Consider the following 72,089-nt stretch of genomic DNA (forward strand, 5'->3'; position numbering starts at 1 on the left):
GAAAAGTTAAAAAAAATAGAATAAGAAAAAATAGAATTAAAAAAAATTAACTTCCAAGACTAAATGATCACAGCAAAAAAAGCCATGAATTCTATGCGTTGCTTTCCCCTATCTGTCGAGTTCCACAATTCTTGTTAATTAGTGAACTTGGTCTTGGACGGATGTTCTTGCTGATCTTCTGAGGGAGGGGTCCTAGTGATTCTCAAATGTCTTTGCCCGAGGCGGAATTGCCCCATCCTTGCCAGGGGTCAGGCTAAGTAATCTGCTCAGGTTCGCTCTCAGAGCTTTTGGTCCCCGAACGCTTTCCGTAGAGCTCTGGAGGATGGGAATGAAGATGGCAGCCTCCCAATCTCCAGGCCAGAGGAGCAAGAGTTCGGGGCCCCACTGCTCAGTGCACCCTCAGAGAAAAGCACTCAATCCCTCCTGTCTCCCTGGTCTCCAGCTGCATTCCATGCTCGCCCGGCCTGTGACCGAGTGTTTCTATCTCTGGCCCATGCCCCATTTGGAGTCTCCAAACTCCTGTGCTGCTTCTCCCAGAGGAGGAAGGAGGGGTCTCTAGACCTCTCCAGATCTGCCACTTGTGGGGTCCCTGTTCAAAGAACAGTGGCCTGACTGTGACTTGGATCACAGTTTAAGGTAATCCCGAGCTGAGAGCTCACTCTTTAGCTCCGTCTCTGTAGCCCACTTCCCTGCTCCAATACCTGGCAGCTCTGCCACACTCAGGCAGCTCTGGTCTTTCTGTGACCCCACGGGTCCTGAGACCACACTGTCCCCGCAAGGGCTCCACCCCTGCTTAGCTTCTGGAGCAATGTCCCTCCGTGGAGCAGACTTCTAAAAGTTCCAATTTTGTGCTGTGCTGCTCCACTGCTTGCCGGAAGCCAGCCCTTCTCCCCGCAGTCTATCTTCCCATCGCTTCAGATTCACTTCTCTGCACATCCTACCTTCCAGAAAGTGGTCGATTTTCTGTTCCTAGAAGGGCTCTTCTTCTTCTCTTCTATCTCCTGTTGAGTTTGTAGGTGTTCGGAAACATTTGATAACTACCTAGCTGAACTCCTGGGACCTAGTATTTCAGTCTACTACTCCTCCACCATCTTGCCTCCTCTCCAGAAATAATATTACCACATTTTGATCGAACTATCTCATCCAGCTTTGAGTCTGTAATCTACTAAAAAAAAAAAAAGAGTTATGTATTTATTTTAGAGAGAGAGAGAGCAAAAGTGGAAGTGGTATAGGGAGAGAGGGAATCACCAGTAGACTTCCCCCTGAGCAAGAAGCCTGACAGAAGGCCTGATCCCATGACCCTGAGATCAAGACCTGATCTGAGGTCAAGAGTTGGACACTTTACTGACTGAGCCACCCAGGCACCCCAAGTCTCTGATCTACTTTCATTTTTCATGCCTAGAAGGCTCAATAACTGGGTGTGTGCACGTGAGCAGTGTATACCCTACAGTGGTGGTGGTTGACTGTACTCTGTACTCGAGGTCTTCATGGAGATCATAAGAGGTCGGAAAATGCTTATCTCAGTTCTGGCTGCCTAACATTAGAAATGAAAATTTTCCCTCAGCTGACTTGTTTCTCTAGGATTTGCTTAATTAGAGAAAAGCTTTGCCCATCAACTCTAGATAGTTAAAGGAGTTCAATAATCTCTTAACAACCCTTATCATTTGCCAATAGAGAAGGAAGAGGTGTGAGTGTAAACAGAGGAATATGTTTATTACTCTCTAAACCCCTACTTACTATTGATAAGCAATTTAGTTCCTTCTTAGCTTGTTTAGCTAAAGAAATGGCCACTTGTTCCCAAGGCAAGACTTTGACTAGAGTGATAAAATGAGGGGTAGAGTAGTGGAGGAGGTGAGGAGTCCATTGAAGTCTGGAATACTTGCTGGAGTAATATTAGCAATTGTGTTTGACTTCATTTTGAATTTGATATTAATAATATTACTTCAGTAGTTGAATCAGCCCAGCTGATTTTAATATTTTGATTGACATGCCCTATCAGCTCACTCATTTAAGAATTGTTGAGCACCTAGACCATTTGCTAAACACAGCTAATGTAGCCTTGACCACAACATAGAAGGTCTGTACGCCCATGGAGCTTCAGTCTATTGGGGGTTTCATACAAATGAATAAATCCCCACACACTGGGTATGCACATGTGTTTTGATGAGCTAAAACACAGTGAGGTTATAGACACCGGGGGCCCGGGATCCTCAGATAGGGCGCTCAGGGAAGGCATCCTGAGGAGGTGACCTTTGGCCGAGATCTGAATGTCAAGGATGACACCATGCAAAGATGTGAAAGAAGAGCTTGTCAGTAAAGGGGAAGCATAGATTTGAATGTCCCAAGGCAGGAGTAAACTTAGTGCATTTCAAGAACATAAATCAAGGCACGTGATTGAAGAGGAGAGAGACAGAATGCGATGTTGAGGTGGTAGGCAGGGTGAATTTTTACCATATTGTGTTGGGAAACCCTCAATGGTTTGCATCAGACCCATGACATGATTAGGTAGTCATTTTTTAAAAGATCATTCTGGCTTCTTTAGGAGAGCAAGACCAGAAACAGGAGCACCAGCAAAGGAGCTGTGGCAGCTGATGGGGAGCACTGGTGTCTGGCATTAGGCAGTGGGGACTATGGAGGGAGTGGTGGGTGGATTTGGGAGGGGGTTTTGCATGTAAGTCAACAGGACTTGCTGATGAATCAGATGACAGGAGGAAAGAAGAGGAAATAGGAATGACAGGGTGGTGTCATTTTCTGGGATCAAGATCACTGAGAGAGAAGTTGGCTTAAAAAAATTAATCAAGAGTTTTGTTTTAGCCTTGGTTTTTAGACATCAGTGGAGAAGTCATATGGGCAGTTCTATATACTATTCTACACTATTTGTTATTCTTAGAGTTTAAAGGTCAAAATGTAATACTCAAACTAGTCAAAATGATTTTAGCTTGACATGATCCAAATCTTCCCTTGCGTAATAATAATCTTTGTTCTTTGAGTCTTTGACCAGACTATGACAAAATTCTGTATTTTACTCATACACCTCCAGTGAACTTTTTATTTATTTTTATTTTTTTAAAGATTTTATTTATTTATTTGACATAGAGAGAGAGAGAGAGAGAGAGAGAGAGAGAGAGATCACAAGTAGGCAGAGAGGCAGGCAGAGAGAGGGGGGAAGCAGGCTCCCCGCTGAGCCGAGAGCCCGACATGGGGCTCGATCCCAGGACCCTGAGATCATGACCCAATTTGAAGGCAGAGGCTTAACCCACTGAGCCACCTAGGTGCCCCCTCCAACGAACTTTCGATGAACACTTTCACCTTGAAGTAGGGTAAGAGAGAGAAAGTGGGAGAGAGATGGGTAAACTTTGTTTTTTTAAAGTTTCTATTTTAATTCAAGTTAGTTAACATACAGTGTTATATTAGTTTCAGGTGTATAATATAGTGACTCAGCACTTCCATACATCACCCAGTGCTCATTATGACAACTGCACTCCTTAATCCCCATCACCTGTTCCACAAGAGAGACTCTTGTATTCCTTCCTGGCACTTTGCACTCACCTTGGTTTTGTAAGTTACACAGAAAACTTATGGAGTTGGTACTTGAGTCATTATGATTAAATTTGGTTTCACATAATGGAAAAATTTCCTACAGTGGTTTAAATATACAAGAGTTATTTTCACAAGTGAAAGAATAAGTGGAACTAGGCAATCCAAGGCTGGCATGGTGGCTTCATGAAATCATTAAGGGACATGGCTGGGTCCCTTCTGCCTTGCTGCTCTGCTATTTTTAACATGCTGCCTCCTGGTCCAAAATGGCTTCTCATGCTCTAGCGATTATATTACATTCCAGGCCACAAGAAAGTAGTAGTGGAAGGTCTTCTCCTTAAAGGACATTTTTCTACCTTACTGTACTTAGCTCATTGTTGTATGTCTACACCTAGCTTCAGAGAGTCTGGGAAAACAGTTAAGTGGCATTTGCTAAGGGAAAAAGAGGCTATGTATATTAGCAATTATCTAGCAACCTTGCCTCAGTCCCAGTATGCCTACTTTACTTGCCCATGACCACATAACTTAAAACAGATGGGTAGGGCTGAACTTAACTTTTACTATTATTTGTTCTCTTACTTTCTGCCTCTCTTATTCTCAACTCTTCTATTATCTTCACAGTTGAGAAAATGGCTAGTTTTTTCTCAAACACCCTCTCATGCTATTTATTTTCCCATTTTTAGCTCCAGGACCTTCCTCTGAGTTCTGCAAAGTGTTATGGGGAACAGAAGAAAGGGAGAGTACTGATTTCAACCTTGCAATGCAATCTCTCCCAGCTTCCATAAATCAGCAGGTTTTCAGGAGGAAGTACGGAGAGTGCCATCTGATTTTTACACCTGATTCACAACAAAATCTGCACAGGGGCTTCTGGGGTGCTTATTTTCCCAAAAGGCTGAGGCAGCAGAAACCTATCTATTATGTCAGGGGAGAAGGATTCACCCATTTAGAAGTAACTGGTGATGCTGGTAGAGAGCATTTTAACTTTCAATATCTATTTTTAATACAACTTGATGGAACATAGCCTTGCACGTGTCTTTGCACATGTCCTGAGACTCCCAGAAGGCATCTTTAATGACTTTTCTGCTGTAAATGAAAACTTCATTTAAAAAATAACACTGATGGGGCTCCTGGGTGGCTCAGTGGGTTAAGCCTCTGCCTTCGGCTCAGGTCATGATCTCAGGGTCCTGGGATCCAGCCCCGTATCCAGCTCTCTGCTCAGCGGGGAGCCTGCTTCCCCCTCTCTCTGCCTCTTTGCCTACTTGTGGTCTCTGTCTGTCAAATAAATAAATAAAATCTTAAAAAAAAAAATAACACTGAGTACCTGGACCTCAGATCTCTTTCATCAGCATGGATATGTGGCTTCACAGGGTCCAAGTGTGCTAACTTCTCTTGCTGTAGAAGAACCATCCTCTTCCCTCGGCTGTAAATTCACATCCACTGGCTTCTATGACTGGAAACCCACATCTTAGGCCTGGCAGCAGTGTCTGTACAATGTGAGGGCCACATTTCCACATAAGGTAAAGCATGGCACACCTGCAAACAAAGACACCAGTTACCTTGACGATGGGGAAGGAACTTCATGTCTTGGGTCTCAGGCCCTCTTACCTCTCAATGCAAGTCAGTGTAGGCCATTTACCACATTCCTGAGCAGGGTGAGGGGCTGGTAAGAGTTGTGATCTGTTATCCCACGTGAGCAGTCATGTGACTTAGGGTTCTCAGCCGGAGTCTGTTATTAGGTGAGCTTCTTTGAAGAGACACCTCTTTATGTACCCTGTACTGGAGGGGGCACTTTGCCTGCACATTCTCCCATCAGGCACTTGGTAGCTCGATGCTGTAGTTGCTGACATCCGTGTTTTACTGCGGGGGCAAGCGAGGCCGGGAAGAGCTGACTCACACTCTCTGCTTCATAGTACTAGAGCCCAGATTGGAACTCGGACATTTAATGCCTGCATGTGAGCTTTCTTTCAAGAAAAATGTATACCCAAGATAAATAGTTTTAAAACCTAGCAACACAGGGCAGAAATAGGTTGGACTGTATGAAATCGCAATACTTGGTGATATTTTGTGCTACAAAAATGTCAATTCCTTGTGCTTCAATCAGTATATAAAATAACCCCTTGCCAGGTTATTTTACTCAATTTGGGGTCAGGCAAATACAATTATTGAAGAACTCCTCTGGCATCAGTATTCTAGCACAAATGGGTGCAGTACCAGGAAGTGACAGCATTACCAGTAGGCGTGGTCATTACTCCTTGCTAAACATCTTTTGTGGCCTCTCTTTTCTGCACCCCACCATGAACCCACTGTCTTCCCACAAATAGGGATGGTACTTCTTCAGTGAAGTACTTTTATGTTACTTAGGTAGCTGCATTTAAAAAAGAAGATCTTTACTGCTACAACTACAAAAACTAAGAAGATTTTTGTGTAAAGAATTTAACTGCAGCGAGAGTCACAATAGGTGCTTGATCTCAAGAGATCAAGAGTGAGTTGAACAAGAGAGAGACAAGAGAGTTGAACTTGAGGATACATGAGGGCTTCTTAGGGACTGCCAGTGAGGTGCAGCTGAGACTGTTTTATTTTCTCTCTGCTCTACCCCACTTTCATATCTGTCTAACTGTCCTCTATCTTACATTACTTTGTGTAAGAAGACACGTCAAATCACCAAAAATGAAAGAAAACTCTTCAAGAACAATTTAAATATGGCAGAACAAAAATATTGATGTGAAAAGGAAGTCTTACTCTGCCTTTTGGGGAAGAAAGAGTTGGGTTTGCTGAGAGCGTGTCTACAAAAGGAGTGTAGAGAGGGGTGGTGGCGAAGGAACAGGAAAGTGATGGAACATCGTTATGGTGAGCTGGGAGGATGCTAGAAGACGTCACAGAATGAGACGTCTCACTGTAGTGCCGCACCCTCCAGGAGGCCTCTCTGAGCCCCACTGTGATTAGAGTCTCCCAAGTATACTCTCACATAGGGTGACATGGCTGTTTCATCAGGAAATTCTGGTTTGAGCACTGAAAGTTTCAGTTCCTGGGAACCCACCTGGAAGGTTGGTCCCCTGACCGCCATGACACCCTCTCCTTTCCTTTCACTGAACTTAGCACAACTGAGTGCAGTGGTTAGTTACAAGGTGTGTAGTTTCTTTATCCCCTTCATTTTCTTATATCTATTTCCCCCCCATTAGGCAGTAGATATCATGAGTGCACAGACTGTACAGTGGCTTACACATAGTGGGCACTCAAATGTTTATTGAATAAAGAAATGTGCTGGACAGGAACAGGTGGTCAGGCTGTACATGTGCAAAGACAGAGATGGGGAGAGAGCCTGGTATGTTCACAGCATGGCCAGTGCACAGTCAGAGGCTGGGGTGAGACCATCGGAGAGCATTTGCGTTTGGGCAGCCATTGACCCATTCAGTGTCTGCTGAAAGCTATGATCTGCTCCCCACAGAAATGCACAATTGCACATCATTTAGCATATAGATTCGAAGGTTAGAACAAGAGTGATGAAACTACAGCCCTTTGGTTAAATCTGGCCAGTGGCATGTTTGTCAGTAAAGTTTTATTGGAACACAGCCAAATCACTCATTTGCATATTGTCTGCGGCTGCTTTCTTACCCAAGGGTTGAGTTGCATGGTTGAAGTAGAGAGTGTGATGGGCCTACAAAGCCTCAGATATACCCTTGGGCCCTTCACGGAAGAAAACTGGCTGTCCTCAAGTTTAGAGAACTCTGAGGGCCTGTGGGTGCCTAGACGTAGGATTAACCCTTGCTGGAGAGGTTTGAGAGCCACTGGAGGATTTTAAAGGTGACAGCAAAGCTATCAGTCCCCCTTTGGGGGCAATGACTCTGTTTGTGCTGTGGTGTGCAAAGCTCAGGACTGTGGTGGGGAAACCTTTGTAGCAATGGCCCAAAGGTGGGATGGTAAGGTTGAACTAGGACGGGGTGGAGAGGAGAGCACAGATTTTCAGATGCCTACCTTTCCCGCTTGCTCAACTTCTCAGCACAGCTCCTGGTAGATGTGCAAAGAGAACACTCCTGGCAGTTACAGTCTGCACTTGACCATGAGCTGCTGGGTCCCACACAGATATCGTCAGATCAGCCCCTCTCAGGCTCATCCCTGGCAGCGTGCAGAGCTCTGATCAGGGGAATTTACTCGCACACTTCTGCTTTGTGCAGTGCTGGCTTTAAAAAGATATAAACCCAAAAATTGAAAAAAAAAATCTAAAACCCTGTAGGGTTCACAGACCGAGTCAAAGAGCAAGAACTTAGTGTTGGCATTCAAAACAACCATTGCCTTTGAAATGTGAGGTCTTGACAGTTCTGCATCAGGACAAAATTAGGAGGCAATGAGATCTAGCTACTCACTCTCTGTACCAGTGCATTACCTTTGTCTATGAGGCTGGGAGCATCAAGAAATAAAGTGCAGCATGTACCCTCAGATCTGCTCCCCCAGGAACACTCTCTCTCCATCTGCCACACCAGGGCCCAGGGGCCACATCTGGAAATGAGATAGCTATTGGAAGTGTTACCTTCAATTTTTTCCTCCATTCGGAAGAACTTGTGCCATTGTTTGCCATAAGCAGTGCCCTCAATGTAGAGCTCCACCAGTGTTGGGCAGTTGTGGGGACTAAGAATGTTTTGTGGGGTGATAAGAGCTTTGGGGAGGGAGAGAATCGGACAGATTGTGCTACAGGGTGGATACTCCTCAAAAAAAAACTATACTAAGTGAAAGAAACCAGTCACAAAAGACCACAGATTATAGGATTCCACTTATATGAAATGTCCATAACAGACAAATCCATAGAGACAAAGATCAGGTTAGAGGCTGCCAAGGCTAGAGGGAGTTGTGAATGGGGAGTGAGTGCTTAATGGGTCTGGGGTTTAATTTGAAGCGATGGAGATATTTTGGAACTAGGTAGAGGTGGTGGTTGTACAATACTGTGAATGTACTAAATACCACTGAATTGTTGATTTTAAAATGGGTAGTTTTATGCTTTATGAATTTTACCTCAGTAAATTACTCTAAAAAGAGATAAGAGGAGGAGTTTGAGGAAGAGGAGGAGGAAGAAGGACATGCCCCTTGAAGGGTATGCTTCTTGTGGGATTCTAAGAGCCATCTTCATCCATCCCCTGGGTAGAACTGTCCTGTATGTCGGTGGCTGTATTAATCCTTCTGCCTGCATTTGCTCTCTCTGTCTTGCCACCACATGCCACTGATTTCCTCCCATATCTCCCAAATCCACCTGTTGCTCTCTTGTCTCTCTATTACCCTCGTCCTCTGGGTCCTTCATTTCCCCAGAGTGGGAGATGTCCTTTCTCCCTACCTCCACTTTCTGCACTTCCAATCTGCCCCCAGCCCTGGGCTCGAGAAATCTCCCCAGCACACCTCTGGCACAGTCTCATTCTGCTGGGCCCCATATATGTGCTGGCTCCCCTACTTTTGGTAGAGAGTTCTAGTTCACTAGCCTGAAAAGGACCATGGACCTGGATTCAGAAGCTCTAGGGCATCCTGATTCAGACATTCACTAGGGTGGCATCTTGGCCACCCCCTTGTGAGTGTGTTAATTTACACAGGCTCAGTTTTATTTTTCCTTTGTGTTTTCCTTTTGTTACATGGTGGTAGTGACAGTCCATCATGGGGCTTGGTGAGAATCAAGTGAGGTTATTGTGGCTGACAGTGACTGAGCGTTTGCCCTGGCAGACTCTGGACGAAGGACATCATTTGAATTTTCTCAAATAATAGAAGATTGCCTTCAATCTAAGGCCCTGTATATGTTTGGTGTACTGTTATCATCACCGTCATCACTATTTTTTACAGTCCTCTTCAGTATGGCCTAATGCTGTTCTTGTTACTTCATGCTGTGTGTTAGGTCAGTTTCACCACCCCTGAGCATGTCTCCATACCCGAGGTAGACTGTTCTCTGCCTACCACTCCCTTCCTTTCCTCAGAGTCAGGCTACCTGCAGAATCTCTAGCACAGTTCCCCGCAGGGCAGGTCTGAGAAGACTGTGGTTATTTTTCCAAAGATTTCTCAGACTCGAACTGCCTCAGGTGACCATAGGGAGACTCCCAGATCTTTGCCTTGCCCTAGCTACTGAGCATCCAACAGAAATTCACAGCCACACATGCAGCCGTGCATCCCCGAATTGGCTCAGGAGAAGTCACATCCTGGTTCGCTAAATTTTAACCATGCAAATATTTGCATTAACATGTCCTACCAAACTTTACTCTCTAGTTATAATGCCAGGGTTGGGTGGGGCATTCCTTTTAAATGCCACATATGGTTAGTGTGGCTGATCCAGCCTCCGACTCCCTGCCCTGGGATGGACCTGCTTCTTGTGCATGGCCCAGAGGTTGGTGGCTGCTGCGCAGAGTCTCCTTTTCCTCCCGTCATTCAGGTTGTATCCAGGAAGGCTGATAAGGAAGGAGACCTACAGAGAGGCAGGAAACTGACAGTTGATGCTTTTGTGATCACTTGACAGATAATGTGACTTTCCAAGCATCCAAACAGAAACAAACTCTTCCCTCCTCCCATCCACCCCTTTTTTAGGATTTTATCTTAGACCTGCCTGAAAGGGAATATACAGGCCCATGTCTTGGCTGAGATGCCATGGACAGTGTTTGGCTTATTGATTCCTTGAGTAAATGTTTATTTGGTATATACTCTGTGCCAGGAATAATGCTAAGCGTTGGAATAAGAGGTGAAGCACACGAGCATGTTCACAGGCCTCCCCAAGATTACCGCTTGGTGGGGATGACAAATAAGGAATTACCGTCAGTGTTGTGAGTTCAATGGTAGAAATCACTGTGTGCATAGGAACAAAAAACAGGCATCTCCCTGGCGAGGAGTCGTTTGGGAAGGCTTCTGTAGGCGTTAACCTGTGGACGGAAACCTGAATGGAGAAGAATGACCCGTGGGGGAGTATTACAGGACAGTAGAACAAAGAAAGTAGAACAAAGTGCAAAGGCTTGGAGGTGAGTGACAGTGTGGCACATTCAAAGAAGTGAAAGGGGGTCAGTGTGGTGGCTGGAGTGGATGGAGAGTTCTGTTGGGTTGGGAGGAATAGGGAGGGAGGAGAAAAGTGAGAAACGAGGCTGGAGAAAGTAGCTGGGCCTGGCATCTCAAGTGTCTCCCTGACTCCAGGGGACCCAGAGAGAGTCACCTCTGTGCGGAAGTGTTGGGACAGCTGGAATCACAAGCTCCTCTGAGTTCTAGCTTCCCCAGTACTTACGAGCAAGTCACTCCTACTCTGGACCTTGTTGTCTTTCTGTAAGAAGAGACATAGTTGGCCTTACTACACACAAAGATGGAGGGTTGGAGGTGAAGCACCATTGTTCACAGTTTCCATGCGATCAAGGCTTCCTTGGAGATGCTGATGCTGTGGCTGTTGGATTTCGCCCCCTCTGGCCTCAGCTGGCACACATGGAGCCTGAAAGGCTGGTCACTGAGCAGGCAGAAGGGGCATCAAGCTGCACTCAGCCACAGACAGAACACTTGTAGTTTTTTTCTGACTCTTTCAGTAGAGGAGAAGCCTTTGGCACCAAACAGACGCAGATTTGGCTCTCTTCTGTTGTCTGGTCATTTCGTTCTCCTCTTCTCTCACTCTAGCATTGCTTCTCTCTTGTGCACAAGGATGTTCTCAGCCCCAGGGAGACACATGGTGAGCCAGACACACATGATCGATCCTTGCCATATAATCACTAAGAGAGAAAGTAAATAAAGAAGTAGAGTAGTAATGACCACAATATTCGGACGAGCTAGAGAACCAGGAGAGCGTGACCAGGGCTCCCTCCCTGCAATGGAAGTTTACAGTTCAAACCTTGGCTCTACTGATTATCACATGGGGAAGTTCCTGGACCCTTCTATGCCTCAGTTTCCTCATCTTCAAAATGCAAGGATTTAGGGCTCAACCACTCAAGAAATGGTGGTTTTTAACTTTGCTGCACCAGAATCGCCTGGGGAGGTCTTAGAAGTCCCAGTGACCAGACTGAACCCACACCAGTGCAGTCAGTGTCCCCAGGGTAGGGCCCAGACACTAAAATTTTCTGAGAGATTCTTAGGTGATTCCAACGTGCAGTCCAGTTTGGGAGCCAGCCCTCTAGCCCAGTGCTTCTCATGCTTTAATGTGCCCGTGAGTCACCTGGAATCTTGGATATGCAGATTCTGACTCATTAGCTCTGGGATGGGGCTGGTGTATTTACACTTCTAATGAGGCTTGGGTGGTGGTTCTCAGCTGGGGTGATGTTGTCCCCAGTGGACGTTTGGCAAAGTCGGAGATGTGTTTGGTTGTCAGAATTGGGAGTTGAGGGTGCTATTACCATCTAGTGGGTGCAGGTCAGGGAAGCTGCTAAACATCCTACAGTGCAAGGGACGGCTCCCATAATAAAGAATTTTCTGGCCCCAAATATCAATACTACTGAGGTTGAGAAATCCTTTTCCCAGTGAAGCTGATGCTGCTGGTCCACAGTCCACATCCTGAATGGCAACAGAGTCTCCTCTGGCGTAGCCACAGTGACTCTGGGCTAAGCTATAGAAGTGAAACTGAGAATTTGTCTCAAGGTGAGCTGACAAAATTAGGAAAGGCCAGTCTTTATCCCTTGTTGGGGTTTTGGTGGAAGGTGGGAAGGATTTCACCAGCCCCGAATTACTGGTGTTAAAGAAGTAGCTGTTTGAATGTCTGGAAGGACTGGGCATTCAGAAACCAAGGAAGAATGTGCACGTATCTGCCGGATTTAAGCAGCAAATATAAAAAAAGAACTGAAGAAGGCAAGGGCATGAATTATTAACAGGGCTGGGTGTGAAAAGTGTAGTGCAAGCCTTTTTAACACTGTTTGAGATCAGGATGAGGAAAAATGGGCAGAGACTTAATTGTTTCATTGACTTTTGCAGAGGAAACCCGGAGTCATCAAATACACACAGAGAGGGCAGAAGAATTCAAGCGCCACACTTTCCTCCTTTACTTTTTTTTTTTTAAAGATTAATTTGTAATTTATAGCTTTAATGACCTGCCTGGTGATGGAGTTGAGATCTGGATGTAGGATTCATAACACAACGACCCTTGCACAGCTCTCCAGAGTTTTTCCTCCACCCCAAATCCCCTGCCATACTTACACCCTCATCATTTTTCATCCAGATGAATGCAGTGGGCTCCTCAGTGGTTTTTCTGTGTTTACTCTGTCAGCCTTCCCCCCAGACCATCTCCATACTCGGGCCAATAGGAGGTTTCTCAGAAGAACATCTGATCCCTTGAGCGTGAGGGAAGTTGTCCAATGCCCTTCACTGCTGTGGTCAGTTAAACTTCCTAGGATCCATGGTCCTCTGAGCATGATCCATGGACCCTGGTAGGTCCCCAAGACTTGCAGGAGGTTTGCGAGGTCAGAACTGTTTTCATAATATTGAGACACTATTGGTCTTTTTCACTGTGGACAGTGGGCCTGCTGGTACGAAAGCTGTGGTGGATGATAATGCTGGTGCCTTGTAGGAGTCAAAGAGGCCGTTACACAATTCCACGTATACTGGCTGGCATGGTCTTCTTTACTACCATCTCTCACATTAAAACACACACACACACACACACAGTAACAGCAAGGAAATAAATAAAGCTAATTTTTCTTAAGAATGTCCTTGATAAAGCAGTAAATATTATTAGTTTCATGAAATCTCAAGCTTTGGCTGGACATCTTTTAAAACTTTGTGTGATGAAATGAGGAGTACACGGAAAACACTTCTGTTGCCTGGCAAAGTGTGGTGGCCGCCCAAGGAAAAGCACTTGTGTGATTGCTTGAGTTGCGAGCTCAACTAGCTCCTTTTTTCATGCAGCACCATTACATGGAAGAATAACTGGCAGACAAATTATAATTATTCAAAGTTGGTAATTGGGAGACATTTTCTTGACAATGGGATGACGTGAGCCTGTCACTTCAAGAAAAACAATGATAGTATTTGTTGCCAATGTTAAAATTCAGGCTTTCAAGTGAAAATTAGAATTTTGGAAAACTGTGAGTTTGACAGCTTTCCAGTACTTAGATACTACTGAGTGATTGGTGGTGTTAACAAATGTGGGTTTTGTTTGTTTGTTTGTTTGTTTGTTTTAGTATCATATAAATGAAATGTGAAAATATTTGAGAAAGACCTGCATATCTTGGGGCATCCATATTTTCTAAATGAGTCATCATGCATTATCAGTTTTTCAAAGTGCAAGATAAATTGATGAATTTTAATTGGACAGATTACAAAAAAATATTGATATTGTTTCAGGTTCTACATTGGAACTAACCTTTAAGAAATCCTCCTTGTTGAGCTTTGGTGTAGTATCAAATAAGACTACGCACAATTATCTGAAAAGACTGTTAAAACATTCTTCTCTTTTCTAACTACATATCTATGTAGTCTGGATTTACTTCATCTACTTCAACCAAAAAGTAAATTATAACAACCTAACTGTCTTTTATTAAGCTAGACATTGAAGCAATTTGCAAAAAAAAAGTTAAACAATGCCACTCTTCTCCCTAAATTGTTTTTTTTTTTCCTGAAAACTATGGTTCTTTAAAATAAACATAAATTATTATTTATGTTGACATGTAATCGATTTAGTATTGTTATTTTAAATGAATATTTTTAAATGTCATCAGCTTGAATATCAATAGATACAACTCATATAAACAAAAACTCTTTGGGGACCTTAATAGATTGTCACTGTGTAAATAGGTCCCTGGGACCAAGAGTTTGAGTATTGCCATCTTAGACCTTCAGCACTGTCACCTCTTTGATCTGTGTGCTCAGAGTGATGTGCTCCTCTTGTTTTTAACCTGTAAATGTTAAAACCCCAGAGATCATTGCATTTCAGAGAGTGATCACATTACATTATCGGCTGCAGTTTCACAAGGCTAAGGAGTTTGGGAGTTCGGAGGCTTAATGACCTGCAGCATGGAAAGCCATGCTGTGAAAAATAATACCAAACAGCTGGTGGGAATCGAATGCCCACAGAGAGTTGTCCTTGGATGTGTCAATCTTTCACCCCGAACTTGTAGACCTATAACTATGATCTCTCCATTAAGCGGGAGCCAGGCTGGGCCATGTGTAGATTATTCCTTGAAAGGGCATTTGTCACAGTGGATGAGATTCTGGGGGTTGCTTTTTCTTTTTCTTCTTCTTTCTCAGAGATGACCCATAAGTTGGCCCAAATGGACTGGTAGCCAATGAGAATGTCAGCCCTTCCATAAGCCTGTCTCCGCAGAGCTACAGGCATTTTCAGGCCTCATCTAGCCTCCTCATGGGGTAGGTTGTCTTGGCCTGGACCAGATGGATTCCCCCAGGAGGTTTGGCTAAAGCATCTTCTTTTTCTGAATGTCTGAAGCCCGTAAGCTCATAGGCACCCATCTGTTCCTCTTGAAAATGTGTCTCACCATTGGGTTTGGGATGATATGGAATTTCCACTGCAAGTGAAATGTCTCTGGCCCATTTCCTCTGACACCCAGTTCCCACTTCACAGGTGATGGGTTTGCTGGGAAGACAGACTTAAATGTGATGCTAGTACTTTGGAGTTCTGTGTCTGATTATAGTGTTTAAATTCAGCCATTCACCCTCTTGTTCTCTAGTCTCCTTACTCAAAGGAGCTGTGTGAACAAGGGCAAAAGCTAAAAGGGAACCACAAAAGGCTTGAACAGAAACTGATGCACCAAGAAATGTGGGATTCCTATGATAAGCAGAGATTAAGCCAGGGACTTCAGGAAAGCTATCTACTTCTTCTTCTTGAATCTCTGCTTGTTTTACCTGCAAATAAGAGGATATTGTGACTATAATTCAAGAAAAAGCCAAGTCAACTGCTCAAATAGGGTAACTAGACACAGTTGGCCTCAGATACTAGCAAGTTACTGACATGGGCAGCCCAATCCTTGATGGTCCAAGTAACTTGGTCAATAATTGGAGAAGGGAGAAGGTAAAATGGAGATGAGAAGGCTTATTCCCCTCTCACATGAGGGATAGTAATTGGCTTAGACTGCGACAGGAAGAAGAACTAAGAATATGTCCTTCTGGGCAGTGTTTCTCAGTCTCAACACTATTGACATTTTGGGCTGGGTCACTCTTTGCTGTGGCAGGGCTGTCCTCTATGGTATAAGATGTTTAGGAGAAACTCTGATCTTTACCCAGTAGATACTAGTAGGACCCTTCTTTCCCCAAGTTACAAAAACAAAAATTGCGTGCAGACATTGCCAAATATGTCTCCCATCCCTCAAGCTGAGAACCACTGCTCTGGGGTCCCTGCAAGAGTGGCCTGGCTTCTGCATTTGAGAAACAGAAATTAGTGACATGTATACCAGTGAATATCCTCCATCTCTGGACAACCAGCTTAGAAAGTCCTCTTCTGATGGTGAACAGTTTGGGAAACGAATGGGCCCAGGGTCTGAGATTCTTGCCACACACTGCTCCCAGGGCCAACCCCCCTTTCTAATTTCCTGTGAAGAAAAGCAAAAATTCAATCTCTCTCCACCACAGTTCAGATAAGGAAGAAGAAAATGCACATGGTAGAGTTCAGTGCTATAATGTTTGTTTATCCCTTGGTAACATACTATTCCAAGTATCATACATTATCCAGGACTCAGATTAGCAGCCCTTCTCCAGAAAGTGTTTTCTGGCCACCTGTTTCATATAATTTCCCTCTGAAATCTTTTAATATTTGACTAAAGATCATTTTGTGTTTTCTAGTCATTTTAACAGACATTTTTTTGGGTCTTTTTTGAGGGGTCCACCCAATAGAAGTAAGGTTGCCAGTTCTCTTACTTATTATTTGTTACAGGGAAGCTGTTTATTGTTTTGGATCCATCCCACCTCCATGGAGGTAGCAGGATGATGTGTCACAGATGAGGACTATACTCTGGGTTCCAATCTCAGCAATCTGAACAAGCATCCGTTATCCCAAACTGTAAAACAAGGAACTCAATTCAAAGGAAATTGGTGAGAAGAAAACATATAGTTGCCCAAAGACATGTTAGAGATCCATCAGACAACATCATTTACAGCCCCTTCACCTCTTACTGCCTGTTAACCTTCAGCAAATCACTTTACCACCTTGAGCCTTAGTTCCCTAATCAGTAAAATCCAAGTGTAGTAATATGTGCATTAGAAAGCTTTTGTATAGATGAAAGAATGAATATACAGAATGAGAACTGAGCCCTGAGGAGGTTCGGGAAAGAGACGACCAAGTCTCCAGGAGTTGAGTTTGGGTGGAGCGGGAGACGAGCAGGCGTGTGATTGTGATTGTGAAGAGATGGGCCCAAGAGTATTTTGACTGCTATGAAAGTTTGGGGAGGAGTAGTAGAAACATCTAAACAATTTTTTTAAAAGGAAGTGTTTGTGAAAAAAGAAAAATCTGTCTTCCACTTAAAAAAATCTAGGTGATTGCTAGTTTATTTATACGAGCTTTCAGGTCAGATTTGTGGCTCTTTCCAGTGGCAAATTCTACAGAAAGAGCCATGAGGGAACCCATGTATTTATAGATTACATAAAAACGTGGCTGTAGAAACTCCCCTTAAGTTCTCAACAAACACTGGTTTCTTCTTCTCTGATAGGATCTTGTGCAGGTATCCTGTGCAGTATCCACATGTCCCTCTCTTATAACTGATAGATATTCTAAGTGTGCCGACATGTTGACAAATCTGACTGGGAATGGCAGGTGAAGGAGGTGGCCCTTGGATCAAGTTTGTGATGCATTTTTATCATGGGAAAACTGTGAGTTTTGGTCTAGACAAGAAGTAATAAAAGATGAGCTTGGACCATGTTTGGTTCTATTATTTTAAAAAGTGTATACTACACAACAGCTATGGATTGGAGCAACTCAAGCTGCAAAACAGACTTGGCTGAAAGTGCGTTCTTATTATTTCTGGGGCCAGAGCCCATACCAATTCATGACTCAGGCATTCAGAGCGAACTTCCAATGATGAAACCTTTCTGATGAATTTGTGGCAGGAATTGGTGGAAGGTATTTGGTCCCTCATCAACTTCCCAGCTCCCGGAGAGGAGACTTGGGTGAGAGGCAAGGGCTGACAGCCCCAAGAAGGCCCTACTGTCCAACAGAGGCAGCCTCATGTGGGGAGGAAGGCTGGTATTGGAGTCAGAGAGAAGTTCCTGTACATTGTGCATTTCTTCTCTTAAATAATAACTTTGTTGAAATATTACTCACATACCATAAAATTTACCATTTTTTAACATCTTAATTTAATTTCTTTTTTTTTCAGTGTTCTAAGATTCGTTGTTTATGCACCACACCCAGTAATCCATGCAATACATGCCCTTCTTAATACCTACCACCAGACTCACCCATCCCCCAACCCCATTCATTTCCCAAATCCTTTCCCAAACTCTGTTTCTCAGAGTCCACAGTCTCTCATACTTCGTCTCCTCCTCTGATTTCCCCCAATTCACTTTTCCTTTCCTTCTCTTAATGTCCTCCATGTTATTATTCCTTATGCTCCACAAGTAAGTGAAACCATAGATAATTGACTTTCTCTGCTTGACTTACTTCACTCAGCATAATCTCCTCCAGTCCTGTCCATGTTGATACAAAAGTTGGGTATCCATCCTTTCTGATAGCTGCGTAATATTCCATTGTATATATGGACCACATCTTCCTTATCCATATGTCTGTTGAAGGGCATCTCAGCTCTTCCCACAGTTTGACGATTGTAGACATTGCTGCTATAAACATTGGGGTACATATGGCCCTTATTTTCACTATATCTGTAACTGGATGTTATATTTGAGAGCAGTTTTAGGTACACAGTAAAATTAGGTGGAAGGTACAGAGATTTCCCATATGTCCCCTGCTCCCACACATGCAGAGACTCCTCCGTTAGCAGTGTCATGCTCCAGAGTGGTACATTAGCTACATTCCATGAACCTGCACTGACACATCGTTATCACCCAAAGCTGATAATAGTCCACACTAGGGTTCACTCTTGGTGTACATTCTTTGTGCTTAGACAAATGCATAATGACATATGTCTACCCTAATAGTATCATGTGCTCAAATTCACCATTTGAGCTGTGCTCTGTGCTCAAAATTCACCATTTTAAAGTATAGAATTCAGTGTTTTTTAGTATATGAACATGCTTATGCAACCATCACCACCATCTAATTCCAGAATATTATCATGGCCTCTAAATAGATACTCCTTAGCCCTCAGCAGCCACTCTCCAACCCCTCTTCCATGAGCCCCTGGCAGTCACTAATCTTTCTGTCTGTGGATTTTCCTGTTCTGGATGTTTCATGTAAATGGAAACATGTAATATATGGCTTTATATGACCGGCTTCTTTCACTTAGTTTAATGTTTTCAAGACTTGTTGTGTTGTAGCATGTGTCAGTTCTTTATTCTTTGGGATTGTCACATATATTCCATGGTGATATTACATGTTTTGTTCATTCATTCATTGGTTGGTAGACATTTGGGCTGTCTTCCATTTTTTGGCCATTAAAAGTAATGATATGTGAACATGTATGTAACGGTTTCTCTATGGACACATATTTCTCTTGGAAATCCTCATGGAAACATGCCTAGGAGTGGAATTGGTGGATCACGTGACTCTATGTTTAGCATTTTGAGGAACTGCCGAGCTGTTTCTCAAAGTGGCTGGGCCATGTTATTATTCTACCAGCAATATATAAGGGTTCCAATTTCTCCAGATCTTCACCAAGACTTGTTATTGTTGGTCTTTTTGATACATCCATTTATTCTTTCATTTATTTCCTCAACAGTTAGTCACTGGGTACCTATGTCTGCTAGAGACTGTGGCAAAACAGTGAGAAAATCACACAAGAAGCTTATGATGTTTTCACAGAGAAAAACTGTAATTGTAGGATAATATAAATAAAACAAACGTGCAATTTTGTGAAGAATTACAAGGTGGGGGCAGTGCACGATGCTATGGGATTGCATACCAGTGAGACCAGACTTTACCCAGGAGTTTAGGGATGGTTTCCCTGAGGAGGCAGTGACTGAGGCTGAGAGGTACAAGGTAAATGTGCATTATGTGGATATTTGATTGTGAGCAATAGTGTGAACATATCTGTGCCTCTCTTCTCCCTGTGTAATATGGAGTTAGAGTGGTTTGGGGGCTCAGTGCAAGCCAGTGTCAGTCACAGATGAATTCCCTCGATTAGCGATTCTCTGGTTTCCACTTGTAATCTTCCGCCGTCCCTCACACTCTAGAAGAGAGGTCTCTAGACAGATAATGGTGAAGATGATGCTGATGATGTTGAAGTACGCTAGGATTTGGTGAGTGCCTTCTGTGTGCTAGGTACTGTGCTAAAAAATTTACCACATCTTATTCATTCCTCGCGAGGACACTGCAATGGAAGGGGGTCAGCACGAGATGAGAAAGAGGGAGAAGAGAAAGAAAGCAATGGGGAAAAAGGCACTGAGTTTCTGTATGAGGGAACTGGGGTTGTGGTTGAAGAAACGATTCTGAAGCAGGTATTTCTGAGCCACATTTAGAAAGCGCCTGAAACAGGTACTTGGTTTCAGAAAAAAATATTTTTATGCAATTTAATTCTGTTTATACTTAGAATGGTATTGAATTTCTTGAATATGGAATGCAATTTCTTTTATTTCAAATTACTTCTCTGGTATTTAAACTAAATAGTTTAGCTTCATTACATATAACAAACCTCCCAGTATAAGGGCCTGGATCCCAAACCCAGCTACAAATTTGTTTCTAACCCAGGCAAGAAATGCATACCTGGAGCAAATTCAAAAAGGGAAACCACTTTAATTAGGTTTGAAAGTGTCTCCAATCAGTTCCAGGATAGCTGTCACTGGATTTATGGTGTGCCTTCCAAACTGTAGCTCTCTTCATACCCAGCTGAAGCGAGAAGGCCCCAGAGAAAACTGAGCATGATTCCTTGAAACCTAAATATTTGTCTCCCCAAACAAGTGCCCCTAGAAAATATGGACAAGACTGATGGCAGGAAAGGTGGCTCACCTGGGCCAAGCCTGTCAGTTAACCTTTATCATTGTATCTACTTAATTGTGAGGGTTCTAGAAGGATTAATTCAGTCAAACCTTCCTTGGAACAGTTCCATAAGTACAGTCTGACCCCACTAATCTGTCACACAACAATTACCTTCACTCTTACATTGACGTCCAATGGCGGTCAGAGAGGGCTTTACTGGAGCAGGAGCTGTCACTGAGATGCAGAGTGGGTAAGCGACTTGCAGAATGTCGCTGAGTTCTAAATGTCGGAACCAGGATTCAAGGCCAGGTCACTCCACCGCCAGTATTTTGAGCCCAAGGAACATCCTCAAAGGAAAATGTTGCAACAAAAATAATGATCAGTCATCTCATTCATACGATTCCCAGCTGTTTTGAAGTTGACTCACCTGTTAATTTCTGTTGGAGTCTTTTATCCTTGTTTTCCCAGCTGTAATACATGAATGTGACACAAACATGAGAAAATACACAGACAGCATGGGGTGTGAAGTTGGAAAAGTGGGACTAGAGCCTGGCTTTCCACTTCTCTGTGATGTAGCTTTGGGCTTAGCCACTCTGACCCTTATTTTCTTCCTCTGGGTGGAGAGAATTAACACTTCTGGGAAAAGAGTTGTGGTGAATATGAAGGGACAGAATGCCCTGTAGACTCTAAAATGCCTTCTGTGTTACTTACTACTTTCACAATCTACAAGAATATAATTAAGTCTGACAAAAAGAAGTCTGTGAGGTCTTCTCTGAGAGAGTTAACTGGAGATGGCACTTATCCTTGAGCACTCAACAACCAGCTCTTCTTCTTGCAGGAATGATGTCGTAGGTGCAAAGAAGATAGGACAACATGGTTAGAACTCTTAGTATTTCCACAATGTGCTGGACACCGTACCAAGTGCTCTGTCAATATTATCCCACTTAAACACGTCTGTGTGTTTGGTAATATTATAATCCTCCCTTCACAGATGGAAATCGTGCACCGTTTGGGGCAATTTGCTCCAGTTAGCCCCATTAAATGATAATTTCTTTTGTTGCACCTTCTTTTGCCCTTCCATTTCCTTGTTATTATCAAAGTGGTTTGCCAATAGAGGTTTAAGTCTTTCTCCTAGATGACTGTCATGTATTTTTAATATGATGGACTGTGTGGTAGTGTAGTAGACAGAACACATCCCTGCCCTCCCCCAAAGATGTCCACATTCTATTTCAGGACCTACGAATGTGTTACCTGACATGGTTAAAGGGCTTTGCCTATATGATTAAGGTAAGGCCCTTGAGTTGGGAAGATTATCCTAGATTATGTGGATGGGCCCAGTGTAATCAGAAAGGTCCAGTGTAATCCAAAAAGCAGAGAAGGAGAGATGATGACAAAGCAAAGATGGAGTGGTGTATTTAAAAGGTGAAATAAGAGGTCAGAGCCAAGGGACGCAAGCAGCCTAATAGCAGCTGGAAAGGCAGGGAAATGAATTCTCCTCTAGAACTTCGAGAACGAACCCTGTTCTGATGTCACTGTGCTTGTAGTCCAGTTAGACCCATTTTGGACTTTTCACCTCAAGAACTGTAAGGCACTGGGTTTAAATTCACTGACCTTGAGTTGTTTTAAGCTACTGAGTTTGTGATAATTTGTTATAGCAGCTATAGGAAACTAACACAGAGGGTCAAATTGACTACTTGTCAATGGCAAAAAAAAAAACAAAAACAAAAACAAAAAAAAACCCCGACTGTACAGCATCATCATAAACATTCAAAGAAGTATAGCTCTCCTGCAGAGGACTATAAACATTCAGAGTAGCAACAGATTGGGAAGACAGCCAGTGAGGTCAAGGCCACACAGCTAGGAGGTGTAGGTCCTGGAATCCAAAATCAGGTCTTTCTGACCATGTTCACTCTCTTCCTTTATAAATATGACTTGTGTAGCAACTCACTCGGGTCCACAGCTGGTTACCAGAAGAGCAAGGCTTGCATGTGGTCCTTATGCCCCGAATCCATTTTCTCAGGTGATATGAATACAGACTCATCACAGGCTGGTGGTACCAGATCTGGTTCTCCTGCCTCCTCCGTGTGCCTTATTTCTGCAGTCACCTGAGTGTGGTGCTCATTCATCACTTGTGACTAGTTTGTCTGTACTCAAGATCCTGTGCCAGTGATTAATTGGCATACAATAGAGCTCAGTGTGAAATAATCACTAATGAAGTGGTTAATGTTTGCTGAATGTCCCAAGACTGCACTTTGATTCCTCGTCACCAGCACCCATCATTGAAAGCGAGTCCTGATAGAAGACTCTCTCTTGGTGTAAACAGAGGCTGGGGTTACGCACAGTTCAGGGCATATCCTATAGAATATCATGTCCTCCCCAGTGCTGAGGTTAGGACACAGCTATATGACAGGGCTGTGTTTCTCAGGGAGGGAAGGAAACTACATGTGGTTGGGCACCCGTTGTCTACACAGAATTAGACCTGTGCTTTCAGATCACTTAATTCTCACAACTGCATTATGAAGTGTTATGTTATGCTTAGAGTAAGGGGTCAGTGGGGTTAAAAAACAAAATTCAACCGAGTAAATTTGAAAATCTCACTGGCTTTATTAAGCAATTCATGAATTGGACAGCATCCCTTCTAGCAAGTAAAGGGATGCTCTTAGGGTCGTACAAAATGGAAGGTTTGTATAGGAAGGAGGGTAGGGCATGGAAGTGATTAGCAAAGGAAAAGAAAGGATTGTTTCAGGTCAGGACATCTTTTTGCAGGAAGGGACCAATAGGATTTTTGTCATGTGGATTACCTCCCCAGAGCTGATAGGAAATTTCAGATGGACTGTTAGTCAAATAGTTGCATTCCTGGGAAAGGTTGAAACTGTAATTCACTCTTGGTTTGCTGTTTTGGGGTCAGATGACTCCATTTTTGGCTTCTTGTCTCTTTTTTAACATTGAGGGAAAAAAAAACAAAGTTGTAATTCATACCATTGGGTAATCAAAAGGTACTTAGTGTCCCCTGTTTCCACTCACAAACAGGAGTTTTCAAATTCCATTATTGACCAATGCATAACGCATAACATGTAGTTTATTTGGACATGCGAATGTCCTGAATAAGGCTGCTTTAAATCATTTGTGTAGTGCTGGGTAAGACACCAAGGGTTGATGCAAACTATACCAGCATAGGATTCAAAGACTTGGATTTTACTTGGGTTATTAGTATTATTTTTTATCTTGGGCAAGTTAAAATTTTGAAAAGTCTTTTCTCTGGACTTTCTTACCTGTTGAGAGAGTGCAGTATGGAAAAATAGCATAGGTTTGAAGACAGGCAAATCTTGATTAAAATTCTGGTTCAGCCAGCTGTTAACTGTGGCCTTAAGGAAGTCACTTAACCTCACTTACCCTCAGGTCCTTCATTAGGAAAATGAAGATAATGATATGTGGTGAGTAGGGCTCTTTAAGAACTAAAAATAATAAATTATAAGCACCCAGAAAGCAAGTTGGCACATAGGAGTTCCCAGTAAGTGGTAGCTCTACAATGAGAGATATTTGACTAAGTAATCTCTAGATCCTCTGCATGTCTATAATTTTAGTTTTTCAAAACCTTTGACTGCTGTTTATGGGGAACTTATTACATAGTAGGCTCTATGCCAAAGATTATACTTACATTATCTCATTAAATCTTCATCACAACTTTAGGAGGTAAGTCCTATCAAATCCTTATAGATAAGGACACCCAGGCACAGAGAAGATAAATAAACTGTCCCTGGTACAAAAACTGGCCAAGTCAATATTTGAATCTAAATATCACTGTCTCCAGGATTCCCACTCTTTTGAAGATTTTATTTTTTTACTTGACAGAGATCACAAGTAGGCAGAAAGGCAGGCAGGGGGTGGGGGGAGGTGTAGGGGGGAAGCAGGCTCCCTGCTGAGCAGAGAGCCCGATGGGGGCTTGATCCCAGGACCCTGGGACCATGATCTGAGCCAAAGGCAGAGGCTTTAACCCACTGAGCCACCCAGGCACCCCTAGAACTCCCACTCTTAACACTCTTAAAATTAAGCCCTTGTCAATAATACATATCCATGTATGTTATCACTTTTGTAGAAAAGGCTGGACATCCATTCCATCCTATTCCTCTAATGCAGATGGTGCAGCAGTGACTTACTGAGTCTCTTTGAGTCCCTGGATAGCATCAGGACAAGAAAAAAAACAACACAAACAATCCCAGTACTTTCAGTAGAAACTTATAACTGAGGACAACTGTCAAAGCTATGTAAAAAAGTGAGACTTAAAAGTTCTGTTGTCCATGTTCTCAGTGAGATAAAGAGTTACTTCTCAAGGTGGATGGGAACCTTCTTTCTGAGATTAGTCAGGGGATGTTTGGGCTGTCATTCCAGTTTTTCTCCATTCCTCCATGTTGATTCTCAACTACTATATAGGTCAGACATTTGGGAAAATCAGTGACTGAATTCTGTAACTCTCTCCAACTTGCTTTCCAGAAAATTCATATTAAATGAGCATCTATAATCTACATGCAGACTGCTAGCAACAAGAATATAGGAAAGAAGATGAGGTCCTTAACCTAAGGGGATGTGGGGGGAAGAGTCCTGATGTGTAATGTCTGCCCATGTCCCTGGTGTAAATATTCCCACCACAGCCAATTTCAACCTACAAATGTGATGTTATTGAACACAAAGTTGGTATGAGTTACATACAGTTGGCTCTTGTGAACTGGTATAGTCTGGTGCCAGCCCCCGACCAGGCCTCCTCCTGGGTTCCCAGATACGCTCTTCACCCCTCTGCCTCATTAATGCCCACTTATCCTTATATCTCCTCTCAAAAGTCACTTCCTCAGAAGCTTCCCCTGGACCTTTGCCCCTGATGAAAAGCCTTCTGAGAGCTTGAGAGGCCTATCCAGTCTTTTACATTGTTTCATGAGAGTACCCACAGAGAAATTTTGGCTATGACTACCAATGAGAACCCTCGGGCAGGATACAGAGACTCGGGTGATGTGCGCACAACCTTGAAGCAGTCTTTTGAGCTGGAACCTTTCTGTTGAAATTGCTCTTGGCTTGAGTCCTAGGTCCCATGGAAACTTTTACAATAAATCAAACCCAGTCTTCCCATAGAACAACTAAAAAGAGACTAACTGACATGTGCATTACACAATACTGAAATCTCCCATCCCATGTGTTTATTGCCGAACATGGGCTAACACTCTTGTTTTCAGCCATGTAAGGTCATCCCTTCCAGTGGCATTTGAGGTGTCTCAGGGCAGAGTAAAGACATTCTTTCAAGGGCTTTGGAAATACTGTAGCAGCACCCTTTTCTTCTCTCTAGAGGCTGCTGAGCTCATTTGGATAAAATAAGAAGTGACTTTGCCCCTTAGTCTTGAGCAAAATTGGGCCAAAATTAAATGTTTGAACTTTAAAGAAGTTCACCCAAATTCTCCCCATTGGTCTTACTTGCTTCTGCTTTCCTTCCTCATCACCATGTGGTCAGCTGTGGGGATGTCCCCTTAGAAGTCAGCCCTGCCTGGGGTATTTCTGGCCTCACCCAAAATAGGAAGAACCTGAGGTCTCCTGAGAGCCTTATCTCCAGAGATTTCTGTCTGAGTCTGCAGTCCCGAGAGAGAGGAACATTTGCAGGACTTGCTGTCACTGGCTGAACTTTTTGCCTGCTCATCGAACTAAAGAGAGCCACTGACTCTTGAGAGGGTCATATGATACCATTTGTCACCATTGCCTGGGAAATTGATTTTTTCTTATGATCTGCTCTGCCACCAAAGAGCCCTTCTGATGCCTCCTCTTGGGTCTAGGTGGCCTTTATCGAAAAAGCCTAACCAGGGACACTTTTACTGAAGTTCTCCTGTATAAAATAGAGGGAAGAATGGTTACCACCTTCTTCACTTCTGTCACCATCATTGCAGACATTCACAGAGCCCCCACCATGATCCAGTGTCATGCTGAGCATGAGCGTTTTACATGCAGTATCTCATCTAATTCTCACAGCCACACTTATGGTTTTCACTTTAAAGTTGAGGATTCCTGGACTCAGAGAAATTAGGAAAATTGCCCCAGATCCCATATCTAGTACATGACAGAATGGAGACTCAAGTCCATGTCTGATGAACTTGCACTCTATCAATATCCCATCGACCAGAAACTGATGGGATGATGCAATTTCATTAGGGAAAAAAATAACTTCTTGATAAACAGATCATTTAGAGGTTGTATTTCCATGCTGTTACTAAGTTCCTCTCAAGGAAACTTGCTGACCTCTTACTGGTAAAGATAGACATAACCCATGTGCACATCAGATGTAACTTGAGGCCTCCAGCCCAGGGTTCTTTGGGGTCACCAGCAGATGTTTAACTCATGGCCATTTTCTTTGTCTGCTTCCCTCCCATAAGGACCTGATTGGCTTATCTTTCCATTTCTCCAAGAGCCAAGCAAGATGATAGGACATACATAAATAGTGAAAAAATGTTTTTAATAACTTTATTCCCACTGCACATATACATGCCTCACATTCAACAACAGAAGATGTTTGGCTCTTTCATGACTAATTTCAACAATTTTTACTTTTCCACACATAATACCCTTGTCTCCTAAGGCCTTTGGATCTCGCTTACCATGTGGAGAGGGGGCTGGTCATGTGCTCCTTGCAGGGAGGCCACAAAGGTAGAATTTCCTTAACACAGTTTGAATGACAGATTCTGCCTCAAGGCTGCCTTTGCTGTTTTTCCTGGATAAATGATGCTCAGAGGGCTGAGTGGATTCTGCATTTAGTATTCTATGGTACAAACAGTCTCATTGTGGGTGAGAGCAGTGGGCTTGTGAAGACCTCTTGGGAGACCCAGGGAGGAGAAGAAGGAAGCTAGGACAGGGTCGATGTTGGAAAGGGATTGGATGGCCTTGCAATTGGCCTGAGAAAGTTCGGTCAAGCAGACCGGAGTGCTGTGCACAAATGATAGGGGAACTTTAGGGTGAGTTTCGCCCAGGAACTAAATCTAGAGGGCAGCAGGTGAATCCCCAAGTCAGGTTGGATGGGCGTCTCTATCAGGGGATCTGACTACATTGTAAAGAAGATAAAGAGACGAGAGGGAAATTACACCTGGAGAACAGTTACTTTGTGCCATATTTTAAAATATAACTTTTTTATTTTAATGCGTGACTGGAGCACTGGATTGATCAAGGTTTCATTTTTGGACCACCACAAGCCTCTCACTTCTGCTAGGAGAGTGGAGTAAAATGATTAGCGGTCTGGGTCACTTGCTTAATTCTGTCTTTTGTGGGGGGGTGGGGTAGGGTCGTGGCTCAATTCCATTCACTTTGACCCTATAGAATGGGTTCCTTGCAGGAAAGACGTGTTTCGTTACCAGAAGTGAAGAGATTAATGTGGAGCGGCCAGAAGCAACAGATGTCACTTCGGTGATTGAGCCCCAAGTCCCCCAATATTGGTTAATCTCCGCTCCAAGGGCAGGAAGGACAGGTGGTAGCATCAGGAGCTCCAGCTTCAAAGAACTAGGAAGATAGAGAGGAATCACAAAATAGAAACTTTTAATCTAATTAAATACAAATTTCCTAGTTTTTTTTTTTTTTTAAAGATTTTATTTATTTGACAGACAGAGATCACAAGTAGGCAGATCACAACAGGCAGAGAGAGACAGAGAGAGAGGAGGAAGCAGGCCCCCCGCTAAGGAGAGAGCCCGATGTGGGGCTCGATCCCAGGACCCTGGGATCATGACCTGAGCCGAAGGCAGAGGCTTAACCCACTGAGCTACCCAGGAGCCCCCCTAGTTTTTTAGAGAACTAAAATGTGATTCTTTTCCTCAAACTGAATGCAACTTAACAGGGAGAACATGGACACACCTGCCAAGTATGAATAGAACCAAAGCAAGACAGGGAGGGAAAGGAGAGTTTCGACTCCTTCGGAGAATAAGGGCGCCATTCTCTCCCTCCCAGGTGTATTGACAAAGAAGGAGGGTGGATCCTGTCTCATCCCAGCCCTGAGAGCAGCCCTCCAAGGGCTGGTCTACGTTGAGCGGGTGGGAGGTGGCAGGGAAGTGCAGTTTCTATCAACTGTAGTGGCAGCAGGGGACAGTTACTGTGGTGGCCATGAGACTCTGTTCCACAGCCTCCCAACTCCAGGGAGGAAAATGTACCAAGCCCCACCTGCTGTGCTCTGAGTCCTTCACTGTGTTTGTGCTAAGGGGCGCTCTTCCTGTGGTCCACTTCCAGCCAATGTCTGAGTATAGTGACTTAGGACTTAGTCACTTAGGACTAGAGACTTAAGACTCCTTTGACTGGTAACTTTGGCTTGAAGATTCCCGATGATCCTGTAGAACTTTTCTTAGATTGCAAAGTAGTATAGGATTCTTGGTTTATACACGTTGTTTTCCTAAGGAATTCCCACTAAACTCCTGTATGTCTGTGTATTAATTCCCTATGGTTCCTATAAGAAATGGTCGCAAACTTAGTGGCTGAAAACAACACAGATTTATGTTCTTACAGTTCTGGAGATCAGGAACCAAAAACGGGTTTCACTGGGTCAAAATCAAGGGGCTGGCACAGCAGCATTCCTCCTGGATTTTTTAGGGAAGAATCTGTTTCCTTACCTTTTCTAGCTTCTAGATGCTGCCTGCATTCCTTGGCTTGTGGTCTTTTCTTTCATTTTCAAAGCCAGCAGTGTAACATCTTCAGATCTATCTCTCTGACTCTGACCATCCTGCTTCCCTCTTATGTGAACCCTTGTCATTATGTTGTGCCTATCTGGATAATCCAGAATACTCTCCCCATCTCAAAATCCTTAACTGCATCAGAAAAATATCTTTTTCCAAGCAGGGCAAACATATTCACAGGTTCTAGGAAGTTCATAGATTATCTACCACATTCTGTTGAAGCCTTGTCTAGGAATGAGCTATTCTATGAGGCCTTCTTTTACTCTTGGGTCAAAAGCAGCTGGAAACAAGTGCTCATTCCTATGAAACACGTAATTTTAGTTTTGCCATATAATATTGTATTATTGAATACAACATGCTGCAATGCCCTTGTTTTATTATTTATATCCCAACTAGATGGTGAGATCCTTGGGGAAAAGGGTCATATCTTACTCACCTCTGAGTCTGGCACAGCTTGGGTTTCAGCAAGTATTCATCTAAGTGAAGGATACACTTGGTAATGTGTAGATTGCATGTTAAATATTTCCAAGATGGGGCAATCCACTAAAAGATAATTTGTTGACTGTCCAATATTAGGGCCAACCAACAGAGGACCCATGAAACAGGTAGAAATTTGGGGAGATTTCAAAAATCCAGCCTCATTTAAAAGTTTGTGTGGAAATGCTAAGGCCAGGGGGTCTGCTCCAACGTAGTGTCTTGGGGCAGTAACAATGTGTTGGAATTGTTGGAACATAAAATTCAAGTAGGAGCCGAACACCAAGATGAGACTGGGGGGAAACATGAAAATCTGTATCAGTCTCTCCTTTATCCTACTAAGGAGTTGGGGCCTTGTTCTGTAAGCACCAGGGAGCCACAGTGGATTTCTAAGTTGAGTGATGTGATCAGGTTTACATCTCTGGAGGCTGGAGTGTGAAAGGTAAAAGAGAAGAAGGCACGGTGAAAGCGGCCAGATGGAGATGGTTCACAAGAGGAACACTCGTGTTCTGAGTTAAGGCAGCAAAAGCCCAGATGGCGAGGCAGAGCTCCCTATCAACCACCACAGTGAATGAGGGAGTGCCCACATCAGTTTCTGCTCAACATTTACCCCAGACCCTATAAAGGGTCGGCGGGCATTCAGTGATTCTATACCTGCTGAATAAGTGACAGAAGTAGTTGTTGTGATGTTAAAAACAAATTAAGGCTGGTGGAGCTGGGTGGTTGTGATGTGCACAGATAAATGTGCTGCAGCTGGTTAGGCAACATGGGGTAAACTGCTCCGAGGTGAGTTTTAACTGGACATCCTTCGGCTATCAGATAACTGACTTGGAGCACGTGTGAGTGTGCATGTGTGTTGTGGGGGAGAGCTTGGGGTGCAGGAGTCCTTCCCTCATGGTTTCCATACACTAGCTCTTCTATGTTCCCTGCCCTTTGACCTTTGAGGTGCCTGTCTTCTGGCCCTTTCTTGCCCTGCACCTCTCGCTGGGCTAATTCTGGGCTAATTCTCAGCTACTCAGGTTTCTAGTCCTGGCTTACCCCAAAGGGCATCATGCATAACATTCCTTTCCAGCCCACTCAGGGATTCTTAAATGTTTCCTCATTTCCATACTCCCAGCATTTGCCAACAAATTCATTTGGGTTCATTTTTAATAAGCTCCTAGGCGCTTGGCTCAGACCTTAAATATTTCACTTGATTTGTGTTTGAGAGGGGGGAAAAAACCACAAACAAACCAAAAATGATGGCCCTATATAAAATGACAAATATTTATTGGACTTTTCTAAATGCACCCAATACTTTTAAAGGCCTCTGGGAAAATATTAAATTAAAAACTGTGCATTAAACAACCTGCAAAATCAACCACTCTTGGTACATAAAGCTCAATTTCCCCAGTTGGTGTGTATGGGTTTAGACCATTTGGCCACCACTGTCTTTGTGAACAGAGAGAAAGTGGTGATGAAACATTACCTGTATCTCAATGATTTTTCCTCGTGGGCCAATTAAAAAAAAACTCCCACCCACCACATTTGTTCTTCCCTCTTGCTTCCGTATATGATTTGCCTCTCTGTGATTCAATAGACTCAGAGAAATTGATCTACAGAGAAATTCTTAAATCTATAATTTTACCACAGTTGGGAGAATATGAATAGCATAATTGACCAAATATAATTCTCATCTCTGAGACTCACCCATGCTATGTCAATACTTCAGAAAGGAAGGAAACCCACATTTATTGAGCACCTACTGTGTGCCAGATATTGAGCTCAGTGTCTTTTTGATCCATGCTCCTTTCATCTTGATCTTTCCTGTAGCAAAAATATTATCATCTTTGCCATGCAGCTTAGGGAAAGGCAGCTCAGAAAAACGAAGCACTTCTTGCAGGATGATTCAAGAAGCGCGAGTAGCAGGGTTCAGAAGCTCAAGCTTATGTTTGCCTCCTGCAGGAGCCATTATAGGAGCACACGGTGAGAGCCTTCGGCTACCTCTGGTGAGGGCCTTAGGCTACCTCGGGACTAGGGCTCCTTCTCTCCTGGTTTGCAGAGCATCAGCTCAGGCTCTGCACGTGCTGGGTCGATGGAATCAAGGTTGTCCTGTGCTAGAGGGAGAGGGCCCTTCTCTTCAGCAGGCCCCACTGGCCGTTGCTAGTACCCCTCAAGAATTACTGTCTTGTCGCTCAATTGAATGGGAGGGAATGCCTTTGATGTTTCACAGTAAAGTATGATGTTGGCTTGTGGTTCAAGATGGTGATGGTGTGTCTTATTTCCTATGGCTGCCGTAGCAAATTACCACAAACTGGGTGGCTTAAAACAACAGAAATCCATTCTGTCCTAATTCTGGAGGTCAGAAGTCTGAAATCAGGTGTTGGCAGGGTTGATTTGGGGTATGTGAGAGAGACACTGTCCCATGCCCTCTTCCAGATTCTGGTGGCTTCCAGCAAATCTTGGGTTTCCTTGTCCTGTCGCTGTGTCACTCCAGCTTCTGCCTGTTTGTCCATCATCTTCCCTGTGCCTCTGTGTGTCCATTGCTGTGTCTTACGAGGACGCTTTCTTTGGATTTAGGGCCCACCCTAATCCACTGTGATCTCATCTTGATCTTGCCCTTAGTTACATTTTCAGGAACACCCTATCTCCAAATAAGGTCACATTATGATGTTCTGGTGGACATGAACTTTTTGGGAGATATTATTCAACACATAATAGATGGATATTATTTATGGAATTTAAAAAGTATTTCGATAAAATGTATCAGCATTTGGTGCTTAATTTTATAAAATATATTTTTGGCTATCTTTGACGTAAAGAAATCTTTCCTCTTTGGTAAGATTGAAGAGGATCAATCTATTAATAAGACTCCTTATTAAATGATACTTTAAGGATGGTATCAAGTTCTCTTTAGCTGAGAGCTAGGTGCTGGTTCGATGCATGTAGTAGGTAGTAGTATTGAAACACGTTGCTCGATTCAGTTTGAAAATATATTATTTAGACCTTTTACAACCATATTCCTAAATGGGGGCAAATGTACAGGTTGCTCTTTGGAGTATTTTGGAGTCAACTTAGTCATTCTAACCTAAAAAATTGGGGAATTGTCTGATTTTTTGTATGTTTTGGATAAGATTCCATATTGGAAAAATCAGTTAATCTTTGAAGTATTTTGTCTGTTAGTTCAGGACCCAAAGCTATTTTAAGTAAGCGATAGTAGGAAACTTCTTGTTTCATTTGTGTTCAAATATATTTTGATCTAAATAAATGGATCCAGTTTGTTAGCCTCCTAGAAAACATTTTAATATTTAAGTGTGATTTTTTCTAATTATTTAGTAGAATATCATATACTGCTCTGTTTCAAAAACTCTTGCCTTGCTTCTTTTTTTCACATATTTTTAAATTAGTTTCAGAGCTAGAAATTAGTGACTCATGATTGCATATAATACCTTGCCTTGCTTCTTGTTGAAACATTGTACTTTTCTGTTTCCTCTCTTTTTCCTCCCATTACTTGACTTCTCAGAGTTCATTTTATTTTCTGCCCTATCACACCAATGTATCAACTCATAGACATTTTGGTTAGCTACCTGCTTTTTCTGTTTCTTACTTTACTAAGTGACCATGACTTACATATTTCCCTTTATTTTTCAACCTAAGTGAAAAAAGTTAACATGTATGTGTGTACATACACACATGACCCAACATGTAATATACACATATAACATTCAGAGTTTAAAATATTTTTCACATACCTAGGATTTAAACTTGTCCCATATGTATGCATAAATATATAATCATTTGCATTCTGAATCTGCTTCTGACTGTGGCATTTAACATCTCATATGGATTTATTTGTCATGTGTTGGCATTTTATATATATTATGTGATCTTTATTTACTTATAAGTATAGGTACAAATTTTAATTTTGATTTTTTTTTTCTGACCCATGAGTTATTTAAAGGTGTGCTTACTCAAAATAATTGCAATTCCTCTATTAATTTTTTGCTTCACATTTCTCATCTTAGAGCTTTCTGTTTAGACCATGGTGTGTGCAGGGCTTATGGTCTTGGAACTTTACATGATCAATTTGTGTAGATATGCCAAAGATATTTGGGGAAAATAAAAAAGTACTCTGGGTAAGTAAGGTATAAAATTATTATATAGAGAATCCTACTTAAATTTTCATCCCTCCGAACTTCCAGAGAGTGTTGCTCTATCTTGTTTCAGTTAGCTGACTGTAAGTTAAGCTTACTTAGACCCTAAGTTGGTTAGTGTCTTCAGTCTCCTTCAAGGAGGCATTTACAGCTGCAGACAATACCGATAGTAGTCGGTTCATATCTCCCAAATTTTTGGGGTCAACTTTGTTTTATAATAATTTTGATTTTATATTTCGAGTCTATTATTTTGTCCACAGAGCTGCATGAATATTATATTAAATTTAGATCATTTCTGTCTATCTAGAATGAGACTGTCACCAGTACTCTTTAGTGCATTTTTAAAAATCCTACCTTGTCTACCTGACATTAATTTTCTCCCTTTATTTCCCACTGCATTCTGATTGCTTCCTGTATACCTGCCTTCCCTCCTGGAGGTGCAGCAGTGGTACCTTCTGCTAACATTTTGCCACAGTCTGTGCGCACGTGTGCACGTGCATGTTACATGCAGGTGTATAGAGGAGACTTTCTCATAGAGGAAGGCAATGTGAGAAGGTCTGAAACTTTCTAATAGAGGAGAACAGGACAAAACTCAAAGATCATTTCCAGGTTGTATAAGACGGACTGCTCGTTTGCTGCCACGTTCTTTTGGAAGAAGCTGTTAGTGAGATGGGGGATCCCAAAGGCTAGTCTTCTACAGCCTGGGGTTCCCATGCCCTGGATTCCGTAGACCAGCATTCCTCTTCAGCGCTTTGGGGTGTGTGCCACCAAAACTTCCCTGTCAGGACAAACACATAACGTACTGGTAACATCTGTGCGCAAGCGGAGTCTGGCGGCCATATGTGATTTCTTTGGAATCCACTGTGTTTTGGGGAGAAAAACAATAACAAGTCACGCCGTCGTACCACTCATTATTCATTCAGTCAACTCTGAGCAGCTCCTGTGGCTCTGTGAGGGAGATGAGCCCGGAAAACATAAAGGTGAATAAAGCAGACATGGCCCAGGCACTGCCTCATGGGGTGGAAAGCTTGTTCCTCTGGAAGATAAAACAAGTAACGCTGTGGTTATAGGTCACCTGTTTCCAAGAATCACACCTTGGTGGGGAAAGGAAGGAGACGTGGGCTGCTAGGACTCCCTCGCATTTTGGAGAAGACAGTACGGAGAGGTGATTTTTGTGATGAACCGCTGGGGAGGAAAGTGATGTGACAGAAAGTGTCATAGCCTTGGGCTAAGAGAAAATCAGCAATTAGCTGGAGAGAGACTTGCCCCCCCCAAAAAAAAAAATTGAATATGGAAAAAAAAAGTTCCTTAATTTTTATGTATATGCTAAGGAAAGGGGACTTTGTGGGGAGTGACTTCCTTTGCCCTGGGTACAAATAAGACTACAATCCATCCACACATCCTGGCAGACTCAACCGAGAGCACTGGGAAAGTCCTGAGGTTACATTTTTCTTTTTGAAGAATGCTGCCAAATTGCTAATTTGGACTTAGGTTCTTTTTCTGCAACATAGCTTTCTGTGACCTCGAAGGAGCGAGGGTGTAGGCAGCTAAGTATCTTAACGTTTGAGAATTGCCAACTTTGCTTCTCCTCCTAAACTCTCGGGTGGATTGGTCCATAGGGTTAAATGGCTCATTGCAATTCAGCAAAGTGGCTTTTATGTGCAATTAATGTTTGTTAATTTGGTTAAATGTCAAAGTATACATTTTTGGGGGGGGAAAAAAGAAGTTCCTGCAATACAACTTCCACCCCCAAACCTTTTAAATATCAAGGGGTGAGATGTTATTCTCAAACAAATGCAGAGGCGATCATATTCAGCGTCTGCTTGAAATTGAATGGACGATACCCTAGTTAAATGTCCCTCTTGGGAGAAGAGACAGTAATATGTCAGCACATCTGAGTTTAGAGCTAAAGCTAAGGGATAGTTGAGAAAACCCACTGGAAAAATATTGCCTTTACCACCTGGCCTCTAAAGAAGAAAGAAGGACTTTGACTCAGCTATTGGCTCATTGTTTTGATCCCCATCTTTTTGTTCCCCTAATATTTTGATATTTTCCCCTCGTATTTGTGTCTTGTGTGTCTGGGTATTTTTCTTTTACTCTTTGATGTGTCCATATGTATATGTTCTGGTTCTATTTTTTTGGGTGCTAAAGGTTCAGAGATAGTGGATCCTTTTTACAATGAGCATTTTTATTGAATAAAGTCTACCGTGCACTCATGTAAAATATATGTAGTAAAAATATATGCCACAAAAATATAAATAGGCTAATACTCTTGATTCTTCAGCCTGATATATATCTGCTACTAAACTAGAAGAACGGTTGTCATTTCCAAATGCACAGGGAAAAAATAGACTTAAGGGTCTCAGTATTAGGATTTCTCTCATACTTTTTATTTTTTTCCTTAAGAGTTTGATCCCTGCTACAGCCCTGTGCTGGCTAAATTGCACTGCTTCCATGCGTAGTGTGACTTGCGGATGTCCTAGATATTTTTAATTCCGTGTCTTGTCCTCTTTTAAAAAATCATTCTCTTTGTACTGCTCCTCTCTGGTGTCTCCAGGATAGAATGGTTAATGTTTTGTCTGCCCTACTCACTGCCCACTCACCCTGCCGAATCGGGGCGGGGTGGGTTGGGTGGGGGGATTATGCCAATTCCTTCCAAGCCTCAGCAATATATTTCCTCTTGCTTTTGTTCTATCAATTGCTTTATACTCATCTGTACTTTTTCCTTATAACCTCAGAAAAGAAAGACTTCCAGGGCCAAGATGTGGCGCCTATGGAGATCTGCTTTAGTTTGCTCATTAGGCCAAAGGGATAAAAACCATCCTAGTGGCTCTTCCACATTAGGAAGCACCCCTGAAGGCCATCTGATCATAAATAACATATATTTTTCTCGATATATCCTCTCTTTAGATCATTTTCAGGCACCCGTGATAATGGGTTATTTGCAGTAGGACAAGGTCTATGGACCTGTGACCTGGTCCCCATGCTCAGAGGGGCCCCATATTTGGTTTAACGCTCTGCTATTGCTATCTTAAAAATTCTTAATAATCTTTGAACAAGAGTTTCCACGTTTTGATTTTTTCACTGCGTCCCACAATAATGAAGCTAGGTGTGATCGTCTGTGCAGGATTCTGACCATTCCTCTTTATATATCATCAATCCAGTCAATGTTGTTGACCAATAAATGGGAGTTTCTATCCTCCTCATCTTAGGAGGGCTGGGGACATCTATGTACCTCCCTGGGCCTGGGAGAACACGTTAATATTGCCCAGGGTTCAAAGGGGAAAATTGAGTTCAACAGTGATTTGGCTTAACTGCCAAGGAATTTACAATTATATTGGGTGGTGAGGTCATTCCCTGATAGTAAGGTTTTTATGAATGGAAGGGAGCAAGGTCCAAGGTACTTAGCAGTACTGTGGAAATCAGTCATGGCTTATCTGGGAAGCTCTATGAATTCTGTGGCCCTGGGATCCTTGAAGGTCACATCACTTCAGGTTTGATAGGGAGTCCTATGTCCTACTTTCCTTATGCAAACAGTAGCTGTTTTTTGGTTGTTCTTTCTCCCAGGACTTCTGCAGAGTTCTCCAAAACTTTGCAGAAATGATCTGTGGATTCCAACCAAAGAATGTACCATTGCTTCTCATGCGATGTGCTGTGTTCAGGAATTAGACCATAGTAAGCCAAGAGAACCTCTGCTGAATCTTTGTCTCAGGCCTTGAGTTGGGTCTCCATTGCCTACTGGAAACAAACAACAAGCCCCCGTGCAGCCTGCTGTTCCAAACACATGTCATTCTGTTATAAATTTGTTCTTCTAGAGAAGTCCCTAACTCCAGGTCCTGGTGAGGACATTTTTCTAGAACTGGAGAAGGTAAGTTACACTTTCTTTGAGAAGTGTGACCCACTTGGTGTTCTGGCTTATTGGTTACGTTTAAGAATGGGCAGACAGGGTGGAGGAAATAACTGACTAGCGGACTCTCTGTCCTGGAGGCATAACCCAAGATCTCTCTCCCTCTGACTCTGCTTTGACTTCCTTTTGTGTGTGCTGAGATTATAACTGAATTCATGAAGGAAAGAGAAGTGGTCTCCCTCCAGGAGAACGCCTCACTACAGAATTCCTATTTAGTCTGTAGAATTCTGGACAGGATTGGGTTTATTTCTTTGTTTCTTTTTTTCCAGTTCTTGATTTGGTGGAAGAATGAATGTAAAATTTCATTTTTTAAAAATAAATAACCGTGCTAGCCTGGACTCACTGTCTATCCTAACCGGCCAGTACCTCTCTTTCCAGGAAACTGAAGGGTCAGACTGGGGAAGGAAGGAGCCTTGGAAAGGGAACTAGGACATCAGGTTTTAAGTCTCAGCTGTGTGAGTCAGTGTCAAACTTCCACTCATCCTCCCCACATTTAAGAAGGGGTGGGTGAATTTTATGTATGATAGTGGCTGTGGTGGTTCCAGAATATGGTGTGTGGAAGCTCCCTAACCTAGTGTCTTGTGTATAAGTTACTCATATTGTATTCAGCTGGACCAGAGCAGAGGAGTAGCTCTGTATTAGTGTTTCTATTGTTACTAAATGTCCCTTTGGCAGGAAACTGGGTTGTTCAAAATCTGCTTCATCATTTGCCTATCTATATGTTCTGTGTTCTGTGATACACACACACACACACACAGACATACTCGTGTATATATACACACACATATATATACACATATACATATACATACATACATATATATATGCACACACACGTATGTATACATAAAAGATTGTGACAAAGAAACTCTAAATTACTATAACTGGTATTTGTGCCCAAACCTCAATGCAGAGGAATATGGTGGGGTAGAGCAAGCAGAAATCTACCTTGCTAACATGTTCCAGGCCAGTGTAACACACCCACTAGTCCTGGGAGAAGGAAAACCAAGAACAAGAAAGAATCTCACTGCTCCAGCCTGCTGGTGACGAGTAGCCTTGGCTATGGTTGACAAGTGAATCGGAAGGGCAAGGGGCCACCGGCAGTCTCCAGCGTGGGGACTACCCTGGTCCCCCAAGAGGATAGAGGGAGAGAGGACAAGGGAGAGCCAGAGTAAGAATGAGAGGGAACCAGACCTATAATGTGGCACTTGAGTGCACAGTGACCCTGGGTACAAACCAATAGGGCTGAGTCAAACATTGGTTCCAGTTCTGGCAAATCCATAGCAAATCTTCCTCTTGGGAGAGAGAAGCATTTCAAAGAGGAGGATTAGAAGTTCACCTCCATCCTAATGGCCCTTCAGAGACCACTCCTTGTAGATTCGATTTGATATCTCTCAAGGGAAACTTAGATTTTATCTTCACGGGAGAATTCTACAACAGATTATACTCATTGGGATCTTACCTTTCCCACCTGAATAGAAGAGGGGCACATTTTAGGCCTTCATGGAATTCCAAACTCAGATTCCAAGAAGGAAATTGCATTTGTTCATGTAATAAATAATAATGCATTTGGGCCTGACAACCACTAGGCATGGCTGCAGAAGATATATAATACAATTAGCCCTTGCTGGGAGTTGCCAGCTGACAATGGGCAAGATTTATGTGTTTGCTTTTTCCATAAGTACAATTTTATTTGATAAGTACAGTCCAAAGATATAAAGAATTAATCCAAGGTCTGCATTGTGGGATGTTTCCTCTGTAATATTAAAATAAATATTACCCTTCTATCCAATTACATAAAATTACGTTAATAATATCTTCTTTGTTGTTGTTGTCTGCCTGTTTCATCTTTGTAGCCAAAGAGTTTATTAAAAGCAGTGACTGGCTTCCTTTCAGAAGGAGGTAGATTTTTTTTTTAATCATCCTAGTCAGAAGAGTGCAATTATTTCTTTTTAAAAGAAACGCTCCTAACTGGGGTGGAGGGTCGGTGACATTAGGATTGGTTTTCATGAGACAACCTTTGCTCTGAACTCCCTGATGTTTAGCTGCTCCCGTATGGTAAACTTGAACTTTTAGGAGTAGCAAAGTTACACTCTGCTGTGAAAGTGTGTGTGGGATTGGGAGTATTTAGAAGTGGAGGTGGGCATTTGATAATTTTGAGGGATTCAACACTCATCATTCCCAGGGAGTTAACCCTGCAGTGTGAGAGCTTGGAGGACCTGGGCTTGGGGAGGAGTTTCTGAAATTCCCACGTTATTCCCAGAAATTCAGGGTGTTTCCTGGCCGCTACCTAGTAAGAGCTTCTCCTGGGCCAGTGTTGGTATAGGCAGTCTCTGCCAAGACACTTAGAACCTGGGAGAGAAGTGGTGGAAACTTTAAAGCATGCAGCAGGCTGAGATAGAAGTAACGTCCACTTCTGCACATGGGCGTACACACCAGACCCTTGCCAGCTCCTTGGTTTAGATCATATTTTACTGAAAGTGTGGTCCGTTGTCTGCTTTGCCAGTCTGCAAACTGCCGGTTACTTACCACCTATGGTAAGGAAAGTACAGAAATTGAGAATGGGTGTTTGATTACATTGGTAGCAATTCGACACTGTCAGCTTATGTCTGTGGAATCTAATAGTTAACAGACATACAAATTTAGAATTATAGATTTTATTTCACTGTTTTAGTTATATCATTTTCTAGTAATGGATTTTTATTAATTGGAAGTACAACGAAATGAATTGAGGGGAGAAGGCAAAAAGGAAACTGGGTTTTTCATCAGGTGATTTGAAAAAGTGCAGGTTTTAATGGATAGAAATTTCTCTATCCACAGAATCCATTACAAAATGAAAACACAGCAGAGCCTCCATGAATACTGGTTATGCTGGCACGAGGTTCGAATGTGATTCAAGCACCTACACTAAGCCCTAAATTCTGCTGTTGGAGAGGGGAAGGATAAGAAGAAACTGATTGACCACAGGGATCTGTGTCCTAAATATGTGCATACTGAGGCCTCACAAAAACCCTTTGAGGAAGTGTGATTGGAGACATTTTATAGAAGAGAGAACCAGGGACACACAGGTTACCCAACTCAGAAGGGTAGAGTCATGTTTCAATCCCAAAGAGTGGATTCTTTCTTTCTCTTGATGTGCCTCTGCTCAGCTGAGACTTTAAGACAGCAGGTAGTACGTGCCCACTGTGTCCTAGGCACCATGTCGAGCTCCTTGTATGCATTCTCTCAGTAACTCCTCCAGAAGCCCTCAGGACTTACTTAGCTCTTTACAGATGAAGAATTTGAGTCATGGATAGCTTAACTGCTGCAAGAAAAACCAGACCAACCAGTATCTGACACTTATTCTGTTCAGCGAGAGGCAGTATGGCCCAGCAGTTCATTTTAGGTTTTAGAGTCAAACCAACTGTATTCATATCTACCGAGAATAAAGGTGGAACAAATGCCATGTACAGTTGTCTGGGCTGTGCACCATACAACGTCAAGGATCACCATTTACATCCCCACCCTGGAGTGGTGCAGCGTGTAACCTGCACGGCTAAATCAATGGGCCTGGCTGGGAAAGGCTGCAGAGTCTGAAACCTGGTTTTCAAAATAGTCCCAGATGCACTTTTCAGAAAATAGACCAAGCTCCACCCTGCTCTCAGCAAAAAGAATGCCTCTACCAACTCCCCCTGGTGCCTCTATTGTGCTGCCCCTGGTGCAGGTCACTGGTCAGAAACAAAGCAAGATGAGCTTGTGATATACCCTTTGTTAGCCCTTTAATCTCTGGCTTACTGTGCTTTTATGAAATGTGAAAGTAGATTATGGGCTGTGAAACACTATAGAACTCCGTTAGGTAATGATTAAAACATAGCAAATGCTGCCAATGATAATAAAGGAAGAATGAGGTCATAGGAAAACTCACTCACGTTTCAGCTACTCGTTTTAGAAGATCGAGATTCCTGGAGAACAAAACAAGCATTTGTTCTCACTGAGATCTCTATTGGCCTCTCCCAGTAGACTTGGTGTGGGGTGTGTGTTCAGTTAAGTGCTGACAAATGAAGGGAAGGAGGGATGCTGGCAAGGTGGGATGAATGAATAAATGAAGTTGCAGGAACAGCGGAATGGGGAACTTGCTCTCTGCCTGTACCAATTTTGGAGAGGTAGATGGTTGTAGGTTAGGAAATGGTACCTTCTTTGGGTGTAAGTTGCTAGTCATGGAAACCAGTGTTTCTTGAGACCCAACTGTATGTCAAGCACTGTATTAGGTGCTATGGTCTCCATTTTAGAGGTTAAGTAACTGGCTTCGGTTCATGCTTTTAAGTGACAAATAAAGGATTTGAACACAGTTCCTCGTGACTCTGGAACCTATGCTTTTCTGTCATATTTGTTAAGCCAAGCAAAACCTCCCCAAAGTTACATAGAAATACACTCCCTTCTTGGAATCATGGGCATTCTGGGTGTTGGGTTTCTTTTGCCCCCCTCCCTTTGTGTCTATTGTTAGGATTTTGCCTTTCCTGAGAAATGCTCTCTTCTCCACGTCCCCGGCGGAGCCTTTGCTCCAGGAGTGGTGATGGCAGGGAGAACCGCGGGTCCTGTTACACGGACCGCTCAGCTTCAGGTTTTGCGGCAGCATCAAGGTGCTGCTGATGCCTGAAAGCAGCTTCTTCTTAGAACTAGGGCTGGGTTAATGGATGAGAAGGGCTATTAATAAATCAATGTGCACAGATCAGAAGATCGCAATGAGAACTTTCTTAGAAGGAGGGCGGGGCGGGGAGGGAAGGAAGGAGAAAGAAAGAAAAAAGACTTAAGCTTCCAGAGTTGATCATTGAATTATTGGATTCACCTTTTCCTTTAATGATTCGTGGTAGAAGACACGGGGGAGAATTAGGATTCAGGTTAATGAAAAAAGAGAAGAAAAATCACTTCTTTGTCCTGTCATTTGATGCCATAGGATACAGAGGTGGGGTTGCGAACTGCTGGCAACTGTTTGGTTGATGTTGTTAATTTTACTTCAAACCTCTGGAACTCTGAGCAGTAGGCCTGGGGAGGGATGTGGTTGCAGGGAGGGAGGGTAGGGTGTGTAGGTCAAGGGAGAAGAGGAGACTCACCAAGTGTCAACATTATTCAGTCTTTCAACCTGTCAACTTGGTGCCACTGCTTCTGCCAAGGCCCGGAGCTCTCCCTGTGGCCCACATGTCGCCTCGAATCTGACTTTATGTTTCCAGGGCATGGCTTATTAGCCCCCTCCCCCTTCTCTTCTGCTTCTGTGCTGACCCAGAATCCATTCCTTCCCCTGCCAGGGTGATGGGGTGAGGTCAGAGCTCCTGGGCCCTGAGGCCTCACTCATGTCAGAGAGGGTCCTGTGCCAAGTCCGAGAACAGGGGCTGCTTAACAATCCCAGGGCGCTCCCCCTTCCTGTACTGCCAGAAGGAGGCAAGGGCCTGGGTGTGGTAACTGTCAGTGGTGTGTGTTTACTCAACAGTGAGTTCTTTTAGGATTTGAGGACAATCAACAGAGAGTTCCGGAGCGTGGTTAATGGGCCTGTTGTCTACGGATGCCGCAGAGAACCTGGAAGGCGCCAGGTATTTCCATTTGCCCCGCTTAGTACTGGTAGAAGTTTTGAACATATTGCCCTTATGTCTTATTTCCTCAGACAGCATTTTAGAGACTTCTCTCAGAGCTTTGTAATGCTTAGCCCCATGGCAAGGTCTTTGGGTGGTTTTTTTTGTTGTTGTTATTGTTGTTGTTTTGTTTTCTTACCATGAGCTCTTAATCTTCAAATCTTAAGGATTTCAGACAGGCATGAAAACGTGCTCTGGGTTCAAGGCCCACATTGTGCCCAGAATCTTCTCGTTTGCTGCCTACTAATGGCTCCTGCAAAGCCCAGTCTTCTGTGCCTCTCTTTGGTGAGTGAGTGCTGGACAGGTTACCATCCGAACCAGCCCTTTTCCTCCAACTAAGGAATTGGGTTGGGGTGGGAGAGTAAAAGACAATCCTATGGTTGTTTGGGGTGAAATTCTGCCTTCAAATAACCCAGGATGTCTGGGGGCCTTCCTATCTCTTGGATTTAATCCTCCGGAAACTTTCTGAGTGAACCTTCCAGTCGTGGCTCTGTGCAGTTGCTAAAGCAACTGACCAAGTGTTTATATGCTGATTAGAAGCTTTAAAACTCACATTGGATCTGGTTCACGGGACTTTGGGGTCATGTCCTTCACTCCGTTGATTTGGCAGCCTTTTTCCTAAGCACACTTGGGTGTGTGGTGGGTGGATTAACGACTACTTTGTTTTGCTATTTCTCCTGCGAAGAGCTGGAATCCTATTCCCCTCTCCTTCAATGTGAGTGACCTTATGACTTGTTTAACCAATAGAAGGCAACAGAAGTGACATTCAGAGACACCAAAGGCCAGGTCATAAAAAAGCCTTGCAGCTTCAGCCCAGATGTCTTCAAATACTCGCTCTGGGGATATGTACATCCTCTGGTAACCCAGGTACCAAGTCCTACGGAGAGAGCATATGCAGGTGTTCTGTTTAACAGCCCCCAGGTCCACAGCTAGCATCAACAACCAGCCTTCCCAGTCCAGGCTCCAGGCTGTGAGTAAAGGGACTGCCTTGGAACAGACCCACCAGCCCTCGCAGGTATCACTCTGGATAAAAGATGAGTCACCCAGCTAAATCCACCCTGAATTTTTCACCCAAAAATTTGTGAGAAAAGGCAAATGGCCTTTTATTTGAAGTGTCGAGGTACTTTGGTATGTGGCAATAGGTGACTAGAACACTCGATGGACAGAGATCAGAGTTCTTGGGACTATCAGGTACTACTGAGAAGGATCAGTGCACTGAATCAGAAAGGAAAAGGAGTGGAGTGCTCTGTGCTACCTGTTTACAATTTCTGTGCCACCTGATCTTCACCTACCTCTTCATTTCTTATGGTCCAGACAGGGGGATTAACTAATTTCCCAATTTCGTGTTCCACCTGGATATTTTTATTAGCTTTCAACTGGCTTTCGAAAATGCAAAAGCAGAGATTTTGAGGCTCAGGTGGTTCAACTTTAGAGTTGCATCTTTGCTGGGTTTTGCTGGACAAATCTATATGATTATGAGGTCAAAGAGATGAATGAGGCAGGCCTGGCCAAGAGAGTTCTACCCTATACTAAAAGGGGATGTGGGCTCCGTGTTGTGCATCGTCAGTCATCCTGTAGCAAGTTCCTGCAGTCCAGAGTTGAGAATAGTCCTGAGGCTAGCACTGGGGTCAGAGGGAAAGAGTGTTACTAGTGATTTGTGATGTTTGACATAGCTAGGAGTAGTTAGTGCTACACTTTGTGCTCCCTGTGGCCGGAGCCCAGGCCTCTACCAGTGACCACTGGTTCTGATGCAAACTATACATGGCTCATTGAGCTACTGAACTCAAAAAGAACCATCAACTCTGGAAAGTGCCTGAAAAACTTTTAATAAATTATAGCTATGAATGTTGGGAGCAAAGCTGAGGGAGTGTAAGATTTATCCACAGTCTAAGTCAGTGAGATTGGGAATGTGTGTACTCTTTGGATTCAGAGAAACTATGAAGTGTGGTACTTGAAATGGATTTTATACTTGACTCTAACCCCACACACATACATCATGATAGAGTGGCATAGTGAAATATACATTAGGCACAAAATGAGAGACTTGGGGGGCGCCTGGGTGGCTCAGTGGGTTAAAGCCTCTGCCTTCGGCTCAGGTCATGATCCCGGGGTCCTGGGATCGAGCCCCGCATCGGGCTCTCTACTCAGCGGGGAGCCTGCTTCTCCCCCCACCCCGCCTGCCTCTCTGCCTACTTGTGATCTCTGTCTGTCAAATAAATAAATAAAATCTTAAAAAAAAAAAAATGAGAGACTTGGTGTGCTAGGGCAGCCATGACAACATACCACAGACTGGGTGGTTTAAACAACAGATATTTATTTTCTCACAGTCCTGGAGACTGGGAGTCCGAGATCAAGGTGTTGGTCATGTTGGTATCTTCTGAGTCTTCTCTCCTTGGCTTGCAGATGGCCCGCTTTGGTCTGAGATTGTCTCTGTGTCCTACTCTCTTCTTAGAAGGACACCAGTCATATTGATTTAGGGCCCCTCTAATGACCTTACCTTACCCTAATCACCTCTCACAGACCCCATCTCCAAATACAGTCACCTTCTGAGGTACTTGGGTTAGGTCTTCAACGTATGAATTTGGAGTGAGAGAGGCACAATTTAGTCCCTATCACTTGGGTTTGAGTGCTTGCTTTTTACCTATTGGTCCTATGACTTTAAGTAAGATGTATAATGTTCCTGAGCTTCAGTTTCCTTATTTTCAGAATGAGAGTTAAAAACCACACTTAGCTGGCAGTATGTTGGGGGGTGAGATGATGTGAAATGTGCGTATAGCAGGCACTGTGTGTGCACTGGCTACAGGTGGACAGCCATTCCTGGTTTCAGCCTCTCTGTAACAGTCCCCCTGGGTTGGGTAACATTAATCGCAAACATTTATAGAATTGTTCAGAGATTATAAAGACATTTTTCAGATGTTGTTCATTTAATTTAAAAACTTGTGTGGTTACTATTAATACACATGTTATTACTGGTGCCATCATTGCACTAACTTGACAAGTAGGGAAATATGTCTGTCTCTCTCTCCCATTGTAGACCCCCTAAGGCTGAGTTTCGCATGACTAGGAACAGCTTTCATGACCTCTGGTGCTGTTAGATGGTTGTCTCACCATCCAGGCTCATCTCTGGGAGGTCTGTGCCAGTCTTATAATGAGGCATGTGGGGGAGATAGACATTGTCAGGCAGTACTTTTAGTTGGAGGCCAAGGGTCTGTGGGGTTTGGCATGCTCTTTCTGTCTTACTTTCCCATGGTAAAATGAGTTGTGCTGAAAACCCCAAGTGCCTTTAGGTATTCTCTGGCTGCTTTTCTAATTTTAGAATTTGATTCCAATGACTTCTTGTTAACTCTTATTGTAGAACTTCCTCTGGCTGCCTGTGAAGAAATGCCTTATCAAAGTTCAAAACTGTTATCTTGAGGAGGTCAATGAGAAGGCAAACAACATCTTATCAGCTGGGAACCAAGTTAATGTTTCCCCATTTATTTTAGCTGTAGATGGGTGATCAGAGGATTAAGGGGTACATGAGTAATGATAAAGCCTTAGTATACAGCACGTGGCATGACACAGAGGAGGCGTACTTTGTTTTGCAGCTAAAGAGGTCTCTGCTTTGGGAATGTGAAGAGAAGAATCACTTATGGGCTCTGTCCAGGGAATATGGAGGGCTGGAACATGTCACAGACACATCATGGTATGAAATATGGAAGCCAACATCTTGCACAAGCCTACCGTGGGCTGGCCACGGGTCAGGGCTTTGCACAAGCAATCTATGACTTAATCCTTCCACAAAGCTACAAGGAAAAGAAAGAAACTAACTGCAGCATTTGACAAGTATGTTCTTAATAAGGGCTCTGGAATCAGCTTGATTTAGGGTCAGCTCATGGCTCCATGATCAATATGTGCTTGAGGTCAAGTACACTAGTTCACCAAGCTTCTGTTTCCTCCCCTGCAATTAGAGGTGATGCAGGTGGAGCCCTTGACCTAAAGTCTGATATGTAGGAAGAGATCATCTTCACGGTCATCACCGTCATCACCACCACCATCATCATTGCTACGAGATGCTTCAATTATGTCATTTTCTAGAAGGCTCAGTGAGGTGAGGCTTAGTGTTATATGGTATAGAAAATGTTTTTACGTTCTGCTGATACCCTGCTTCACATATTATTTCTCATAGAGAGGAAGTCACTTCCTTTTCAACTATTTTTCAATCCTAATTATCTGAAGGAGAAAGTCGCCATTTGGTGCTAATAGGGCTTTAATGCCTCTCTAATGCTAGTTACAAAGAGAAAGCAGGCCTTAGGCTCAGAACTGTAGATAGGGGTTGCTGTATGACTAGAATTTAACACTATGGCTCTTATTTTCATTTCTTTATGTTTCCTTTTTATGTATAGCAAATAGCAGTAGTTTTTACACATAAAGTGGTGATTAAAGCTTCTTCTATAATATGATTAAGGGAAAGAATAAAGTAGTAGATTAAAAACAACTAACAAATAGCACAGAATGTAAGTGGATATGGCAAAAATGATGGTGGTGGTACATGAATGTTTGTAGATTGGAGTGTTGGTTTCCAAAAAACCAAATTAATCTTGGCTCCACGTTCAGAAAGGTGGTGCTTTTTTATGTCTGCTCCTCCTGAAAAGCCTAGTACAGTGTCCACTATGTCAGAATCATCGAGGAGAACCTAATAAACATGCAGCTTCCTGGCTGGCCTTGTCCCCATGGTCTCCTGGAACGGGCTCTTACCAGCTCACAAGAGCTTGGTGGGCATATCTCTTCCCAGTTCTGTTCAGTGAAATCACATATGTAGCTGAAATTTGCCATAGTGAGAATACTTACACCAGGAATCAGCAAATGCCACCAAGCAGTGCTTTCTCTCCCTCCCCCTTCTACTCCTTCGTTTTCTTTTCGTTTTTTTTTTTTTTTTCCCATCAGCAAAGCTGGTTGCAAAATTACCAGCACACCAACTGCCCCTACCGCAACCCTCATGAGGAAAAATTCTAAAAGGACCCAAATATCCATGCTTATTAGAGTGCATGCCATCCAGGTGACTCTGCTGCTTGGTCTACATTTTGAAATCACTGCCTGAGAACCTCAGAAACTTTCTGGACCTGCAACTTTTGCTTTCTCTAAGCCACTCTCCCTGCTCCAGCCGTCACATCCCCCAGCCTCTGCGCCTGTGAAGGCTCAGCTATGGGGAGGGAAAATGCTGCCGAGGCTTCCCTACCTGATGAAGCAGAAAGATACCGGACAGGGACAGAGAAAACACTCATTTAAACACAAATAGCTGAAATAATTGCTGAGCAAATCTAGAAAAAATGACTGACTAAGTAAATTGCTTTTTTTGGCGTAAAGTTTCTTTACGTTTGCCGCTGGTTGCCGGGGAGGGAGAAAGTGGCGTCTTGAGGCTGACTCACAGAATCCCTGGCTGTACCTCCCCTGGGTTACACAGGCATTTCCTACTGCTTCGGGTCATGGCTGCCTCTGCCTGCAGGACCCCTGAGCTTCCCTCGGAGGCTGGGGAGGGATGGAAGGGATTACTGCAAGACACTGAAATACCAGTCCAGAGTTGCTGTTGCATTTGGCTTCTCAAAGTCAGGCTGTGGCGTTTGGTATGGAATTCAGATTAACATACAGCCTATGAAGCCAGCGATCTGATTTTCTTGCAAATAAAGGGTTTAGGGATTCCCCCATTATTAGGCTTTTACTGTATCTTTTATTATGCTAAAGTAGTTTTATTTAAAACATAATCATAGCACCTCAACACAAGAGGAGCATACAAGGTACTGTTTCAAAACCCTTTGTGTACATTCACTCACTAAAAACATGGAACACTTCCACGAGGTATGTGTTCTTATTCCCCACTGAGGAGCGGAATTAAGACACTTGCCCAGAGTCACAGAGCTGGGATTCTAGTGTGGCCAATCTGCCCCCAGGGGCCAAATTCTTAACAACACAAGTGAGGCAGCTTCTTGTGACTGGGCATGGGCATTCGTTCCTTAAATTCCTGTGACACAGATACTGATTGTGGTTGTGTTGCTAAGGGAGGGAAAACTCAAACAAGTTAAGAGACTTGTCCACGATCACACAGATCACACAGGGAATGAAAGAAAGGCCTGGAAGGAGATAAAGAACTGAAATCGAAGTCAACACAACAACGAAGTCACCAACAATTCTGTATGGTGAGCTGCTGCCCCTTACACCCATGTGGGATGAATCTTCAGGATCACAGAGCATGAGAGCAGAAGGGACTTTGTGGGGTCCTGTCTGAAGCAACTCCCCACTCTGTCAAATTCTAGCTTCGTGACCCTGGCAAGCCATTCAGGCTAAGACTTTGTCTACCCTCCTGTAAAATGGCCTTTATAATATTAGCTTAAGACATCATCATAAACATTTAATAAGCTAGCATGCACAGCCCTTCTAGCAAAATTCCTGACAAAGCAGGAGTAAAAAATGTGTTGTTATTATTATCTCAGCCCAAAGCTGGATGTTTTTGTGAGTTTGTTATCATGGTGATTTACAGGAAAATCCCTCAAAGCCTGGAGCCTGCCCGTCCCCAAGGTTAGTCCTGTGATAAGCCCTAAACCCAATCAGGGATTTCTTCCTGGCTGGGATCCCACAAACTTTAACCCGAGAGAGAGAGAGAGAGAGAGAGAGAGAGAGAGAGAGAGAGAAAGAGAGAGAGAGAGAGAGAGAGGGAGGAAGAAAAAGAGGGAGAGAGAGAAAAGGAGAGAAGGAGAGAGAGAGAGGGAGAAAGACAGGGAGAGGAAGAGAGAGAGGGAGGGAGATGGAGGGAGGTGTGAAGGTGGGGAGAAGGGGAGAGAGACCCAAGCTGGGAGTGCCCTGGCCCTCCAGAACAGGCCTTCTGGGCCCCAGCAAAAGTCTGGCCAGGGCCCCTGGGCTGTGGGGAGGAACATGTATTGGTTTTATCTCCCCAGAGGAGCTCACTTGTTTGTCACCACCTAGATTGACCTTAAGGTTGACTCCCTTGCCCTCACACTCAGCAGTCTCAACGTGGAGCCAGCTGGGGATCAATTTGATCTCAGAGTGGTCCGTTCAGACCAGCAGTAAACTCCCCTTTCCTGTCAGAATGAAGGCTGCCTTGTCTCCCACTGGACTAAGTAGACATATTGGTTTCAATTTTTGATCCTAGAATGTCAGCAGTTGTCCAGATGTAATGCAAGAAGCTGCCTGGGGCTTCTTTTTATTCTTATTTATGTTTTAAAATACTTCAGAATATTATAAGTGCAATACTTGGTGATTGAAGCCGGTTTAGAAAATATGAATAAGCTAAAATAAAAAAGTTAAACGACAAATCCTACCTTCCATAAACATAAGATATAACATGATATTCTTAATTCACCTCCAATTCTCCTATAAAGTAATAGAAAAAATAAAGAACTCTGAAATGCTAAGTGGTTTAACCAACTAGATTTGGTTGCTTCAAAAATTCACATGGATGAACATTTGGGGCACTTGCTTTGAACTATGAAAAGGAAAGAGCTGTTCTGACCTCTTCTGAATAAAGTTTTCAGAAAGACACAGAATATCAGTGGCTTATGCCACCCCCCAACCCACCCCTCCATACCCACAGGAATGGCATATCCAGAGTGAGGAACATTTAGATCCTATTCCAAATTGCTTGCCTTCCCGAAGGAATGGACAATAGTGAAGACAAAAGTGGACCTTGGTGTGCCGACACAGAGTAAGGCTTTGTCCCACTCACAGATCTACTCCCTGAGCTTCCTAATCTGCGCAGAGAGAGGAGGAGAAAAGTGAGTGAGAGAGGAAAGTCAGAGCTCCCACATGTCTGCAAAGCCAGCAGCGGAGAGGAGCCACTGGCCCACCGGCCACCCATTGGTAATGTTTTGGTAAAATCGTGATTTAGGGCCTGTCCTCCTTTTTGCAATCCCAGAATTGGCAACGGTTTGCAAATGGAAAGGTTCGTGTTGGCACAACGGGCCCAATTTCTAGCCTTGGAGGAGTTGCAGGAGAAGCCAAATCGCAATCAGAAGATTGCTCGGTGAGTGTGCCACGAGAACAAAGCGAGGGAGCCATCGGGGCTGCTGGTGCCCACAACTTAGTCTTTCTTCTCTTCCTGAGGAGAGAGTGGCCGGGAAGTCTGCATGTTGAAGACATGTTCTTTCCTGTCTCTCTTGCTTCTGGCGTTGCAAGATTTGGAGAAAGTAGACCTGGGAGGTCACTTGTGTTTTCCTTGCCTCAGTTTTACCACCTGTGCAGTGGGAATGATGGCGTATCCACATAAGCTGGCCCATGTAAGCCACCTGGCATGCTACATTGCTGTTGCCAACACCATTTTCTTCATTTCTTTCTTTTGTTGTTGTTGTTGACACATAGTAATGTGACCTATTAGGTTACTCTAAGTTCAGGCTTAGATCAGGGGCTATTCTGCCCCCATTAAAATGGTCCTCAGCCTTCAACTAAAAGTAGTTGCTGAGAGTCTGTGTCCATGACTGCCTCATTTGGTTCCTGATCCTAAGTCCCACTCGGACTTCTCAGATCTTTTGAGGAGGTTGAATGATGGGATATTCCAGGAGATGAGGTAAAGATATCCAAACTTGGATTATTGCCTCTAGGAAGAGTCAACATTCTGAGTACCTAGAGACTCAGAAGATACCTTGTGTTCTCCACTGCTGCCATCCAGTGTAGTAGGTGTTACGCATTCCTTCAGTCCCATTTTGTGGGGGAAAACCCACACAAATCTAAGAGAAAACCTTAGTACCTACTTAGAGAGGCACCACCACTCAGACCTAACAACGTCTGATGTAAAATGGAGCATAATCTTAAGACTCTCTCTGATTGTATCTCATTTATGGGAAAGTATGTATTAGCAGGCATTAAGATTATAAGGAATTAATTTTCACCCAGAAAGGAGTATGTTTTGCAGGCAAGCAGAAATGCTTCAGAATTTTTTATTAACTTCAATTGACATCTAGGGATTTGATGGTTTTCTTAAGGAAAACTTGTTGGAAAAGCCGAGCCATCCGTGTGTAAACTTCCCCCATTAGTCAGGCTAATTCCTCATGGGCTTGTCTGCTAATCCATCATTTTCTTCTTGCCCAAAGCCCCCTTTATGGTCCTCACAAGGATTTAGATGCTCTGCTGGTATGCAAATGTTAGATCAGTTGACATCTTCAAAAGCACAGATGCCAGTCTTGGCTACCGAGAGCCCAAGATGGTCTGAAAATCTCTCTTCTCATTGTTTTCATCTGTTTTAAGGGAGAATTTACAAAGTCAGGGACCCTTATTCCTGGAAGGACCCTTATCACTTTGGTACCTTTGTTTTAGCTGGTCCATGGTAGACAAGGCATTAAATAATACCATCACACATTGTGAGACAATTATTTCCTTTTTAATTTTCTTTCAGTATTTCTGAAGGTATCTCAGAGAAAAGGTCAGTGTGGTGCTGGTATAAATTGCTAGTCCCTTTCTAGGCTTGCCAATTTTAGCAAATATATATAAAAATGTAGGACACCTAGTAAAATTTAAATGTCAGATAAACAACAAATATATTTTCAGTATAAGTATATCCCAAATACTGCATGAGACATATTTATACAAAGAATGTACCTGTTGTTTATCTGCCATTCAAGATATCCTGTATTTTATCAGGTAATTTCAGCTCTTTCTGATTTATACTAATAGCCCCCCTTTTTAAAATTTTTTAAATTTTTTAATAAACATATAATGTATTTTTATCCCCAGGGGTACAGGTCTGTGAATAGCCAGGTTTACACACTTCACAGCACTCACCATAGCACATACCCTCCCCAATGTCCATAACCTCACCCCCCTCTCCCGACCGCCCTCCCCCCAGCAACCCTCAGTTTGTTTTGTGAGATTCAGAGTCACTTATGGTTTGTCTCCCTCCCCATCCCATCTTGTTTCATTTATTCTTCTCCTACCCCCTAACCCCCCATGTTGCATCTCCACTTCCTCATATCAGGGAGATCATATGATAGTTGTCTTTCTCCGACTGACTTATTTCAGTAAGCATGAGACCCTCTAGTTCCATCCACGTCATCGCAAATGGCAAGATTTCATTTCTTTTGATGGCTGCATAGTATTCCATTGTGTATATATACCACATCTTCTTTATCCATTCATCTGTTGATGGACATCTAGGTTCTTTCCATAGTTTGGCTCTAATAGCCCCTTTTTAGCAAAGAATTCAGGCTTGAAAACTATGCCTCGCAATGATGTCTAAGTAACATTTAATAAGATTTTGTTTTCACAATATTTATTTTTACATGTACCTTTTAACTTAGGAGAAATAACTTCAGTTATGTATTTATAGTAGATCATTTAAAGTTAATTTTAAAAGAAATTTAAGTAAAAATGAAAGCAGAAATAGATTAAAACATGTTAGTATAGAGTGAATTTGAGTGTGGACCAAAATGACTAAGGATGGTCCAAAAGGAACTTGCTGCTACCTTTCACTGTAGTTAAAAGTATATTCTATATAAATCTTGGATAAAATACAATACTTGGTGCAGATTTGAGGAATCCCAGCACTCTCTGTGAATTCTGAAAAAAAAAAAATCACAAATTGCCTTTTTTTTTTTTCTCAAGACTCGATGAGACTAGACTCCTAAGAGAAGAAATTCAGACTTTTGTTCAGACTATTATCTCATTTGGGATTTTTTTCCTCTTTGGTTACTTATACTTTCTTCCCAACTTTTCTTAGTTCAGTAGTTCTCTAAGTGTAGACCAGAGCTCTGAGTGAGTTGGGGGCAGGTTATAAATGCAGATTCTCAGGCCCCACCTTGGACTAGCAGTCTTGGTGTTGACAAGCTCTTCAAGTGATTCTGATGGGCCTTCAAATTTGAGATCCTCTCTTGCAATTCATACATTGAGTCACGCTACATAGCAACATCCGTTCTGCTCCTTATCTGAATATCCATAGCAGTTCATCTGTAGGCCCTCATTTATTTTTTTGTGGTTACTGCAGTTTTAGCAGGCAGAGTCTGTTGTCCTGTTTCACTGTGAGCTCCCTAAGAGGAAGAGCATTATAGATGCATATAAAAAACTTACTGAAGAAATATCAGAACTCTTTAACTGACAAGTGGTTTTTAAAAATTAATTTATAAGAGGTCTTGTACATAGGAATCATTAAGAAAAAAACCCACTAAACCTTTAACAGCAGTACCTTGGGCTAAAGGTAGAAGCAAGACAAAACACAGAAAAAGAAATGTAAATAACTAAAAAATGCAAAATATTCAGTTTCCCTGGAAAGTAAGTTAAAGCAAATTAGGATATAAATAAAGAGCCTTGTTAGCTATAAAATTAGCGAAGATTTTCAAACGGTAATATTCAGGTTTGGCAAGAGTGCAGAAAGATAAGCATTCATATAAAGTGCTAGAGGGAGTTTAAGTTATACAATTGATATGAAAAGTAATTTGGCAGAATGTAGAGAGAGCCTAAGCAAAGGTCGTGCTCTTTGACACAGTCATTTTTCTTCTTGGGGAAAAGTCAGAAATGCATATGAATATTTATACACAAATATGTTCATTGCAACATTATTTATAAATAGCAAAAATGTGGGAATGGAATGCATGCCAAATGGTTAAATAAATTATGTTAAATAGAAATGATGGGACATATGCAGCCATAACAAAATAATGTTTTCAAAAGATATTTAATGACATGGAAAATTTGTGTCTTATAATGTTAAGTTAAAAAAAGAGCAAGATAAACATTTATGTATACAGTATCATAAGAATTATGTTAAAATGTGTGTGTGTGTGTGTGTGTGTGTGTGTGTGTATGCACAAAAGAAAATAGACCAAAATATGGGCAATAGTCACTGAATGGTAGGCAATCCTTTTATGATAAGATGGTAGGTCCCTTTATTTTTCTCTAGACTTTGTGATACTGAATAGGCAACTGACTTGATGGAACAAAATAATGTGCAGAAATAGATTCACATATATTCAGTCAGCTGGCTTTTGTGGAACATCAAAATAAACATAAAGAAAAAGTAACTCTTGACCCCTGCCTCACTCCATAGTTAAAAATGAATTTGAGATGAGTCTTAGACTTAAGTGTGAAATCCAAACCTTGAATGAAACACAGGAGAGTATCTTCATGACTTTGAGGTAGGCAAAGACTCTTTTCAGGAGGGGTGGGGGCACGGGTATGAGGAGTACCCAGAGTTAAGTGTGTCTGTCCCAAGTTATTTTTAATTTCTTCTTTTTTTTTATTATGTTCAGTTAGCCAGCATAAAGTACATCATTAGTTTTTGATGTAGTGTTCAATGATTCATTAGTTGTTTAAATTTCTTCACTCATCTTTCAGGATCTTTTTTTTAAAAGATTTTTATTTATTTATTTGACAGAGAGAGAGGGGTGGGGGAGAGAGAGAGAGAGAGAGAGAGAGAGGCAAGCAGAGGGAGAGCGAGAGGCAGACTCCCAACTGAGCAGGGAGCCTGACACAGGACTCCATCCCAGGATCCTGGAATCATGACCTGAGGTGAAGGCAGATGCTTAACGGACTGAGCCACCCAGACAACTTTAACTAACTTTTCAAATAAGTGCCTGGATTTTGTTACTTTATTCCTCCCTTTTTTTTTCTTTTAACCCATTTTTTTTTCTTCCTTTAGAGGATGTACATAATAGTGAATTGTTTGAAAAGAACGGGGAAACCGTGCTGAGTAGTACAAAGAACCCCTGCTTTGGAGACAGGCAGACAGGGTTTAAGGATGGGCTCTTCTTTTAGTAGCCTGAACAAGACATTCAACCTCAGAGCTTCACAGGATTATTTTACTTATTGAGCAAAATAATAACACAAAGTGGCTAGCACATAGTATGGTGTCTGCCACATCACCGGTACTCAGCTATCTGTTCCCTTTCCTCATCTTCTTTATCCAGGCACAAATGTTGCTCTCTCCAGGCTGGCGTACAAAACATTAGGAAGTAGTGGTTAGGGCATAGGTTATGGAATTAGGCCATTTGGATTGAGGTTACACACACTCCCTGAGTAACTCTGAACACGTTTTATTTAATTTCTCAGTGCTTTAGTTCCTTTATATGCAAAACACTGATTTAACCCTTAAGGTTGTTGCAACATAATCTATGTAACACGCTTGGCACAGTGGCAGAGCATACAGTAAGAACTCAAGAGATGTTAGCTATGATACGCTTTCTGAAGAGGGACCATCTTCAGATGTTAAATAGCATCCCACTATGGGACAGAGGAAATAGTGCTTAGGGCTTCAGAGGGCTGTCCGAGTCACAGAGATGTCTCAACTCTTCAGCACCATACTCTTTGTGTTCCCAATGTCAATTAGATGCTGAAGCACGTGCTTCTTGGAACCCAGAACAACACCAAGGTCATCCTACTTAGCCCAAGTGACAACTGAATAATGAACATTTCTCATGTCCTCAACTCTGGGTCAGGATAAATCACACTCTATTCTTCCTTATTATTTTTGTGGGGTCTGTGACACAGTCTCTTGAAATCGTGTGGTGTTGAAACATGAAGATAAGTAACATCTGTGGGGGAAAGCCCAGTATCAAACCAGAGGCTGAGTGTTCTCAGTTGGCTTCCTTGCCCTTGCGGGGAGTGGGGGTGGGGAGCTATTTGTAGAGTATTCTTTATTTATATCTGTGTAATGACATTTTTGCTGACTCTGAAGGTGGAATTATGAGCAGGTACTTTGTCTCTGAGTAGGCCTCTTTGCCAAAAAAAAAAAAAAAAAAAAAAAAAAAAAGGACTCAATGGATATCCAGAAACCAAAGCAAAGTTGTTACAGCTCCCACCAGTAAGAGGGCTGTACAGAAGAGGGTTTGTAGCTCAGCGATGAGTTAGAGTTACATTCTCAGCATTCTGGGCAGGGGAACGAAGAACATGTCTTTGAAGGTGGGAGTGTGTTGCGTCCTGGCAGCTTCAGGGTCACTGAGATATGCTGGATTCTACTCGTCTGGTGTGAGGAGGGTCATCAGTTCAGCCTGCAGTAACCAGTATGCGCAGCTACAAGGGCATGGCCCAGAGAGAGGGCAAGAGGGATTTTCCTTTGATGGTCTGGACTTAATGCAGTCATACTTTTATTGAGAGGGATGTACATTCATAGATGGGTCCACAAACGTACAAGTAACTCACTTATGCTTTCTCATTATCCTTCTTAAAACCCATCAGGCATGTAACTCAGACTTATTTATGTGTAGTACCATACCTAAGTGTAGGAGGTGCTCAGTAATTGAGCAACCCCTTGAACTTTGCCCACAGGACATACTACTGCCCCAGAGGGCATTTTCTGTTATTTCTCTCATTCCCTTTCCAAGAAGATGATTAATTGGTGAGGCCCCGAGGAAGAAGCTGAGAAAAAGGAAATCATAAACATCTTGATGGCATTGTAGAACAAGTTAGACACCGGGGTCTTCTCAGTTAGGAGACTTTTGGTTCCAAACAACTGAAATCAGCTTTACCTAGAACTCAGGAGGGAGAAGTTTGTATTATAAGACTTTGGGGGTAGAACATGATATTCAAGGGCAGGGAAGGAACCACCTTTGGGCATGGGTTTGAATCCAAACAACGTCATCAGGACTCTCCCATGTCTCGTCTTGGCTTCTCTCTGTGAATCTAGTCTTCCTCTCTTTCATGCTGTAGCCTTTCTTTTATAGTTCACTTGACTGAAAATGCCCACCTACATGTTCACTCTGGAGACCAGGCAAACCGAAGCTGGGGTTTCTTTATATCTGTTCTATACTCCCAGGAAAGAGACTTTAACTCTTTTGGGTGAGATGCCTTATATGTTTTAGTCCATCTTAGGCGGGGACCCAATCCTGTTGCCAAATAGATAGTATATGGGGCAGGACAACTCCCGGCAGAGATACTAAGCATATAGCCCACTTGGTGGCTTTTCCTTCTGCAATACTAATGCTTCAAGGTGGTCCTTCTCTTCACTACGAATGTCAGAAAGGATTGAGAAAGGATCCAAATAGCCAAACAAAATATCTAGGATACACTTTCTTAAGAGACTAATGAAAGATGCTACTAAGATAGGGGGCTTAGAGGTGGCCTTCTGACATGAACAATTCATGCATAGTGTAAGAACATTCCATCAGTTAGTCCCTTGGAATATGCCCTTCTGTCCATCCACATGGTCATTACCTTCTTTGAAGTCCTCACCTTCTTCTACCTCAACTACCCAGTGGCCTAACTATTTAGCTTCTAACCTCAAAGACTGTCTATTCTCACTCCTCTCTATTTCCTACAGTGCTTTCAGAGACTGGGATTCCTAAAATTCAAGCCTGGCTATGTCACCCTTCGTCTTGAAAATGTTGATGCTCTAGTAGCCCTAAGAAGTCTATATGGTTTTCTCTACAAGATATAAACCAGTGGTTTTGGTTTCACTTCCTCATCATGTACATCAACCAGAAGGTAAATCCTCCAACTCAGCTAACAGGAAGGGTGATAGAGTCAGACCCCTGGATTCAGATTCTCCCTCACAGCTAACTGGCTCTGTGACAGAGGACAAAGTACTTAGTTCCCTGCTTTCTAAAATAAAAATTAAATATAATACCCATAAGTTTGTGGGAAGAATTAAATGAAATAGACCACATAAAGTGCTTTAAATGATGCCTGAAATATGATAAGGATGCAGTAAATACTACCTATGATCGTCATCATTAGCGTTGCCAATAAAATTAACAGCTTGGTCAAACAAATAAGCCACCCTTTGATTCCTAGACCTCTAGCTCTCATAAATTCCAAATGTTGCTATCTCACTCATTTTTCTGAATCCAAGTTGAATATATTCTTTTAGTATGGCCAAAAGGAAGCTGGGAACTCTGGATATAATGAATAAAATGCTGCCTCATTAATGAGCCCTTAACCATGCCTTCCTCAGAGGCACCTAAAAGATAAAAATATATACATATATATTTTTAAGAAATAATGTCTTTTTTTCCTAAGCGGAGTGGGTGGAGCATTCTAGTTCTTGACCTTGGAGCATTCTAGTTCTGACCCAAGGGCAGAGGACATGGGCCCAAGATGGCTGTCCCTAGGTCTCTGGAACACAGGGTCTGAGCTGTAGCACCTAGCTTGTCTCCATTGTCACAAGGGAAGGATGTGGCAACCCTGTAATTCATTACCAGTGGAAATAGAACATCATTGAAGAGATAAGGGCAACAATGGCCTTCTATCCAGTGATAAATTACTAACAGTTGCATTATTTTCCCTTATTTATATATGGGTCTCTTTATTGAATTTAGGGGGAGATAAATAAACGATCTGCCAAGCGTCTGGTTAATATTACTTCTCAGGGACTCATTTTAGGCCCAACTAGACTCCTACTGATAATATCTGTAAGCTTTTCGGGAGGGAGAGACATAACATTTGTTTCTGACAAGAACCCTCTGTTTGCCTTATCTGTTTCATTTGAGAGGCCATCGACCCCTAGCTTCTTTGGTTAAAATAAACTCTTTCCAGCCATGGAGGAGTTCTTGAACTTGATCCTCACCACACAACGTGACTGAGTGTCCTGGCTGCAAATCTGAGGTCCTCTGTCATCTATAGTCAGACTTAGTGCTTCCTGTTGGCCACCAGAAGACAGTGAGGGAGATGGTGCTGAGTTTCTCCCCTCATGGATCAAGACAAAGGTTCAGTTCTCAAATTCAAATGCACTTTCCTGGTCAAAATTGAGACTTTCTTTCTTTTAATTACAGCATTTAAAAAAATTATTTTATTTTTTCAGTGTTCCAAGATTCATTGTTTATGCACCGCATCCAGTGCTCCATGCAATATGTACCCTCCTTAATACCCACCACCAGGCTCACCTAACCGCCCACCTCTTCCCCTCCAAAACCCTCAGTTTGTTTCACAGAGTCCACAGTCTCTCATGGTTTGTCTGCCCCTCCAATTTCCCCCATTTCACTTTTCCTTAATTACAGCATTTTTTTTTTAAATTTAAGGAGAGATTGATACACATTGGTTTAGATATACACAGATGGTCTGTGGCAATGAAAGTAGCCCTCAGCTGCAATAAAACAAAAACAAAACCAAAAAACCAAAGTTTCCACCAACATGCTGCAGTAGGGCTGTAAACTCAGAGACCCTCTTTATAAGATCTGCCATTCAAACACTCACTCTGTGTACCATATTGAAGGCATTTTTCTACATGGGCCTAAGGAACCTCTCTTCCTTCTTTGTCAGCCATTTCAGAGCTAAAAGCCTCTGAGAACCTTTCTCTGGTCCTAGGTCTATGTCTCCAAACGGCTAATTACTCTGCTGGGCCTCATGTTTTTGACACCCATCACACTGCTTTGCTCTGTCTACATGCTCCTTCTTGTTCCGGACAGCGAGTTCCTGGAGGACACACCACATTCTCTCTGTATCTTCAGGGTTTAGAAGAGGGTTTAGCATGGAATAGGTGCTTGGTAAATATCCCGAGATCACTGTAAATGGTAATGGGACAGTGTTTCTCTCCCTAGAGTGCTGGTCTTAGCTTTCTTTCTTTGGTATTATTATTTGAGAAAGGCCTCTCTGTCTCACCAGACTGTCATTTCTGTGAGAGCAGTAATTGCCTCTACATATATACGCCATTTACCCAGTGCCTAGCACAGTGCCTGACATTTAGTTGACACTCAACATGTGATTACCGAGTGAATGAATGAAAGACACTGGGGCTTGGGATTCAAGGCCTATGCCTGTGGGGCAGTGTCACAGTATCCCCTTAAGTACCGCATTGAAGATTGTACATCTGAGTCAAATTCCAGCTCCCACAGAACCCTTGGGGAGAAACAAAAACACAAAATAGAACAAAACAAAACACAAAATATAACCTCTTTGTACCCCAATTCCATCATTTGTAAATGTGAGAAAAGTCTTAGGGATGTTGATAAGAATAAATAACCAATGGCTCTGGAAGCTTCTACTTCACATAGAGGCACCATTTTGGTGTTAGTGACTCTCTTTGATTCATGTTCTAGCCTTGACTGCTTCCTCGATCGTTAATTACTAGGCAGTGAAACAGGTCCAAGTGAGGCCCAGGAAGAAGTTCCAGACCCTGGGTGACTCTCAGCTTGCAGGAGTCATGGTACCTAAATGAGAAAGTCAGCTGGAAAGAGGCTGTGTTGCTATGGCAACAGGATCTCTCTGGTCTCTTCAGCTGTGCATATTCCCTGAAAAAGGTCTTGAATGGACTGTCCTTGTTTTGTCCATCAGTAGTTCCTTTTTTCTGGAATCTTCCTCTCCTCATCCCACATGGTCCATTCATTCTCTCTCTCTTTCTCTCTGACTTTTTCTGCCCCTTCTTTGATCCTCCAGTTGAGCTAGGTGCCCATTTCCAGCTCGGATTGATTAAAGTAAGAAAACCCTTCTAAATCATAGGTGGGTGGCTACAATTTGGGAGTCTGGCAACTAGTGATGTAGCAACATGCTTTACATCATCGCACCCAATTAGTGTGCTGAGTTTTGTCTAAACCTTTCTCTGTGTCCTGCATCCAGCTAACCCTCTCTCATCCACTGCCACCTAACCTCATGCAGTCTCACTGCTTTGCTCTGAAATTGCTGAAGGCACTCTGGCTAATGAGCTAACTTCTGGCTAAAATTCAGTTTCAACTCTGAAATCCTTCACATTGCTACCAACATTATTTTTTTATAAGCAAATTGGGAGCATTATACTCCTTTATCCCATTCCTTGAATGAGTTTCTAATTCTCCCAGTTGAATTTCACATGCTTCATCCTGAGATTTAATGCTCTGAATATAATGTGCCTTTAACTCAGCTTTATAGCCTCATTTCCCTCTGAATCCTACTAACCACCAACTCTGACATCCCCCTTGACCCTTTCTCAGGGATAGGGAACATGGAACACTGCCTGTCTCTTCAACCTTCTTAATCTGTATTTGCACTCTTTTATGTATACCTTCCTTGGAATTTTGAAGTCATGATCACCCTCTTGTATCACCTTCTCTAGGAAATTTTCCTGGAGTCCTACAATTAAAATAAATTTCCCTTCAACTTTGCTCCCAGGGCGGTTTGACTGTGGCACCACTCAGCCCATCATAGCTTTTGTGTAGTTTCCAGAGCTATACTTAGAGTAGTGTCTCAGTCAGGTCAGGCTGCTATTATAATACCACTGACTGAGGAGCCTAAGCAACAAATATTCCTTCCACACAGTTCTGGAGCCTAGGAAGTCCAAGGTCAGGATGCCAGCAGATTTGGTGTCTCATGAGAGCTCTCTTCTTGGTTTGCAGATGGCCAATTTTTCATTGCGTCTTCACCTGATATAGAGAAAGAGAGAAAGATCATCTTTCTCACGTCTTTTTTTATAAGGACACTAATCCCATGCATAAGGGCTCCACCCGCCTGACCTAATTATCTCCCAAAAGCTCCACTTCCAAAATGGTCACATTGGGATTTAGATTTCAACGTATGAATTTTGAGGGGGACACATTCAGTCTATAGAAAGCATCTTTCACTTCAACCAGGGAATGAGTTCCTTGAGGACTGTCTTGTTTCCATGCTATCCCTCAGCTCAGAGTCTAGGACTATCCCTAGCTCAGAGTGTTAATGTCTCTATGGGAAGTGAATTTTAATAGTTTTCTCATAGATATCTTTTTCCCCTTTTATTGCCAGTTCCTTTTAAAGAACTACTTATTATGGAAATTTTCAAAGTACACAAAAGTTGAGAGAATAGTTTGGCAAACTATGTATTCATCATCCAGTTTCAAAAATCTTGTCCATCCTTTTAAAAGCAAAACTCTTCTGCAGACAAAGCCTTTGGTGGTGAGGGGCATAAAGACACCATTCTGTAGTGCCCAATTAATTCAAATCAAGTTTGAGCAGTTTCCTCCCCCAGAATAACATCAATAGGACTCCCAGTGAAAGGATGTCTTCCTAAGGCAATTCTGAAGACAAAAACACAATATAAGAACACACTTCCCAATAATGTGAAGATGTATGACTCTACTAAATAAAAATGTTCCCTTAATGTACTATAAAAAAATAAAGATGTTTGGCTAGATTTATCAACCTGTTCCACGAGCAGAATTAAGTTTCCATGCTACATTTTTTCTACTTATTTAAAAACACCTGAGTTGTTACATAGCTAGTCAGACAACCACTTCATTATATGAGTATAATACATGTCTACCCTGAAAATGTATGGTTTTAAAAAAAAGAAGCTTCTGTGTTCTCAGACCTGTGGGATAACTTATAAGCAGTGACTCCTAAGGATTCAGATGTGGCTGCAATTAGCTGCATGTTAAAACATTACTAAGGATTTTATTAAGTTAATAATTAATAAGATATTTAATATACTAGAGGTTCTGACTGTGTTCTCACAAAATGAAGTTAAAGCCATCTCAAAATTTTCAAGTTATGCAGCTTGGCAATCTAATGACAAAGCAAGCTCGGGACAGAAATCTTTATTCTCAATGGAATGGATCACTCCAGGAGATTCATAGTTCTCGGTAATGAGTGTATGTGCATATTGACATATCATTATATCACAATCTCATTTTAGAATCATGCAAAGATCATGGTCTAAATTTCCAACGAATAGTGCATGAGGAAAGGTTTTTCTCAAGTCTTTGCTCCTTACATAAGCTGATGACCAGTGTAGCCTACAGCTTTTCACCTGGGCAATTCACAGACCATGAGATGATTGAAAACGATCTAATACAGAGTGCTACAACAGGGATCGGTGCCTCCCTATCTCCTAGAGGGAGTAAGGCAGAAGGCTGGAGAAGGCTAGTGAGAAGCTACTACAGTATCGTGAAGGTGAAAATCAGAAGGGATGGGGTTTCATCACTTCTTAGAGCCAACTATAACTCCGTTTATGATGGAACCAGGAGATTTGGAATAAGTCAACCGAGTAGACAGCAGCTTCTTCTCCCAAAGGCTTCCATAAATCTGGATTGGTGGAGTATTTATTTGTTGGCTTTTTAAATTTCTTCTTTTCTCTCCCAATGTGAGCCCAAGAGGGAGCTGGAATATCACATTTCACAGGGAAAATCACTCCAAACTCATCTTAGTGGCTCTACCTCAACCAATAATCCTGCTTATGAACATAGCACAGTGTAGATTCCTCTTGAGCCTTCATCAACAACTAATTGATTTGCTTAAATTGAAGTAATGAATGATCAGTCTCCGCTGGCCTTCTCTCCAGTTCTCAATCTCTCCTGATCGGGACTGACATATCAATGTAATGAACGACCTCCGTTCTCTTATCTTCCAGCCATAGAAAACACCGCCACTTCCAATTAAATTCTACATGATTTATGGAAACCCACAAGCTCACTTGCCTTAATTCTTCCTTCTCCTGCCCACGCAATCCTATTAAATTTCTTCCTTAAAATCTAGTGCTCCCTACTCTGAAATGGCCTGGGTTGTGTGCAAAAAAGTTGGAAAAAAGAATGGGCTAAAGGAAGTGTGAAAAATAGTAATAGTTTCTTACCACTTAATGGGCAGTACCATGTTCCAAAAAATTGCACTGGAGACTTTAGTAAGAAGTGTGTTCATTATCTTGTTAAATCCTACAGATCTCTATAATCTTCCCCCCCCCCTTGGAAGGGGGTAGACTGTCCCTGTTTTATATATAGAGGAAACTGAGACTTGGAGAGATCATATGACTTTTCCAAGGTTCTGTAGTAAGTGGCAGACCTGAAGCAAAGAGTGTTGTTTACAATCAGGTTACTCATGATTACTAATCTTGTCCCATGCTGTGTTTGGGTATCCATGGTCTGTATACTTCTGGAAACCCATGAAAGTATTACTGGTTCCTAAAATCAGTTTTAATATTTCAAACACAGAAATAATTCATGCATTTCCCAGTGAAATGGTGGCAGAGTCTAAGAAGGTATCTTAATTTTCTTTGGGCTGGAATTTTATTAACCAAGAACAGCAATTCTGGTTATTCATGCTGATTAGAATTCTAGCAAGGTAAAGGAAGTCTTTTTTTTTTTTTTAAGATTTTATTTATTTATTTGACAGGCAGAGATCACAAGTAGGCAGAGAGGCAGGCAGAGAGAGAGGAAGGGAAGCAGGCTCCCTGCTGAGCAGAGCGCCCGACGCGGGGCTCGATCCCACGACCCTGAGACCATGACCTGAGCTGAAGGCAGAGGCTTTAACCCACTGAGCCACCCAGGTGCCCGGTAAAGGAAGTCTTATTAATGCAGTCTGAGATTCAAACAAGCCAAACAAATAAACAAAGGGAAGTTTAAAATATGGGTTCATTGGCCAGAAGGATGATAATAACTATGGGAATATTTCGTCATGTAGTGAGGTGAATACTGTTTTGTAGAGATAGGGCAGATCTATGTGCAAACTCCAGACACATGCAAACTTTTAAACCTAAATGGAATGCTTTGGCCCACATGCTGCCTTCCTTTGTATCTCACAGGAATTCTGGGTAAATACCAAAATGAGTGAGTTGGGTCAAGGTATCATCTAAACAGTGAGTTTTAAGCTGGACTTGAATAAAGAGTGGAAATTGAATCAGAAAACAGACTAAATATATGTTTCCATGCAGAGGAGCATAAACATAGTATAAAAACAATCTCACATGTTCATCATACTCAGGTGGCAATCATGTGTTGGGCCAGGAACTGAAGTAGATGCCAAGTGTAGAAATGAAAAAGTCAAGGACTATCACTTGTGGAGCCCGAGTCTCCTAAAGAAGGCTGAAATATCAATAATACAATTTACTATGGAGTGATTAAGGCCATAAGAGAAACACATACTCAGCAAGGCAGTGACATAAAAGAGGGAGTTAATACTTAAGTAAGACTTTCCTGACTTACCCAAGCTGAGTTTTTTTTTTTAATAGATTTTATTTATTTGACAGAGAGAGAGAGTTCACAAGTAGGCAGAGAGGCAGGCAGAGGGGGAGGGGAAGCAGGCTCCTCGCTGAGCAGGGAGCCCAATGTGGGGCTCTATCCCAGGACCCTGAGTTCATGACCTGAGCCAAAGGCAGAGGCTTAACCCACTGAGCCATCCAGGTGCCCCAACATGTGAGCTCCTTCTTGAAAGGTGACTGGGAATTGGACAAGTGGGAAAGGAGAAGTGGAAGCTACTCATCATCCTGAGGCATCACAGTGGAAATGGGTATTCAACGAATTCAACTCTGTTTTCAAATTACTTAATAAGACATTTATTCTCCAGTTGAGTCAATGGAGGGTATATGCAATTTAATATACTGAGCTTCTTGAAATCATGAGCCTTGCCTTCATATCTTTGCATCTCTGAGGGATTGACTTGCATAGAGTGTCTGCTTGATAATTTTTTTTTTTTTTGACTCTTGGTTGGGTGTAAGGTCGCACAGAACATGTGGTACAGTGGAAGAGCATTAGAATTTTTGAATTGATACTCAAGCCTTAGAGGACAGTGATGTAAAAGAACTGATTACATTTGTAGGAAATGATGGGGGGAAGGGGGTTGTGAGTAAGCAGTGGCAATAAGCATTGATGTGGTCACCAATTGGCCCTAACAGAACAAATATTTATGTTTGGGCTATATTTTGTTTGGTTGCAAATGGCAGGGCACAAGACTAGGTTATGGGGTAATATCTGGCTAAAGGAAACTCTCAAGAATAAGAGAAAAAGATTTGAATTTCACCAGTATGGGTCTATGCTGAGAGCTCTGGTAGAGCAACCAGTGATGCTTCTCATTTTGGCTTAGCAGCTGCTCTAAAGAAACTGATTGTGACTTAATGATTATTTTACTGCCTATGTCCCATTGTCCCATACAAATTGGTCTCTTCAATCTCATCTTCCCAGAGTGGTTTCTTACTAAGCATTGCTTTCTGCAACACTCAAACGACAAAAGTGCTTGATGGCTTCTCTCTTGGAACATGCATTCCTCTTGAAGTCATGTGAAGCCACAAGAGAAGATAAACTTATGATATGAGCAACTTTTACAAGTAGTCTGATATAAAATCCTAGACACTATTTTTTCTAAATATGGGCCAGTTCTTGGGGGCATTGAAAAACATAGAAATTATTGGTAGCTTGGAGGAAATACCCCTTCTCGCTAGTGTGGACTGGAGCATCACTGAAATGAAGCCAGGGGCTATCTTTAGGTTTTCCTTCATTAAAATGACTCATGTTTGTATGGAGACTCGGAGGTTAGTTGCACCATCTTGGAGAGTCAGACACACATATCTACAATCAAGAGAGTTTCAATGACCAACACCATACCACTTTGACATCTGAGAGATCCTGTTTCCATTTTCACATCCTGTGCCTTAGAATTTTCTGGAGCCCACTCTATTACCAACTTGAAGACTAATGCTTGAATGTTAACAGATTTAATAGTTAAGTTTTCTTAACTATTTTGGCATTAAGTGAGCCAATACTGAGCTCATTTTCTTAATTCAGTTTGATCTCACCTCCTCCCAACACCCTAATCATTAAGCACCTGTTAGATTCTAGTTAATATTCTTGGTGCTGGGAGCAGAGGAGAGAGCAAAATACAGTTCCCTCCATTGTGAAGCCATCCACATGTCTGGCTGGGTGACTGCAGCTGCTTCCTCCCTGGCCTTTCCTGCGATTTATTCTCTGCAGAGAAGCCAGAGTGAACCTTTACAAGCTCAGGCAGAGCATAGCACTGCTTCGTTTGGTACCCCAATGGTTTTTCACCTCATGCAGAGAAATAGTCAAAATCATGTACAGTGATCTGTAACTGAGCTGTCCTGAATCCAGTCACTGGCCACATGTGGCTTTTTAAATTAAAGTGATTTAAAATTAAATAAAATTAGAAATCTATACTGCACATGGAACGAGCCAGATTTCCAGTGCTCCACAGGCACATGTGGCTAGGGGCTCCTCTAGTGGCCTGCACCGGTGGAGAACATTTCCATCCTGCAGAAAGTACCACTGGGCATGTAATACCCTGTGGAATCCGGCATCTGCTGCTTCGCTTCTCTTCTCTTCTCTTCTCTTCTCTTCTCTTCTCTTCTCTTCTCTTCTCTTCTCTACTCTTCTCTTCTCTTCTCTTCTCTTGCTCTTGCCTTCAGTCCCTGTGCTCCAACCCCAGTGCCCTCCATGTTGTTTTCCCATACTCTAGACCCGGTCCTGCCTATCTTCCTGCTCTTTGCTCTGTCTGGCATGCTCTCCCCCCGCCAGGGCTACCTGGATCATCTCCTTACCTCTTGCAATTCTTTTCTCGTTTGTTACCTTCTCAGTGATGCCCTTGTGGCTGCCTTGGTTAACATTGCGATGCCCACCTCTAATCTCACCTTGCCCTGCGCACCACCCTATTTTCCCCTTAGTGTTTATCACCATCTCAGGCACATACCCTTTACACGTTTGTTTCTTGTTTGTATATTCCACAAAGATACAGGCTTTTGTCTGTTCTTGTTCCCTGCTGCATCACAGTGGCTAGAATAATGCTTGGACATAGCAGGTGCTTGATAAATTGTTGTTGGCTGAAGTGAGGAGCTTTATGAAGAAAGATATAACAACAACCTCACAATAACAACAATGGAAACATACAGATTCGCGATGTCAGGTAATGATAATTGCCATGGAGGAAAAAAAATGGAAGCCACATTCCATGGAAAGTGTTTGATCACCATTTTTAATAGTCAGGGAAACAGAGACTCAGCAATTTAAATAAACTGCCCGTGATCATATTCACAATGGACCAGCCAGGATTTGAACCTATATCCAGTGGGGTGCTGTTAGTATCTAACAATTGACTTTCTGAAGAAAAGATAAAACGCTGGCTTGCAGTGTTCGCCTATTTCCATGCTGTAAATACTCCCACTGTGGGTGATTTCAAGTGACCAACATGATGTCATAGACGTTGGAGTTGGAAAGAGATGCATACAGTTGTGCAGTTTCCAGCGAACCACTGCATCTGACCTTGAGGTCCTAGCCCAGCCCGTTGTATCACGTGGCCACTCCTGAGAAGAAGCAAGCAGACCCCTCTGAAGAATCCCCACTGTCCCAGACCACACTCTGTGCTCACTGGCCCTTTCTGTTACCTCCGTCTCCCCAAACCAGTTGGGTTCATAGTCGACCTGTTTGAATGATGGTATTTTCCTCCTACGAGGATCATGCTTATTTGGCTTGACAGAATATTTGCTCTTAGAGGATTCTTTTCTCCATGTTAACCTTTGAAATGACTGCCTAGATGGCACAGGTAATCCTATTGGACCTTTGGGGACTGGTGGACTACTTTTTAATTGATAATTCCATGTTTCTATAATAAGTGGCCTCCTTAATAATAGCCTGCCACGTCATATGTGATGATTGCTAATTTAGGTTTTCAGGCTTCCTGGATGTAATGAGCTCTAATAAGCCCAAGAGTTGTCACAGACTCAGGAAAGCCCATTTCCCCCCTTGAAGCAATGATTTCCCTCAATCCCTGGACACAATTGGGCATACTCTTAAAAATATTAATAAGTGTGACTGGGATGTTCACCGCTTTCCAAATAAAACATAAAGTCCTGGTTTCATTAAGCCAAGCTATTAAATTAAGAAAGTGTTTTTAATTATCTGAGCATTTCAGGGAGCTCATAAAACATTTAAGGACCTCACAGGGGTGGTGCTGAAGCCCTTTCAGAGTGAATTAGAGCCTTGACTTCTGGAGCTGGATGGAAAGGGCTGGGCGCCCACAGCCACGGACTCCATCTGGCCCAGAGCATCGACCTGCCGGAAAGGACGACGATGCAGGTCTTATTTTTTGGGGAGGGGTGTGCACTTGTGTCCGAGCTGCAGAGAAAAGCAGATCAAATTCTCATAGCAAGGAAACATTTGAGCAAACAAAGCCCGACAAACATTTCCTAGCACTTCCTTTGTGCCTGGCTGTCCACTGGATGCTGAGGTTTTGGATGGTGCTCCTGCCTCCTGAGCAGTCTCTTAGGGGCTCAGCACTCAATTTATATTCCCTCCTGCCATCCCGATAAAAGCCCTGTGGGTTTCCTCTTATCATCCCCGTTTGAAAGGGGAGGAAACCGACAGTTGAAATTACCCCTGATAGGGAACTAGTGAAGCCAGATCCCGGGAAGAGCGCTGGTCCCATCTGACCCCAGGCCTACATAGCTCACACTGATGGGCGAGCTGTAGTCACACGCTACTGCCACAAATAAGAACTACCATCATTGTCATGACGGAAGAATCGATATGCTTTGTCGAGGGTGCCAGGCGCAGTGCTACACACTCTACATAGCTTGTCTGATTTAATCCTAATGATCCTATGAAATTATTAATCCCTACATGACAAATGAAGCAACTGAGTCACAGAGGGAGGCCAAGGAAGTTCTGTAAGGCAACACAACCAGTGCTGGAGGTGGGATTTGTGCCAAGACCACTGATCCCTAGTCTGTGCTCTCACTCACTGTGACCTTCCAAACCCTCATGCGAGCCTATCTGGTCCGCTCCCCATGCTGTTGTTTTGTAAAGCACATGAGTATTAGGTTGTACCTGAGCACGCACGGGATGGGAAAGGAATTTTTTTTTAATGAGCCTTAGCTATGTGTCCTTTCCATCTTCCTCTTTTCCATCCTTAGTTCCTTGGTTACTCCAGCTAATTCATGTGCCCCCAAATATGCCTGTGTGTCAATTGGATGAAAGACCCAATTAATGATAATGGGTCCTTTACTGATAAAAGTCGACCAATAACATTCTTTTTTTTTTTTTTTAAATATCATAGTTTCCTAACTAGTGTTACATACAGATTGCTGAGAAATCGATGCTCTAGGCTACTGGGTCCCTGGGTCCAGGTGTCCTGAGTCTAGTTGCTTCAGACTGTGAGCAGCTTCATTTCTATACTCTGGGGTCCTGCTCAGATACCATATGTGCAAAGGTCACACTGGTTAATTGTTCAGTCTTTATGGCGGTTAAAAAAAAAAAATTGGAGAATCCATTTTTGCCTATCGGAGTGACCAAAAAAAAAAAAAAAAAAAAAGCAATCTTCTAACAAGGTAACAAGGTTGTGGAAAACAGGCTCTTATGAGTGAGAATGTCATTTAAAACTCCCATGGAGGGCAATTTAGCTACATTTATCTGAATTGTGAGTGCATGATCTTTTAAAAGATGTTCCAGGATCATCTTTTTTTTTTGTTTTTGTTTTAAAGATTTTATTTATTTATTTGACAGACAGAGATCACAAGTAGGCAGAGAGAGAGGAAGGAAAGCAGGCTCCCTGCTGAGCAGAAAGCCCGATGTGGGGCTCGATCCCAGGATCCTGGGATCATGACCCGAGCTGAAGGCAGCGGCTTAACCCACCGAGCCACCCAGGCGCCCCAGAGTGCATGATCTTTTAGATCCCGCTATTCCTCTTGTAGGATTTTAATTTTTAGCTAAACCTTCCTCCTAGCACCATATGCACATTATTATTTGCTGCAATAATAAGAGATGACATATAGCTTTGTGAATGGGGGCATGGTTTACATAAATTATGAAACAGCCATAGAGTAGAATACTATGCAGCTATGAAAAGAGACATCAGTTTGTGTACTGAGATGGAATTATCCCTAAGGTAAATTGTTTAGGAAAAAGAGGAAGCAAGACAGATCTGCGTATAAATTGTGCTCCCCTTTGTGTAAAACTGGAAAGAATATAATATATATGTGGATGTGCTTGGCTATGCTTTAAAAATCTCTTAAAGCATTTGGAGGTGGGGATTGAGTATGGGGAGGAACTGGGTGGACAGGGACAGAGTGGGTTGGAGAATTCTGTATACACTTTTAGTCTTTTGCTTTCCAAACAAATGTATTACCTATGCAAAAATGGTGGCAGAAGTGTGGAGAAAGGTATTCCAGATGGAAGGGGTGGCACAGGCCAACAGGAGCCTGGTACTTTCAGGGAACTGAGAGAAGGAGAAAGGCCGGAACAGGGAGGACAGAGGGGC

Source organism: Martes martes, assembly GCF_963455335.1.
Source record: "Martes martes genome assembly, chromosome: 17".
NCBI lineage: Eukaryota > Metazoa > Chordata > Mammalia > Carnivora > Mustelidae > Martes > Martes martes.